Source organism: Lolium perenne, chromosome 3 (assembly GCF_019359855.2).
Source record: "Lolium perenne isolate Kyuss_39 chromosome 3, Kyuss_2.0, whole genome shotgun sequence".
NCBI lineage: Eukaryota > Viridiplantae > Streptophyta > Magnoliopsida > Poales > Poaceae > Lolium > Lolium perenne.
The window spans coordinates 143398396-143470484 of record NC_067246.2 but is presented as its reverse complement, the minus strand read 5'-3'; the positions used below and the strand labels follow the sequence as shown (position 1 = coordinate 143470484).

At 45.5% G+C, this 72089-nt stretch overlaps 2 protein-coding genes and 1 long non-coding RNA gene across 6 annotated transcripts; all 3 read right to left on the bottom strand.

Moving 5' to 3' along the window:
• Positions 1-25615: 25615 nt before the first annotated feature.
• Positions 25616-35108, bottom strand: LOC127327011 (uncharacterized). 2 transcript variants are annotated; one of them, XR_011754126.1, is made up of 3 exons: positions 35017-35108; positions 27073-27135; positions 25616-25870 (listed from the first exon to the last, which is right to left on the bottom strand). XR_011754126.1 is itself a non-coding variant. In XM_051353788.2 (3 exons), exons 1-3 carry the CDS (start codon positions 32181-32183, stop codon positions 25821-25823), a joined length of 303 nt encoding a protein of 100 aa, XP_051209748.1. In that variant the 5' UTR covers positions 32184-32302; the 3' UTR covers positions 25616-25820. The 2 variants fall into 2 exon arrangements, 1 of the variants encoding a protein (XP_051209748.1); XM_051353788.2 differs by lacking the exon at positions 35017-35108 and adding an exon at positions 31994-32302.
• Positions 35109-44342: 9234 nt separating this feature from the next.
• Positions 44343-46987, bottom strand: LOC127327079 (uncharacterized). Of its 2 annotated transcripts, XR_007868343.1 has the most exons (5): positions 46823-46986; positions 46467-46729; positions 45711-46306; positions 44913-45036; positions 44343-44809 (listed from the first exon to the last, which is right to left on the bottom strand). It is a non-coding gene; the product is annotated as an uncharacterized lncRNA (long non-coding RNA). The 2 variants fall into 2 exon arrangements; XR_007868342.1 differs by having other exon boundaries at positions 44913-46306; positions 46823-46987.
• Positions 46988-49001: 2014 nt separating this feature from the next.
• LOC127327078 (serine/arginine-rich splicing factor SR30) lies at positions 49002-55035 on the bottom strand. 2 transcript variants are annotated; one of them, XR_007868341.2, is made up of 14 exons: positions 54837-55035; positions 53975-54066; positions 53668-53733; positions 53374-53448; positions 53178-53283; positions 53047-53093; positions 52922-52979; positions 52693-52742; positions 52471-52527; positions 52238-52311; positions 50076-50215; positions 49545-49578; positions 49399-49467; positions 49002-49317 (listed from the first exon to the last, which is right to left on the bottom strand). XR_007868341.2 is itself a non-coding variant. In XM_051353863.2 (13 exons), the coding sequence occupies exons 2-13, from the start codon at positions 54059-54061 to the stop codon at positions 49303-49305; spliced, it is 738 nt and encodes a 245-aa protein (XP_051209823.1). In that variant the 5' UTR covers positions 54062-54066; positions 54837-55031; the 3' UTR covers positions 49002-49302. The 2 variants fall into 2 exon arrangements, 1 of the variants encoding a protein (XP_051209823.1); XM_051353863.2 differs by lacking the exon at positions 50076-50215 and having other exon boundaries at positions 54837-55031.
• Between the last annotated feature and the right edge of the window lie 17054 nt (positions 55036-72089).

The window sequence follows — 72089 nt, the reverse complement described above, 5'->3', positions numbered from 1 at the left end:
TTTTACAACACATAATGCTTGTAGTAGCTATTTATTAAGATTGTATATGTTAAGTAGGTACTCGGTTAACGATTTTTCTAAATCAAATTTAATGTCTAGAATATTTTGTTAACATGACACATATCAGAGGGCACATAATGCAACACTTATACACCACCTCTTTTGTGAAATTAAATTGTTGCATAGCATGCTTGCATACATGTCTATGATTGTGCATATCGAATGTTTGTTTATTCTTGTTGTGCTTGTTTGAGTATATCGTGGAGGAGGTCAAGGTGGTGCTTGTGATTGCTGTGATTGTGCGGGTTGCTTTGATCAAGTCAAGTGACACTCAATTCCTACCTATTTTGTTATGCATTAGTGTTTTTCAAAACTAGTATGCATGGTAGAATTTGTTTTCGAAAGTTATGCTATGCTTATTAATCCCAGTAGTGTGTAGCTACCCTTGAACCATTGCTAGGATTCTTAGTTTGCCTAGCAATAACAAAATGCCACTGCTGGTTTTGATTATTCTGGATTGGGAGTATTGAGAATTAAAATTAACAACCCTAATGAAACACCTGGGTGGATTGGTTGTGTGGTGGGCGGCTGCTCAGGGCTCGGATCCCTGGGGATGGACCAGTGGACGGGTGGGTGCCTGAGAGCGCGCGGTTGAATAGTGGTTGCCACCCAGGATTAAAGAGATTAATATGTCGTCCATGTTTTAGTTAGCTTCCAGTGCAGCCTTATGGTATTATGGGCTCTGCCGGGATTAAGTAAGTTGTGAGGCCAAACTTGTTGCTAGACATGATGATGGGGCTTGCAACCCAACGGGAACGGGTCTAGCTGGTTATGGTTGAAGCCTCCTTCTGAAAGATCTTGTCTCATTTCTTCTCTTGGGAAGGGTGGGTCGTAAGGTGAAAGTGCACAACCTCTCGAGAGTAAACCTAAGATCTTAGCCGTGTCCCCGGTTACGGACAATTTGAGCTTTCTAGGCAGGGAATGTACGGAAGAATCTCATCATCTCTTCTGAATAAGTTAAAATTTGAGTAGCAACTGTCGGATAGTACATGGGAGATGTAACCATGATACTGTTTATGACATCATTACAAGTTTTACAAAAGTTTTGTTTTAAAATAAAATGTAGGATAAAATTGGCTTTATGCAAATTTGCCTAAACTCCACTTGCCAAATATCATGTAGATAGCTATGCCCAAAACATCCACCATATAAGTGTCATTTGCCAGTACATCGTTGTACTGACCTCCATTCGTGGGGCTGCATATTCAAACGTGCAGGATTTTCTGAGGAGAAGTACGTGGTAGGATCTCGAGTCTACATTCCAACATGACTGCCTGTGGCACATGAAGAAGATGAAGGCTCATTGATGACTTACTTTCCGCTGTGTATGGTCTGAATATTGTTGAGCTAGTCTATGTGACTATGCAAATTGTAAGGTTTTACTTTACCCTTTGGATCTAAGATGTAGTAATTTGATACTATTGCAATGATTACTATATTTTGTAATGTGTGTGCTATCAGTGATCCCGGGAATAGCACTATACACAGGTATCTTGCCTTTATTAAAAGGTAGGGTGCTACAGGACATATTTGTCCATATGCTACAGCGGAGCATGTCTCTCTCCCACACAAAGAATGCTAGGATCCATTTTATTCAAACAAAAACAAAAACAAATACAAACCGACGCTCCAAGCAAAGCACATAAGATGTGATGGAATAAAAATATAGTTTCAGGGGAGGAACCTGATAATGTTGTCGATGAAGAAGGGGATGCCTTGGGCATCCCCAAGATTAGACGCTTGAGTCTTCTTGATATATGCAGGGGTGAACCACCGGGGCATCCCCAAGCTTAGAGCTTTCACTCTCCTTGATCATGTTGTATCATCTCCCTCTCTTGATCCTTGAAAACTTCCTCCACACCAAACTTAGAACAACTCATTAGAGGGTTAGTGCACAATCAAAATATACATGTTCAGAGGTGAAATAATCATTCTTAACACTTCTGGATATTGCACAAAGCTACTGAAAGTCAATGAAATCAAAATATCAATCGAACATAACAAAACAGGCAATGCGAAATAAAAGGCAGAATCTGTCAAAACAGAACAGTTCATATGGACGAATTTTATTGAGGCACCAGACTTGCTCAAATGAAAATGCTCAAATTGAATGAAAGTTGCGTACATATCTGTGGATCACTCACGTAAATTGGCATAATTTTCTGAGTTACCTACAGAGAATTTTGCCCAGATTCGTGACAGCAAAGAAATCTGTTTCTGCGCAGTAATCCAAATCTAGTATGAACCTTACTATCAACGACTTTACTTGGCACAATAAAACACTAAACTAAGATAAGGAGAGGTTGCTACAGTAGTAAACAACTTCCAAGATACAAAATAAAAACAAAGTACTGTAGTAAAAACATGGGTTGTCTCCCATAAGCGCTTTTCTTTAACGCCTTTCAGCTAGGCGCAGAAAGTGTGTATCAAGTATTATCAAGAGACGAAGTGTCAACATCATAATTTGTTCTAATGATAGAATCAAAAGGTAACTTCATTCTCTTTCTAGGGAAGTGTTCCATACCTTTCTTGAGAGGAAATTGATATTTAATATTACCTTCCTTCATATCAATGATAGCACCAACAGTTCGAAGAAAAGGTCTTCCCAATATAATGGGACAAGATGCATTGCATTCAATATCCAAGACAACAAAATCAACGGGGACAAGGTTATTGTTAACGGTAATGCGAACATTATCAACTTTCCCCAAAGGTTTCTTTGTAGAATGATCAGCAAGATTAACATCCAAATAGCAATTTTTCAGCGGTGGCAAGTCAAGCATATTATAAATTTTCTTAGGCATAACAGAAATACTTGCACCAAGATCACATAAAGCATTACAATCAAAATCTTTGACCTTCATCTTAATGATGGGTTCCCAACCATCCTCTAGCTTTCTAGGAATAGAGGCTTCGCGCTCTAGTTTCTCTTCTCTAGCTTTTATGAGAGCATTTGTAATATGTTGCGTGAAAGCCAAATTTATAGCACTAGCATTAGGACTTTTAGCAAGTTTTTGTAAGAACTTTATAACTTCAGAGATGTGGCAATCATCAAAATTCAAACCATTATAATCTAAAGCAATGGGATCATCATCCCCAATGTTGGAAAAAATTTCAGCAGTTTTATCACAGGCAGTTTCAGCAGTTTTAGCAATTTCGGGCAGTTTTTCACGCTTTGCATTAGAAGTGGAAACATTGCTAACACCAATTCTTTTATTAGTAATAGTAGGAGGTGCAGCAACTTGTGTAGCATTAGCATTACTAGTGGTGGTAATAGTCCAAACTTTAGCTATATTATCTTCTTTTTCATCTTCTTCTCTTTCCCACCTAGCACGCAATTCGGCCATCAATCTTATATTCTCATTAATTCTAACTTGGATGGCATTTGCTGTAGTAGTAATTTTATTTTCTATATCCTCAGATTTAGCAGCCATTTTATTAATTAGAGAAGATTGTGACGCAGACATGTATGAGATTCGGTTTTCAGCATTCGCAAGTTTAGTTTGCAACCCAGAGATCTCCATATTCAGATTTTCAAGTTGATTTCCTATATTCTTCAACAAGGTAGATTGCTCATTCATAGTTTTAGTAAACAATTTATTTTGCTCATATTGTGATTGCATAAAGTTCTTGGTGGATCTTTCAATTTGTTTTTGTTTTTGTTTTTGTTTTGTTTGAATAAAATGGATCCTAGCATTCGTTGTGTGGGAGAGAGACACGCTCCGCTGTAGCATATGGACAAGTATGTCCTTAGGCTTTACTCATAGTATTCATGGCGAAGTTTCTTCTTCGTTAAATTGTTATATGGTTGGAATTGGAAAATGATACATGTAGTAATTGCTATAATGTCTTGGATAATGTGATACTTGGCAATTGTTGTGCTCATGTTTAAGCTCTTGCATCATATACTTTGCACCTATTAATGAAGAAATACATAGAGCATGCTAAAATTTGGTTTGCATATTTGGTCTCTCTAAAGTCTAGATAATTTCTAGTATTGAGTTTGAACAACAAGGAAGACGGTGTAGAGTCTTATAATGTTTTCAATATGTCTTTTATGTGAGTTTTGCTGCACCGCTTCATCCTTGTGTTTGTTTCAAATATCCTTGCTAGCCTAAACCTTGTATCGAGAGGGAATACTTCTCATGCATCCAAAATACTTGAGCCAACCACTATGCCATTTGTGTCCACCATACCTACCTACTACATGGTATTTCTCCGCCATTCCAAAGTAAATTGCTTGAGTGCTACCTTTAAATTTCTATCCTCTACCTTTACAATATATAGCTCATGGGACAAATAGCTTAAAAACTATTGTGGTATTGAATATGTACTTATGCACTTTATCTCTTATTAAGTTGCTCGTTGTGCGATAACCATGTTCCTGGGGACGCCATCAACTACTCTTTGTTGAATATCATGTGAGTTGCTATGCATGTTCGTCTTGTCTGAAGTAAGGGCGATCTACCACCTTATGGTTAGAGCGTGCATATTGTTAGAGAAGAACATTGGGCCGCTAACTAAAGCCATGATCCATGGTGGAAGTTTCAGTTTTGGACATATATCCTCAATCTCATATGAGAAAAATAATTGTTGAATGCTTACGCATTAAAGAGGAGTCCATTATCTGTTGTCTATGTTGTCCCGGTATGGATGTCTAAGTTGAGAATAATCAATAGCGAGAAATCCAATGCGAGCTTTCTCCTTAGACCTTTGTACAGGCGGCATAGAGGTACCCCTTTGTGACACTTGGTTAAAACATGTGCATTGTGATGATCCCGGTAGTCCAAGCTAATTAGGACAAGGTGCGGGCACTATTAGTATACTATGCATGAGGCTTGCAACTTGTAAGATATAATTTACATGATACATATGCTTTATTACTACCGTTGACAAAATTGTTTCTTGTTTTCAAAATCAAAGCTCTAGCACAAATATAGCAATCGATGCTTTCCTCTTTGAAGGACCATTCTTTTACTTTTAATGTTGAGTCAGTTCACCTATTTCTCTCCATCCCAAGAAGCAAACACTTGTGTGAACTTTGCATTGATTCCTACATACTTGCATATTGCACTTGTTATATTACTCTATGTTGACAATATCCATGAGATATACATGTTATAAGTTGAAAGCAACCGCTGAAACTTAATCTTCCTTTGGTTGCTTCAATGCCTTTACTTTGAATTATTGCTTTATGAGTTAACTCTTATGCAAGACTTATTGATGCTTGTCTTGAAGTACTATTCATGAAAAGTCTTTGCTTTATGATTCACTTGTTTACTCATGTCATTTACATTGTTTTGATCGCTGCATTCACTACATATGCTTACAAATAGTATGATCAAGGTTATGATGGCATGTCACTCCAGAAATTATCTTTGTTTATCATTTACCTGCTCAGGACGAGCAGAAACTATGCTTGGGGATGCTGATACGTCTCCGAAGTATCGATAATTTCTTATGTTCCATGCCACATTATTGATGATATCTACATGTTTTATGCACACTTTATGTCATATTCGTGCATTTTCTGGAACTAACCTATTAACAAGATGCCGAAGTGCCAGTTGCTGTTTTCTGCTGTTTTTGGTTTCAGAAATCCTAGTAAGGAAATATTCTCGGAATTGGACGAAATCAACGCCCAGGGTCCTATTTTGCCACGAAGCTTCTAGAAGACCGAAGAGTCAACGGAGTGGGGCCACGAGGTGGCCAGGAGGGCAGGCGGCGCGGCCCCACCCTTGGCCGCACCGCCCTGTCTCCTGGGCCCCTCGCGTCGCCCCCTGACCTACCCTTCCGCCTACTTAAAGCCTTCGTTGCGAAACCCCCAGTACCGAGAGCCACGATACGGAAAACCTTCCAGAGACGCCGCCGCCACCAATCCCATCTCGGGGGATTCAGGAGATCGCCTCCGGCATCCTGCCGGAGAGGGGAATCATCTCCCGGAGGACTCTACGCCGCCATGGTCGCCTCCGGAGTGATGTGTGAGTAGTCTACCCCTGGACTATGGGTCCATAGCAGTAGCTAGATGGTTGTCTTCTCCTCATTGTGCTTAATTGTCGGGTCTTGTGAGCTGCCGAACATGATCAAGATCATCTATCTGTAATTCTATATGTTGTGTTTGTTGGGATCCGATGAATAGAGAATACTTGTTATGTTGATTATCAATTTATATCTATGTGTTGTTTATGATCTTGCATGCTCTCCGTTACTAGTAGATGCTCTGGCCAAGTAGATGCTTGTAACTCCAAGAGGGAGTATTTATGCTCGATAGTGGGTTCATGTCTCCGTGAATCTGGGGAAGTGACAGAAATCTCTAAGATTATGGATGTGCTGTTGCCACTAGGGATAAAACATTGGTGCTATGTTCGAGGATGTAGTTACTGATTACATTACGCGCAATACTTAATGCAATTGTCTGTTGTTAGCAACTTAATACTGGAAGGGGTTCAGATGATAACCTGAAGGTGGACTTTTTAGGCATAGATGCATGCTGGATAGCGGTCTATGTACTTTGTCGTAATGCCCAATTAAATCTCACAATACTCATCATAATATGTATGTGCATGGTCATGCCCTCTCTATTTGTCAATTGCCCAACTGTAATTTGTTCACCCAACATGCTGTTTATCTTATGGGAGAGACACCTCTAGTGAACTGTGGACCCCGGTCCAATTCTCTATACTGAAATACAATCTACTGCAATACTTGTTCTATTGTTCTCTGCAAACAATCATCATCCACACTATACATCTAATCCTTTGTTACAGCAAGCCGGTGAGATTGACAACCTCGCTGTTACGTTGGGGCAAAGTACTTTGGTTGTGTTGTGCAGGTTCCACGTTGGCGCCGGAATCCCTGGTGTTGCGCCGCACTACATCTCGCCGCCATCAACCTTCAACGTGCTTCTTGGCTCCTACTGGTTCGATAAACCTTGGTTTCATACTAAGGGAAAACTTGCCGCTGTACGCATCACACCTTCCTCTTGGGGTTCCCAACGGACGTGTGCTACACGCCATCACACTTACAAAAGTACAAGATGGAAATCTAGATAATTGGTCCTATATATGGGGAAATGCAGAATTTTCTTCACAGAAAGCATACAAAGCTATGATTGGTTTCTCCCCAGCACCTAAAAGATTCACCTTTCTATGGGAATCCTCATGTCAAGCAAAGCATAAGTTCTTCTGGTTATTGCTACATGATAGACTGAACACAAGAAACTTGCTGAGAAGGAAGAATTTCATGCTACAATCCTACCAGTGTATTGTGGAAAGTTGCAAGGAGGAAGAAACTCTAGTCCATCTATTCTGGGCTTGTTCATTTGCAAAGAGATGCTGGGATTTCATTAGTCCACAGAGAAATAGAAGCTTATCTATACTAGAAGCGTTTGAAGATATGAGAGCTAAAATGAAATTACCTTTTGCCATGGAGGTTTTAATATTGGCAACTTGGGGGATTTGGCTGGTCAGAAACAACAAAAATTTTAAAGATCAAAATGCTGAGTTTAATTCTTGGAAAGCAATCTTCCTATAAGAACTAAGATTACTGGTGCATAGAATGAAGAAGAAACATGTAAATTCTCTAAAAGATTGGATTCAATCTTTAAGTTAGTATTAGTTCTTTTAGGCTTTTCTCTTCCTTTTGAGAGTTTCTCACTCTCACTTTTTTGTAATTATGGATTCATTATTTTAATTCAATAAAAATTGCAGGGGGCTTTTGCCCACTGTTTTACTTCAAAAAAAAGGTAGCACAATGAGCTAGAAGAAGTCTATGCTAGATTTAGATGAGTTCTAAATATTGTGACAGATTCTACAAACAAAGGCAGAGTATGTCATTGTTTTGACAATGACCGAGAGTGTTTGAGTCAAGGAGTTCTTTGAGAACTTGGTGTAGTTCCGATAGTGTCAGAACTTTGAAGCTATATTGTGTGTGAGAATATTAGTGACATATTTCAGACCGCGGAATTAAGGTTCCACCAGAAGACTGGACATAATGCCGACTCATTTGGAAAATGAGTGATGCATGGAGATGCAAATGAATTGCAAAATACATACGTTTCTGAGCGTGTCAGGTCCGTTGACTGAAACCTCTCCCGTGAGGAAAACATGATAAGCACCAGAAGGCCAATGTGTTATATCTTTACAAATGAAAACTAGATTATCGACTCAAGTGCAAGTGGGAGACTGTTGGAGATATGCCCAAGAAGCAATAATAAATTAGTTATTGTTATATCTTAGTGTTTATGATAAATGTTTACATCTCATGCTATAATTGTATTAACCGAAACATTGATACATGTGTGTTATGTAAACAACAAGGAGTCCCTAGTAAGCCTCTTGTATAACTAGCTTGTTGATTAATAGATGATCATGGTTTAGTGGTCATGAACATTGGATGTTGTTAATAACAAGGTTATGTCATTGGGTGAATGATATAATGGACATACACCCAAATAAGCATAGCATGAGATCAAGTCATTAAGTTCAACTTGCTATAAGCTTTCGATACATAGTTACTGATACGTCTCCAACGTATCTATAATTTCTGATGTTCCATGCTAGTTTTATGACAATACCTACATGTTTTGCTCACACTTTATAATGTTTTCATGCGTTTCCCGAAACTAACCTATTAACAAGATGCCACAATGCCAGTTCCTGTTTTCTGTTGTTTTTGCTTCCAGAAAGGCTGTTCGGGCAATATTCTCGGAATTCGACGAAACAAAGACCAAATATCATAATTCACCGAGACGGACCAGGACCCGAAGGAGAGTCGGAGGGGAGGCCTGGGGCCCCCAGACCACAAGGCGGCGCGGCCTGCAAGGGGGGTGCGCTAGCCTATGGTGTGGGCCCCCAAGGCACCCCCTTGCGCTGCCTCTTCGCCTATAAGATCCCTCGCGACCTAAAACCTCGATACCAATTGACGAAACTCCAGAAAGACTCCAGGGGCGCCGCCGCCATCGCGAAACTCCAATTCGGGGGATAGAATCTCTGTTCTGGCACGCCGCCGGGACGGGGAAGTGCCCCCGGAAGCCATCTCCATCGACGCCACCGCCTCCATCATGCTCCGTGAGTGGTTCCCCCATGGACTACGGGTTCTAGTAGTAGCTAGTTGGTACTCTCTCTCCCATGTACTTCAATACAATGATCTCATGAGCTGCCTTACATGATTGAGATTCATCTGATGTAATCGGTGTTGTGTTTGTTGGGATCCGATATGATGGATGATACATTATGATTGGTCTATCTATAAAGTTTGTGAAGTTATTTTTGTTGCAATCTTGTTGTGTTTAATGCTTGTCACTAGTGCACGCGTGGCATGATCTTAGATTTAAGCTCTATACTTATTGCTTAGATTGTATCTACAAGTTGTTTGCACATATTGCTATCCGGAACCCGAGGCCCCAAAGTGACAGAAATTGGGACAACCGGAGGGGAAGGCTGTGATATGAGGATCACATGTTTTCACCAAGTGTTAATGCTTTGCTCCGGTGCTCTATTAAAAGGAGTACCTTAATAGCCAGTAGATTCCCTTGAGGCCCGGCTGCCACCGGCTGGTAGGACAAAAGATGTTATGCAAGTTTTTCATTGCGAGCATGTATGACTATATATGGAAAACATACCTACATGATTAATAATCTTGATGTTCTGTCTTAATGCTATTTCAATCCTATCAATTGCCCAACTGTAATTTGTTAACCCAACACTTGTCACTTGTTATTGGAGAGTTACCACTAGTGTAGATCGCTAGGAACCCCGGTCCATCTCTCATTATCATATACTCGTTCCTATATGAAATTGGAAGTAGTATCAACTATTTTCTGGTGACATTGCCTCTGTGTTATTGTTACTGCTGCTGTGTTACTGTTACTATTGCTCTCATATTACTGCTGCTTTCACATCACCCCTGTTACTAGTGCTTTTCCAGGTGCAGCTGAATTGACAACTCAGTTGTTAAGGCTTATAAGTATTCTTTACCTCCCCTTGTGTCGAATCAATAAATTTGGTTTTTACTTCCCTCAAAGACTGTTGCGATCCCCTATACTTGTGGGTTATCAAGACTATTTTCTGGCGCCGTTGCCGGGGAGGCATAGCTCTACTCATAAGTTCACCTGGGGAGTACACTCTACCTCTCTCTCTGTTTTTATTTTATTTTATTTTGTTTTGCTTAGTTTACTTTTGTCTAGTTTATTTGTGCTTAGTTATTTCTGTCTAGTATTATTTTGCTTAGTTTACTTTTGTCTAGTTTCTTTTTGTCTTGTTTTACTTTTCTTATATACCCAAAAATCCATAAAAATTTGAAAAACCTAAAAATTAAAAACTGTTGTTATGGGAGAACCCACAACCTATTTGGAGCTTATTGAAATATATAATAATTATAGAGAATCAAGAACGGGTGAAGTCATGAGTGCTGTGATAGAAAAATTGAATACAATTGCTAAAATCTTGCTTAAACGCCATGATATAAACTATTGCTCTCAACAGGATACTAAACATCTTAAATTCCAATGTGGCTTTAGTGAAGAAGTTTTAATTATGAACTATAATTGGAATAACTATATTCATCTTGGGTTCGAAGAAATAGAACAATTTGTCTTATTTATGGGAGCTTCTGAAATCGAATCCTTCATGGTTAAAAATTATGAAACTTGTGTTGTTTGCAAGGACCTTAAAGATTATGTCTCTTCTATCCTTAATTTTTGCATAGAAAGTTACAGTGATAATCCGTATATCATTGATTATAAAGAGAGACTCATTAATGCACAAGAATGCACTCACAATTTGCAGGAACCTGTGAAAGAAGAAATTGATGAACCCGAAAGCTCATTGGATGAAAAAGAGGAGGAGATTGATGAACCTGAAAGCTCATTGGATCAAAAAGAAGAGGAGAGTGATGAACAAAAGGAGGAAGAATGGATTAGCTACCCATGCCAACCTTCTAATGAGAGTAACTCTTTATCTCTTACACTATTCGATTGTCCTCCATGCTTACCAAAGGAGGATGAATATTATGTTCCTGCGGATTCTCTTGAAATAGTACCTATGAGTAAAACTTGTGAGAATAATTATGCTACTATTATCTATGATAATCCATGCTATTTTGATAAATCTTATGATAATGCTTTGTTTGTGCCTGATATCGAAATGCATGGTACTAAAGAGTTTTGCTTGGCAAATGTTTATGATAAATCTCTAGATGATGGTCCTATGTTACTTGATAATATTAATTGTACTACTAATGAAAATGGGATTGGAGAAGTCTTGACTTTATCTAGGAGTCCCATATCTTTTGAGATTGATCAACCATCTTGTTATATTATTGATAAAAGTGGGTTTGAAAGTTTTAATCCCACTATTTTTGAGCTTGATAAAAATTATGTGTTTGTGGATCATGAAATACATGCTTTATGTGATAGTTATATTGTTGAGTTTATTCATGAAGCTACAGAAAATTATTATGAGAGAGGAAAATATGGTTGTAGAAATTTGCATGGTACTAAAACACCTCTCTATATGCTGAAACTTTTGAATTTATCTTATTTTATCTTCCTATGCCTGTCACTTTGATCTTCATAAATTTATTTGTGTACAAGATTCCTTTGCATAGGAAGTGGGTTAGACTTAAATGCGTTTTTAATTTGCTTTTTGATGCTCTCCTTTGCTTCAACTCTTATTTCTTGCGAGTGCATCATTAAAATTGCTGAGCCCATCTTAATGGCTATAAAGAAAGCACTTCTTGAGAGATAACCCATGTTTTTATTTTGCTACTATTTTGTTTTGTCTTGGAAGTTGTTACTACTGTAGCAACATCTCCTTATCTTTATTTTATTGCAATGTTGTGCCAAGTAAAGTCTCTAATAGAAAGTTGATACTAGATTTGGATTTCTGCGCAGAAACAGATTTCTTGCTGTCACGAATTTGAGTAGGCCTCTCTGTAGCTAACTCAGAAAAATCTGCCAATTTACGTGCGTGTTCCTCAGATATGTACGCAACTTTCATTAGTTTTGAGTTTTCTGAATTGAGCAACGGAAGTACCTCTTAAAAATTCGTCTTTACTGGTTGTTCTGTTTTGACAGATTCTGTCTCTGTTTTTTGCATTGTCTCTTGTGGACTTTAAGCAAGGCTTTCTAGACGTGGAGAGCTGTAGCTAATGTTTTATTGAGTTCTTGCAATGTGTCACTACAGGACTAAAGTGGATTAAAAAAATTTGAGTACTAACCCCTCTAATGAAGTTTATGAGAAGTTTGGTGTGAAGGAAGTTTTCAAGGGTCAAGAGAGGAGGATGATATATGATCAAGAAGAGTGAAAAGTCTAAGCTTGGGGATGCCCCCGTGGTTCATCCCTGCATATTTCAAGAAGACTCAAGCGTCTAAGCTTGGGGATGCCCAAGGCATCCCCTTCTTCATCAACAACTTATCAGGTCACCTCTAGTGAAACTATAATTTTATTCGGTCACATCTTATGTGCTTTACTTGGAGTGTCTGTGTGTTTATTTTCGTTTTGTTTTGGTTTGAATAAAATCGGATCCTAGCAATCCTTGTGTGGGAGAGAGACACGCTCCGCTTTTTCATATGAACACTGGTGTTCTTCGTTTTACTTTTAATGTTCATGACAAAAGTTGGAAGCTACATCACTTATTGTTATTTGGTTGGAAACAGAAAATGCTTCATATTGTCTTGGATAATTTGATACTTGGCAATTGTTTTGAGCTCTCAAGTAGATCAAGTTTAAGCTCTTGCATCATGTAGTTTGAACCTATTAGTGGAGAACTACCGTAGAGCTTATTGAAATTTGGTTTGCATGATTGGTCTCTCTAAGGTCTAGATATTTTCTGGTAAAAGTGTTTGAGCAACAAGGAAGATAGTGTAGAGTCTTATAATGCTTGCAATATGTTCTTATGTGACTTTTGCTGTACCGGTTCATACTTGTGTTTGCTTCAAACAACTTTGCTAGCCAAAGCCTTGTACTGAGAGGGAATGCTTCTCGTGCATCCAAAACCTTGAGCCAAAACCTATGCCATGTGTGTCCACCATAACTACCTACTATGTGGTATTTCTCTGCCATTCCAAGTAAATACTTCATGTGCTACCTTTAAACAATTCAAAAGTTATCATCTCTTATTTGTGTCAATGTTTTATAGCTCATGAGGAAGTATGTGGTGTTTTATCTTTCAATCTTGTTGGGCAGACTCTCACCAATGGACTAGTGGCTTCATCCGCTTATCGAATAATTTTGCAAAAAGAGCTGGCAACGGGGTTCCCGGCCCCAATTAATTAACTTTCATTAATAATTCTCTTCACATGTTTTGCCCTGATTCATCAGTAAGCAACTTAATTTTGCAAATAGACACTCCTCCATGGTATGTGAATGTTGGAAGGCACCCGAGGATTCGGTTAGCCATGGCTTGAGAAAGGTTGGGAGGAGTGTCATCTCTAAATAAAACTAAAATAAATAGACACTCCTTCATGGTATGTGAATGATTGGAACGCACCCGAGGATTCAGTTAGCCATGGCTTGTGAAAGCAAAAGGTTGGAAGGAGTGTCATCCATAAATAAAAAAACTAAACTAAAGTACATGTGTAAACAAAAGAGAAGAGGGATGATCTACCTTGCTGGTAGAGATAACGTCCTTCATGGGAGCCTCTCTTTGAAAGTCTGTTTGATGAGGGGGTTAGAGTGCCCACTACCATTCGTTGACAACAACAAACACCTCTCAAAACTTTACTTTTATGCTCTCTATATGATTTCAAAACTTAAAAAGCTCTAGCACATGATTTAATCCCTGCTTCCCTCTGCGAAGGGCCTTTCTTGTACTTTATGTTGAGTCAGTTTACCTACTTCTCTCCATCTTAGAAGCAAACACTTGTGTCAACTGTGCATTGATTCTTACATATTTGCTTATTTGCATTCATCATATCACTTTGTGTTGACAATTATCCATGAGATATGCATGTTGAAAGTTGAAAGCAACTGTTGAAACTTATATCTTCCTTTGTGTTGCTTTGATGCCTTTACTTTGAATTTATTGCTTTATGAGTTAACTCTTATGCAAGACTTTTTTATGCTTGTCTTGAAAGTACTATTCATGAAAAGTTTTGCTATATGTTATCTATTTGTTAGCAAATATAGATCGTTGCCTTGAGTCACTTCATTCATCTCATACACTTTACAATAGTATGATCAAGATTATGTAAGTAGCATGTCACTACAGAAATTATTCTTTTTATCGTTTACCTACTCGAGGGCGAGTAGGAACTAAGCTTGGGGATGCTTGATACGTCTCCAACGTATCAATAATTTCTGATGTTCCATGCTAGTTTTATGACAATACCTACATGTTTTGCTCACACTTTATAATGTTTTTATGCGTTTTCCGGAACTAACCTATTAACAAGATGCCACAGTGCCAGTTCCTGTTTTCTGTTGTTTTTGGTTCCAGAAAGGCTGTTCGGGCAATATTGTCGGAATTCGACGAAACGAAGACCAAACATCATAATTCACCGAGACGGACCAGGAAACCGAAGGAGAGTCGGAGGGGAGGCCTGGGCCCCCCAGACGACAAGGCGGCGCGGCCTGGAAGGGGGGCACGCCAGCCTATGGTGTGGGCCCCCTAGGCACCCCCTTGCGCCGCCTCTTCGCCTATAAGATCCATCGCGACCTAAAACCTCGATACCAATTGACGAAACTCCAGAAAGACTCCAGGGGCGCTGCCGCCATCACGAAACTCCAATTCGGGGGACAGAATCTCTGTTCCGGCACGCCGCCGGGATGGGGAAGTGCCCCCGGAAGCCATCTCCATCGACGCAATCGCCTCCATCATGCTCCGTGAGTAGTTCCCCCATGGACTACGGGTTCTAGCAGTAGCTAGTTGGTACTCTCTCTCCCATGTACTTCAATACAATGATCTCATGAGCTGCCTTACATGATTGAGATTCATCTGATGTAATCGGTGTTGTGTTTGTTGGGATCAAATGGATGATACATTATGATTAGTCTATCTATAAAGTTTGTGAAGTTATTGTTGCTGCAATCTTGTTGTGTTTAATGCTTGTCACTAGTGCACGAGTGGCATGATCTTAGATTTAAGCTCTATACTTATTGCTTAGATTGTATCTACAAGTTGTTTGCACATAATAACCCACAAGTATAGGGGATCGCAACAGTCTTCGAGGGAAGTAAAACCCAAATTTATTGATTCGACACAAGGGAAGGTAAAGAATACTTATAAGCCTTAACAACTGAGTTGTCAATTCAGCTGCACCTAGAAAAGCACTAGTAACAGGGGTGATGTGAAAGCAGCAGTAATATGAGAGCAATAGTAACAGTAACACAGCAGCAGTAATAGTAACACAGAGGCAATGGCACCAGAAAATAGTTGATACTACTTCCAATGTCATATAGGAACGAGTATATGATGATGAGAGATGGACCGGGGTTCCCAGCGATCTACACTAGTGGTAACTCTCCAATAATGTCGTCGTGGTGAACGAGCAGATGCCATAGGATGGCTTAGATTGGGGCCGAATGGACGCAAGAGGATTCGGGGGAGGGTTTGCGATCAGGTGGGAAGAGATTCCGGATGGTTTCCTCAAGAACCTGGCCAAGGCCAGAGGTTGAAGAAGAAAGACACAAGGAAGAACTCCCTCTAGATCACCATTTTCATTGATTCACAAGTTACAGGCTCTGCCTTCCTACACACGCGCGTACATACTTGCTTGCCCGTGAAGAGGGGCTGCCCCCTCTCCTTATATAGGGGAGAGGGTGGCTTACACTGCAAGAAACCCTAACGGCATCTTTGACTGGACAAACTACTTTACAGAGCTACTGTACAAAGCTACTTTAATCATAGATGACACCGGGGCCTTCTTTTATCAGGGCTGCTGATGTCCTCCGGCTTCTTTGGACGTCACCTCTCTCTTTGGCGCCAGGGCTCTGAATAAAGTTACTTTGCTTGGCTCATCCTTGTCTTCTTGCTCTGAAGAGAATCTTTGACCAGACCTGCCGACAGGCTCTCCTTTCCGGTATCTTCTATACCGGGTTCCGGCATACCCCTTTTGGGGATACCGGCTTAGCCTTGCTCTCCCGGATTCCTACTAGGCTTCCGGTAAGAACATTAAACCGGTATCTTGATGGCTCAAACCATCCGGTTTGGCATGCCTTTGGCATACCGGGGGTTATCCCCCCAACATTAGTCCCCGAAGCTGGTATAGTCTGGAGGATTCTATCCTACGGACCATGCCAGGTTTTCATCTTTTTAAGATACCGGTTTAGCCACTCATCTTTTGAGCTTGGTTCCGGCACCTTTACCCTTGTTCCTTTTCTTCTCTTCGCAAGGCTTGTTCCGGCACCTCTTTTCTCCGGCACCTTGTGTCTTTACTCCTTCCTCGGCGAAGTCGAGAATATATCGGGTCCCGCGCCCGTCGCTGACATGCGCATCAGAATCGACGCGCCGGTGTCCGCTGTCACATCGTTTCGACTCCCGCGCACGCATTTAATGCACCGCAGCGGATCCCACTACCTTTCGGGATCCCGCGTGCGCCTCCGTGTGGCCTCCGTTTTTCGCGCGTGTATTCCTCCGCCACGTGGTGGCCCAAGGCGCGAACCGTCGCGGGCCGTGAGGCGAACCGCCGCTGCCCGGCCGGTTCCACGCCCACTTTCTCTCTCTTATATAAACGCAACTGCCCGTTCCTCTTCATCTTCTTCGCATTCTTCTCCTTCGCGCACAGAGCTCCACGCCTTTGCGCCTCCGCCGCTCTCCGTCCGCCGTCGCCCGTTCGAGCTTCGGTGTCCGGCGAACTCACGCCGTGCCGCCGCCGGACTTCGCTGTGCGGAGATCTTCGGCAAGAACTTCTTCGCGTCTGCCGCATTTGTGCTTCTTCGCGAGCTTCTCCGCCTCGCCGTCGACGGTGCTCGCCGGCGGCTGTAGACCCGCTTCTCCGCCAGCAAACTCTCTCCCCAGCGACCGCGCCACTCAAGGTTGGTATTAATTTCTCTTTACTCGCCGTTCGCTTGCTTTCCAGATCTTGAGCCTTTGGTGTTCTTATTTGCTCCTTTTTCTTTGGTTTTCCTCTTACTCGTAGATCTTCACGCGGGGTTCGAGTCTGGGATTTCTGTTTCTCCACCTACCCTCGCGATGTCCGACGAGGAATCCTCCTCCGCATCCTCTTCTTCCCTTTCTCTTAAGCGCCGTAGACCTTCTCCCGGTGAATCTACGGCCTCAGATCCAATGGAAACCGATTCCGGCAGCCAGCAGGAATCCGGTAACCCCCAAGAGTCCGGCGGCAACCTAGAATCCGGTAGCTTTAGCCAAGCTTCCGGTAGCCAAGAGGCCAGCAGCTCTGGCCAGGCCTCTAGCAGCTCCAGCCAATCTTCCGGCGAGGAGCCTTCCCCACCCACTCGCGGAGCCCTGGATGGGCTCCAACGTTACCGAGTTCGAGATTGATTGGCTGTACCGGTCTCGAAGGATTCCGGAAGGAGTTTCTGTCGGATTCCGGATGACGAGATCGAACCGGATCCGGAAGACGACGAGTTTGTTGTTTTTCTTGCTCACTTTGAGCGTGGCTTCGGCCTTCCTGCCTCTACTTTTTTCCGGGAGTTCCTAGATTTCTACGAACTCCAACCTCACCACCTTCACAGCAACGCCATTTTCTATCTCTCTTGTTATGCCACCTTCATGGAGGCTTACATCGGCATTCGTCCCACTTGTGAGACGTTTGCCCGCTTCTTCAACTTGCGGATCAACTCCGTCCAGGGCAAGGAGATTCCTAAGCCCAAGCCGCCCGTGCAGTGCGGCTCCTGCATCGTCGGCTCCCGCCAAGGGAGCACTTTTCTTAAGTTTACCGGCCTCGAGTCTTGCCGCACCTGGCAAGGAACTTTCTTCTACGTGAAGAACACCGGCCGCGCCGATCGCATCAACCTTCCTCCATACCAAGAGGGGCCCCCCAGCAGAGCCAACTGGAGCTACAACCCGAGGACAGAACATGCCGAAACCAATCGGGTAGTGCGCTTCTTGGCCTCTTTGAAGAAGGAGACCAACATCTGTTCCGACGATGTCATCCGGACTTTCATATCGCGCCGGGTGCTTCCTCTTAAGCGCCGCGCACATAGGATGAGCGAGATGTATGGCCCAGGCGATCCTACCAAGATCACCGGCCGTGCTCTCAGCAAGAAAGATGTTGTTCTCAAGGCTAAGCAGATTTGTCAAACTGCTATGCCTTTTACTTGGGAATGGGGCCTCCTTCCCTCGGTTCCTCTAACCGTCCGACCCAAGAAGTAAGAGATTGCGCAACTTGGGGTTGTCCTTGCCGGTAAGTTTCTGCTTTTGCTAACCTTCTTTTTTACCTTGTTTCAAAGCCGGGGACCGCTTCCCCTCTATCCAGCAGAGCCGCGAGGACCTCTCCGGAAGCGTGCCTTTGACTCCTTCGACCCGGATCCCTACATCTTTTGGAAGGACCTGAAGATGGGGAAGACCCCGGCTGCACGCCTTGGCCGGGATCCGCCGGAGCCCACCGGAAACCCCGAGGAGCTGGTTGTGTTCGAGGTATTTTCTTTTCCGGCTTCTTATACTTTGCCATTATCGCTTTCTTGCGAATCGCTTCTTAGCCATATTCAACCCACAGATCCACGAGCGCGTGCCGCCCCTACGCGCCGAGGCCGGCATTGAGTTTGTGGACAAACTCATGGCCCAGGGCCGTAAGAACAAGCAGCCGGCATCTACTGCCGGCTCCAGCCATGCTCCTCCCTCCAAGCGCTTCCGGACGGAGCCCGTGGGGGAGAAAGAAGTGGGCGTGCGCCGCTACGGGCGCAAAGCGATGCCAACCGCTTCCGGGTAATTTCATTTTCCGGCTTGCCTCCTTTTTTGCTAAGTTCCTTTTCCGGTTGCTTTTTCTCAACCACTTGTCTTTTCTCTTTTTCTCAGCCCCGCTCTCAAACTTGGCCCGAGGCCATCGGGCTCTGAGGGATCCGCAAGGACCTCAACCCCTCCTCCTCGTTCAAGCCCGGTACCATCTGGTGCCGGCAACACCTCTGCCTCCCTTTCGGGGGGCACAACAAATCGGGGCGTGCGGCCCCTTCACCGTCGAATCACCGCACGGAGGAGGATCTTTCCTTCCTCCCGGAACACCAAGACACCGGCGCCAGCAACACCGGCGCCGGAGAAGAAGAAGCTGCCGGGCGGGCGGAGCCTTTTGCTCCTCCCGTCCTCGAAAAGACAACTTCCGCGCCGGAATCTTCCGCGCCGGAAGGCTCCAAGACGGGTGACGCTCCTAGCGCTCCCCCTTCTCCACGCACCATCCTCATGCCTCCGCCTGAGGCTCCTCGCGCCCAGCCCTCCAAGGCCGCTCCTGGCGCGCCGCCGGCCAAGACTTCCGGGGCCTCTTCTACCGCGCCGCCGCCCAAGCCCTCCAAGCTCATCAAGGGGAAGGCGACGGCCTCCAGCCGCCCTTCGGGCGGCCAGCAGCCCTTGGTGCTGCACGTCTCCAAGGCTGCCAAAAGCGCCAGCATGAAGGCCACCGGCCTCCTTGGCCGCATTACGGAGTTCCAGCGCCAAGGCCGGGATCTGGGGCACCTCCTGCCGTATGCCCAAAAGTGGAACGCCGCGGACATCACTCCGGCGACCCGCGGCATGGGCAAGGATCGGCTGCCGGCACCTGATCCTGTCGGGGATCGGAGCTCGAGGAGCACTTCATGCGGCTCCGGGCTGCCGTAAAAGAGCTTGACAGCGCGTGGTATGACTCCACGAACAATCTAACGGTACGTTCTACTAACTTTCAACCTTTGCCGGTTTCTTTGTTTCCGGTTCTGCCTTATCTTTTCCTTAGTTCGTGCCGGTTTCTCTCTTGTCTATCTTCCCAGTCCCCGAGTTTTGTGGTGAGAGCGCAGCTCTTAGCGCAAAACTTAACTTAAGATTTTAGCGTGAAACCGGCACTGCCAGTCCCCGAGTTTCGGGTTAAACCTCTTCTTCTTAACACATAATTTACCTTAGAAACGCGCAAAACTGGCACTGCCAGTCCCCGAGTTTCGGGTTAAGAACTTTGTTCTTAGCGCAAAACTTAACTCATTTCTTCTTTTTGTTGAACAGGTCACCGCTGACACTCGGAAGGCCCTTTTCGAGGAGCTTTTGTGGGAGCACCGGGAGCTCGCTGAGGCACATGACAAGTGCCAAGGTAAGTTTTTGTTCCACCGGCATCTTTGCTACCGGAAGCCTTTTTTCCTTGTGATATTCATAATTTCTGTTCAACAGTGATCCCGGAAGCTTCCATCGATGCTCTGAAAGAGCAGCTCGCCGAGGCCCAACGTATTATTTTTTCCTTCCTTTGAACTTGGTTTCTTTTCATTCTTACCAGTGTAACCTTGCTAACATTCATTTTTCCTGCAGGGAGAAGGATGAGCTCAGCCGGCAGCACCAGGAGGAGCTGAACGCCCTCAAGACCAGCTACCAGGAGCTCAAGTCTCAGCTGATTCAGCTGGGGCTTGACCACGCCAAGGTCCTCAAAGCCGCTGAAGTGACCGCAGCGGCCAAGTTGGACGAGGCTCTGGAGGATGCTTGCAACGCCACTGTGGTGTTGCGGGCAGAGCTGGAGGAGATGGCCAAGGCCCGGAAGGGTGCCGAGGAAAAGGCCGCGCGGCTGGAGGAGGGGCACAAGGAGTGCGATCAGCTGATCCTGCAGACCGACACTCTTGCCCTCCGTAAGTTGTTTTCTTTTACACTTTGACTACTGCACACAAGCCTTTCTTCCTTCGACCCCATTTTCTTTCCGCTATCTTTCCGTCCGGTCTTTCTTCTTCCGGATTCTTTTCTCTCCGGTCTCTGTTTCTTCCGGACTCTTTTTCTTCCGGACTCTTTTTCTTAAGCTTTTTCTTTCTTTGCACAGGCCTCTTTCCAGACTCGCAGAGGTATGCCGTCAAGAAGGTCGACGCGCAGCGCAAGGACAAGGGCCAAGCGGATCTTACCGTGCCATGGACGCCCAAGGACCATCTGGTCGCGCTTAACGCGCGGGTGTCCCATATGCGCTGCATAGACCGCAATCTTTCGGACATCCCTGATGTAGCTACCCAGCTATACAGGACTTTGTGGCCTGGCGAGGTGGTGCCGGACACCTTCTCCCTCATCAGCGACCGTCTGAAAGGTGCCGGCAAGAGGATCCGCGAGTGGCAGTGCTCTGCTGCCCGCGCTGGCGCGGACTCCGCCCTCCGCGTCGCCTGCTCCTGGTACCCGGAGCTCAATCTGGACGCCCTTACCGGTGTGCGCGAAGGTGCAGAAACGGATCTGGACCCGAAGATGCTGGGCAAGTGTTGGGTGAACAAATTACAGTTGGGCAATTGATAGGATTGAAATAGCATTAAGACAGAACATCAAGATTATTAATCCTGTAGGCATGTTTTCCATATATAGTCATACGTGCTCGCAATGAGAAACTTGCATAACATCTTTTGTCCTACCAGCCGGTGGCAGCCGGGCCTCAAGGGAATCTACCGGCTATTAAGGTACTCCTCAGTTACCCAGTCCTTCGACCATGAGATCATGTAAATCACTTACACCGGAAGGGTAATTTGATTACATCAAACGCCATTGCGTAAATGGGTGGTTATAAAGATGGGATTAAGTATTCGGAAAGTGTGAGTTGAGGCATATGGATCAACAGTGGGATTTGTCCATCCCGATGATGGATAGATATACTCTGGGCCCTCTCGGTGGAATGTCGTCTAATTAGCTTGCAAGCATGTGATTGGATCACAAGAGATGACACACCACGGTAACGAGTAAAGATTACTTGTCGGTAACGAGGTTGAACAAGGTATGGAGATACCGATGATCGAACCTCAGGCAAGTAAAGTATCGTGTGACAAAGGGAATCGGTATCGTATGTAAATGGTTCAATCGATCACTAAGTTATCATTGAATGTGTGGGAGCCATTATGGATCTCTAGATCCCGCTATTGGTTATTGGTCAGAGAGGAGTCTCGACCATGTCTGCATAGTTCACGAACCGAAGGGCGACGCGCTTAAGGTTCGATGTCGCATAAGTAGATTCAGAATATGAGATGGAGACCGAAGTTTGTTCGGAGTCTCGGATGGGATCCAGGACATCGGGAGGAGGTCCGGAATGGTCCGGAGAATAAGATTCATATAAGGGAAGTTAATTTCTAGGTTTCAGAAAAGTTCGAGATTTTTTCGGTGAAAGACCGGGAAGGTTCTAGAAGGTTCCGGGGGTCCCACCAGTGGGCCCACGACCCTAGGAGGCCTAGCATTGGCCGAGCGGATGCTCCCTAGCCTAATGGGCGAGGGGCACATGCCCCCCAAGGCCCAGCCGGCCAAACCCCTAGGGTTTCCCCAAAACCCTAGGGGGATCAACTTGGAGGGAAGTTTCCCCCCTTTTTCCCATCTTGGCCGCCAGCCAAGGGCTTGGAGGAGGGGCCAAGCCACCCCTGGCCGCACCCCCCTATATAAAGAGGGGAGGGGGCAGGGGGCGCAGCCCTCCCTCATCCCTTGTGCTCTGGCCGCCTCTCTCTCCCACCGATAGACTGCTCCGGCTTAGGCGAAGCCCTGCAGCTTTTCTCCTCCACCACCATCACCACGCCGTCGTGCTGCTGTAATTCCGAGGGTATCTACCACACCTCCGCTGCCCGCTGGAACGGGGAGAGGACGGGCTTCATTGACACCGTACACACGACCGAGTACAGAAGTGCTGCCGGATTGCAGCACTGGATGATCGACTACATCAACAACGAGATCTAATCTCGTAGGCTTTAGAAATCTTCGAGGGTTAGTATCACATACATCTCGTTGCTTCGATCTTCATAGATTAGATCTTGGATTTTCCTAGATTGGATCTTGGTTTTGTTCTTGTTCACGGTAGAAATTTTTTGTTTTCTATGCAACGAACCCATCACTATTGTGTCTCTATGTCTATGTTTGAGTAGTAGCTTATTCATGGGAATTGCGAAATAGTTTGTTGTTGGATACATACAAATATATGTTATATTTTATGATGATATTACGTACTGATATATGAGTTCACAAATATGATGGGGATGCATAAGGTTGTCACCGTTGAATGATGATAGAAGGAGGATAGCCGAAGCTTGACAGTATCTGTGTGCCAAGTCTTAAATATGCATATGAGTTCACAAATATAAATAGGAATTCATGGTTATTTAGTAAAAGATATAATGACGGGGACCTTGAAACTTACAACGGTGATTGGACTTTATGCCTTAATATTTCTTTAATTTGCTTAGAAATGGACTTGGGATCAATCACTAGGGGTGTAATTGCCCAAGTTTATGGATGCACCTATCTATTGGTCCTCACTAGAAGAAACAACAAAAAGATTAATCATGTGCTTCACTAATTGTGAAAACCAAACAAATGAAATAAGAATTTTCCTAAACACTTGCTTCCTTGGAGGTAGCCGGCGTTCACTGGTGCAATAAGGTGGAGGGAAGGAGATCGAGACACGCCAACGACGATTTGGGGGAACGGTGAAGATGAGAGAGAGGTGAGTGGAGGCGTGATTCGCCGGTTCATGTGGCCTATCGACAAAGCGGTAGAAGGAGAGAATCTTGGGACGTGGCAGCGCACCGCTTAGATCACGTGCCCCTTTGACCAAACCAACCATCTAGATTAAATTGAACAGTCAATATGTACGGAAGGTACCGCAGATGGGAACTGCTACACACATCTATAATAACCATCCAGACTGCATTGAACGGACACGGTATATGAGAGATCATGTAGATTGGTAACTGTAGATTGCATCTACGGTACACTTCACAGACTACACTTCACAGACGTGGCATCCCTAATCAAACGTGAATTTGTTCATATACATCTATAGATTGGTCTACCATCTTCCCCTCACCTAGGAGCCTTGATGTCGCCCATCTTGGCTGTCGTGAACTGAACATCGGCATCCTATTCTGGCCCACCTCCCTCTTTCCCGCACATGCTCGACCACCTCGAGTTGCTTACGTCACCTGGCATTGCGCAACTCTCTCCCTCGTCTCTCACTCGCGGCAACCAGACAACACGCTCCTCCTCGTGGCCACAGACCTTACTCGTGAGTCTCGGGTCATCTTGAATCTGCAGCATGAGGTAGGGATGGAGTGTGTTGCAGCGGCGATAGGTGCTAGAGATTGGGGAAGAAGACCTATTCTTGCGTGTTTAAAACGAGTTGTGGTGCGTTATATGTGATTTTTGGGGAGGATAAATCAGTCCAAAAAAAAGTTGCATCCATTGCATCAGCATGGAATAAATCTGGATGTGTGCAAGATTTTTGTGGGACGGTTGCACCACCGATCATAGCCGCCCGGAGGTGATAATCTGCGTAAGTGTTGCCACCATGACACTATGCTCGCACTCCGAGTTGGGAGCAGTCACCACCATCTTCCTTTGGTTGAGGAAGCAGACATAGCCCTTGTTGCGCTTGTGGTCGCGCAACATCTACTCCACCTAACCAACAACTCGCGTGATTCATGGATACAAAAGCTTGTGAGAATGGTTGATTAATGACTCACCGATGAAGACGAGTCGAGGTGGAGCGAGTTAGTTGATGATGATAAAGAGCCACGTTCAAGACCTTGTCTCCAGTATATTAAGGCGATAGATCGGCAACGACGGGATGGTGGTGCCGTTGATTGAGAGTTTGAGACCGGCGCAACAAAAATCAAGTATAATCTGCATATTACAAATTAACATAAATTAAAAATTAAAAGTGTATAGAAAATTAAACATGAGCTAGATTCAAAAACACAAACAAACCTAAGTTAGTTTTTTCTGTTGAGCTGTGAGCTAGGTATCTTTGACGAATAAGAAAAGTTCCAAATACAATATATTCTAGCAGCAAAGCTTGGAGCGCACACACGCGCAACTCCAGCGGCCGTAGACAAATCGTGGCCGGGGGACACTAACCGGACGAAGCGAATTAATGACTGAATTTGTGGAGAGATGAAGCTGGGCCAGGCCTTCCTAGTTTGGGCTGTTGGACCCGTTGATGGTGAGATCGCTCGCTAGCGAGCTTGTTCCAGACTCCGAGCAACAGACGGAGCATCGGACTTACTTAAAACTGAAACCTTTGTGCGAACCGTTTTTCATAAGCGGTGATATGTCCTGTAAATTTGACAGAATAACAACGGCAATTCCATAATAGATGAAAATTTTGAGGAGAAATCTTAATTCCTTTATTAGTAGGTATATGTATAGATAAATGAGAAAATCCTCTTGGGAAGACATTGCCACACACATACGAAAAAATATTACATATTTTTAACCATCCGATTCTAAGGACACCTCAAACGGACCAACGTAAATGGATGCGGAGACCAACTATTTGCACTGCGCGATCAAAAAATGAAACTACACCTAGGCCCACGGCCCGACGCATAGTGTTCGGGCTGTCCGCGGAGACGCAAACGCGACCCAAATATGCGGTTTGGATGCGTCTGTCGCGGCCCCGGAGGTCGGGGCTAGACAAACCCAGATATCACATCTGGCATAAGCCTAACCTAGATCTCTAGGGCCTACAGGGTGAGAATCGGTAACACAACAGTGACTCTACGACTCAAAGCAAATATATTACAACTCTTAGCAGAGTTAAGATCCAAATTTATTACACGCAGAGGTCACTGACCACAATTCAACAAGCAACGGAAAGCAAATTATGTTATCTAGATAACAAGACTGCAAAAGGCCTAAGAGGCCATAACATAAGGCGACGTCCCAGCCCATAAGTCTCAGGCTGCCGCCTGAGGAACTCCGATCTACTCGTCGACGTCGAGGTAGAAGCCACCATCAGTTGGAAGAACTTCCTCTGAAACAAAGCATGCAAGGCTGAGTACAGGGACTCAGCAAGACTTAGTACAACCTGTTAGCAAAGCGGGTATGCGAGACTTTATGTGGAGCTTATTTTGCGGAAAGCCAGTTTTCCTTTGTAAACAGGAGGGAGCAGAAGCTCGTCTATTCAGACCATTTTCAAAAAGGGGTAAGCGAGCGATATCAACTCTAGCTTCAAGATCATCATGTTGAATCCACCGAATCTTCATCATCACCTGAACCTATCACCTAGGATCACCCCCTCGACACCCTGAGAAGGGATCCTTATCACACATTGACATCAAGTTTTACGATTAGGTTCAAGTTGTCTATGATCACAGAATCCATCACCAAGTCGTCCATAACCGTGGACACGGCTTTTCGAAAAGATTTACCCTGCAGGGGTGTACAACTTTACCCACACGCGCCGACCGACTCTTAGTGCCACTAGATTAACACACTTCCTTGGTGTGCCGGCAGAGGGTGGTCGACCAAAACCTTTCCCTTACTTCGCCTATCCCATGAGTCAAACTAACTGGGGAGCTCCGTCATCGTAGGTAGCCATTCTTCGAGGCGGTCCCGGTCATTGTGTGCAGGGGATCCAGTTCAATGCCTCCAGCATCCTTCACCCCGGCCACGCCTTGTATGATGCACTCTGAAAACCTTTTCCACCTTTCCCCCATGCGTATGGCAAATGGAACTCGCAAACTAATTGACTCATGGGTAAGCTAGGTAAGTTCGGGCCAAGGGGTTCCCATGGGCCCCGTGTGGCTGTACGCTCAGTCTTGGTTCCGAAGGCGAGAACTCAGGTCCTAGTATCGGCGAGAACGAGTCAAATCACCACATCCCCATGTGGCGGCCCATCCAAGCCTTTAGCATGTTTATTAACATCATCACTAATCTTACCACGTCATCCTATCAAACTAGGTTCATTCGTAGCTCTGATTCATCAACCGGATGGATCAGACTTCAATAGCTAAGCATGGCTAAGCATAACACATATATGGCTCTAGCGATGCGAACAAGCTCAGACCTAGTTTTGCTGGGAGCGGTGGATCAGGAACTCTGGGCTACAAGGATGGAATACGCACACATAGGGTATCTACAACTGCCGATAAAACATATTTGAAGCGGATGCAATATGTAAGAACCAAAAGTAAAAGCATTTCGAAACCATATATGAACCAGGTTAGGGCTTGCCTTGTCCCTCGTTGTTCTGGTGCTGCTCTTCGGGGGCGTTGATCTCAGGCTCGCGTTCGGTCCCTATCGAGAAGAACCAAATACCGGAAAGGAAGAGCACAATCAAGACATGGTATAATGCAATGCACATACAATATGATGACATGTCATATTAAAGGGATTCGGTTAACCCTAGGTGCATCGACGGAATTTAGAGGGGTTCGGCATCGATCCCGACATAAGAGAGGGTTCGATTTAGGGTTTCATTAAGGGTCCACATTTAATTGGTTCAAAGATGTATGAAACATGGATAAACAATTAGGAAATGTTTTTCTGATCATTTTGATATATAATTTTATATTTTTCTGATTTAAAATGAATTACTTATGAATTTCCAGGATTTAATTCATTTTAAATCAATTTCTGAAAATTATATAAATAATAATAAAGTTGGACCCACATGTCATAATTTTATTATTTCCTAAATTATTAAAATTCTGACCAGGGGACCCACATGTCATTATTTTTCTATTTACAGAAATTACAGAAATTAATTACTGGAAAAACAGAAAATAGAAAATGATTAATGACGTCACGCTGATGTCAGCATGACGTCAGCGCGGCCATTGCCCGCAGATGGAGCTCGGGTTGACCTCCTATCGGAGGCTCCCGTGGGCGGGAGGACGCGCACAAGGGCGCGGTCGACTCCGCGCGTCGCGGGCGACCTAAAGGAGGCGGCGCGGCCGTGGATTGCCCGCCGGAGCAGGGCCTCCGGCGAGGTCTTTGCGGCGGCGGGGTCGGGTCCTCGTCGCGGGCGAGCTACGGAGGGAGAGAGGGCGAGGCGAGGGCACAGGGAGGCTCGGGGGCTCACCGCGGAGCTCGTGCAGTGGTCGGCGATGGCCGGGGGGCCTCGCCGGCAGCGAATCGAACGGCGGCCGGCCGTCTCTGTGAGGGTTAGGGTTAGGTCTGGGGGGCGCGGGAGAGAGCGGCGAAGGGGGAGACTGGGGCTAGGGTTCCAGGGCGCGGCCGGCGGAGGTACTTGTAGGCCACCGGGAGCGGCGGCATCGATCCTGGCCGTCCGGCGCATCGAGCGGCCGGGCTGCTGCCAGGCAGCAGCTTGGAGCTGCGGGGAAGAAGACGATTTTGCAGAAAACCCCCTGGGTTTTCTGCTGGGCTGCTTTGGGCTGCGCTCTGCCGAATTGGGCCGAGCCAGAGAGAAGGGAAGGGGGAAAGAAGATGGGCTGCGCCCAAGGAGAGGGAGAAGAGGCTTCTCCCTTCATTTTTTTCTGGTTTTCTTTTCCTATTCTAAACCAAACTCAAAACTGAATTTTGAATAGAGTTTGAAAACTCAAATTTCTAGAGATACTTCAAAACTCACATGGTCATATTGAGAACAACAAAACCATGAGTTTATTTTATAGAATCTTGAGAGAATTTGCGACAAATAATTAGAGAAGGATTTGCATAATAGAAAATGGAGATGCAAATTTTGCTCAAATTCAAACTATATGCATGCAATGCTCATGAATACTCATTTATTTATAAACACAAGGTTGGGATGTTACAACTCTACCCCCCTTACAAGAATCTCGTCCTCGAGATTCCTAGATTTTAGAAAAGAAGGAAGGGTACTCAGATCGTAAACGATCTTCTCGTTCCCAGGTTGCTTCTTGCTCAGAATGATTAGACCATTGAACTTTCAGGAACTTGATGCTCTGACGTCGAGTTTTACGCTCGGCTTCATCAAGGATACGAACAGGATGTTCTCGATATGTTAGATCCTCTTGAAGGTCAAGGGTCTCGTGATCAACACCACGGATAGGATCTTTGAAGCAACGCTTGAGTTGGGACACATGGAAGACATCATGAACTTCAGGAAAATTGGAAGGTAACTCCAACTTGTAGGAAACATTACCACGCTTGGCAAGGACGTGGAAAGGACCAACATAGCGAGGAGCTAGTTTGCCTTTGATACCGAAGCGACGGACACCCTTGAGAGGAGTGACCCGAAGATAAGCTTGATCACCAATTTCATACTTCACTTCTTGATGATGGCGATCATAGTAGCTCTTTTGACGTGACTGAGCAGTTTTCAGACGCTCGCGAATGATGCGAACTTGATCTTCTGCTTCGTTGATTATATCTGGTCCAAAGAACTTTCTTTCTCCAGTTTCGGACCAGTTCAAAGGAGTTCTACACCTTCTGCCATACAAAGCTTCAAAAGGTGCCATGCCCAAGCTAGCTTGGAAGCTGTTGTTATAGGTGAACTCGGCAAATGGAAGGCACTTTTCCCAATCTTTACCGAAGGATATAACACATGCCCTGAGCATGTCTTCAAGAATTTGATTCACTCTCTCGGTTTGACCACCGGTTTGAGGATGATAGGCTATGCTGAAGGAAAGACGAGTTCCCATAGCTTGTTGAAAGCTAGACCAGAACTTTGAGGTGAAAAGACTTCCACGATCAGAGACGATCTTCTTAGGAACACCATGAAGAGTGACTATCCGTGAGATATATAGATCTGCTAGTTGACTAGCTTTTATGTCTTCTCAGATAGGAAGGAAGTGAGCAACCTTGGATAGACGATCAATGACTACCCATATAGCATCTCTTCCATTTTTGGTCTTGGGGAGACCGGTAATGAAATCCATGCCAATTTCATCCCATTTCCACTCTAGAATTGATAGAGGTTGGAGAGTGCCAGCAGGTCTTTGATGTTCAGCTTTTACGCGATGACAAATGTCGCATTCAGCAACAAACTTAGCGATCTCTTGCTTCATCCCGGACCACCAGAATCTTTGGCGGAGATCCCGATACATCTTGGTACCACCAGGATGGATGGAGAGGGGTGATTCATGAGCTTCTTTAAGGATTAGCTCTTTGAGATCCGATTTATCCGGCACGACAAGACGCTTACCGAAATAAACGGTACCTTGATCATCAATGGAGAAACATTTAGCAACTCCGCTAGCAATGTTCTTCTTGATCTCGGTAATGCCAGAATCTTGCTTCTGAACCTTATTGATCTGGTCTTGAAGAGAGGGCTTCACCTCTAGATTAGCAAGGTATCCACTAGGAACAATCTCAAGGTTGAGTTTTGCAAGTTCCTCATAGAGAGAAGGTTGCGCTTGCTTAACCATAAGATTGTTGCAATAGGACTTCCGACTTAGCGCATCAGCAACGACATTGGCTTTGCCGGGCTTATAGTTGAGACCCAAGTCATAATCCTTGATGACTTCCAGCCATCTTCTCTGTCTGAGATTTAGATCCGGCTGGGTGAAAATATACTTCAGACTTTGATGATCCGAGTACAACTCGCAACGATTACCATAAAGGTAAGGTCGCCATTGCTTAAGAGCATGGATCACAGCTGCAAGCTCGAGATCATGAGTAGGATAATTGAGCTCATGTGGTTTCAACTGTCGAGAGGCATAGGCCACCACATGACCTTCTTGCATCAACACACATCCGAGCCCTTGGAGAGAGGCATCGCAATAGACAACGAAGTCTTTGCTTGTGTCCGGAAGGACGAGCACAGGAGCAGTAGTCAGCTTGGTTTTCAAAACCTGGAAACTCTCTTCAGCCTTTTCGGACCATTCGAACTTCTTGTCTTTCTTGAGAAGATCAGTCATTGGCTTGGCAATCTTGGAGAAATTTTCAATGAATCGGCGGTAATAACCCGCCAGACCGAGAAAACTCCGAACCTCCCTAGCTGACTTAGGTGTCTTCCAGTCAAGAACGGCTTGAACTTTATCTGGAATGACTGCAACACCTTTTTCAGAGATAACATGACCAAGGAATATGAGCTCTTTTAACCAGAACTCACATTTTGAGAATTTGGCGTAGAGACGATGCTCACGAAGTTTGGTTAGCACCAGACGGAGATGTTCCTCATGTTCATCTTCAGTTTTGGAGTAGATCAGAATATCGTCGATGTAGACCACGACGAACTTGTCAAGATACTCCATGAAAACAGAGTTCATGAGCCGCATAAAAGTGGCTGGAGCATTTGTAAGGCCAAAGGACATGACAGTGTACTCGTAAAGACCATAACGAGTTGTGAACGCTGTCTTTGGAATGTCCTCCTTGCGGATTTTGATTTGATGGTACCCTGATCTCAAATCCATCTTTGAGAAGACTGTGGCACCGGACAACTGATCAAAAAGATCATTGATTATAGGAAGAGGGTATTTGTTCTTGATTGTCACTGCGTTGAGCGGACGGTAATCAACAACCAGTCGCGGAATGTTGGTATCTCTCTTCTTGACAAAGAGGGCAGGGCAACCCCAGGAAGAAGTACTGGGTTGCATGAACTTCTTCTCTTCCAACTCCTCTAACTGCTTCTTCAGTTCAACCAACTCTTCCGGAGGCATACGATATGGTCTTCGAGAAACAGGGGCAGTTCCGGGAACCAACTCAATGATAAAGTCCACCCTTCGATCAGGTGGCATGCCAGGTAACTCCTCAGGGAAGACATCTGGAAAGTCACGGACCACCCAAACATCGGAGATTTCTGGTTTAGGCAGGGCTTCAACGGCATACAACTCGGCTTCAGGGGTAAACCTTGCCGATGGAGGTATTGCGGATGGAGCCCAGTATAGAATACTTTTGCCAGAAAGATCGGTCAGCACAATAGACCTGGCTGAACAATCAATGACAGCCTTATGCTTTACTAGCCAATCCATGCCCAAGATGACATCAATGTCAGTTGACTTGAGGGCAATGAGAGAGGTGGGGAACAACAGATGCCCTATACTGATTATGACCTCACGGGTAATCCAAATGGTTTGCCAACGAGACCCGGGAGTTGTGATCTCTAGAGGGGAGGGCATTGTCTTGAAGGGTATATCATGCTTTTGTGCAAACTCTTGAGATATGAATGTATGCGATGCTCCGGAATCAAACAGAACTGTAGCTAGGATTGAGTTTATATAGAGCGTACCCATTAGGACGCTTGGATCCTCTTCAGCCTCATCAGCAGAGACATGGGTCAGACGGGCACGACCAGAGGAATATTTGTCATCCTTCTTGGGCTGAGAATATCCATGACCAGCTGGCTTATGGGGGCACTCCTTTGAGTAGTGGCCAGGCTGACCACAAGAGTAGCAGGCACCATTAGGCACAGTACCCATGGCAGGATGATAGCTTGAGCCACCAGAGGGTGGCTTAGAGTTATTGCCAGAAGACCTTGGTGCATAGGGAGCACGAGGTACAGCACTGTAAGGGATCCAGACTCGGCGCTTCTTGTTGTGAGAGGAAGACACACGAGAATCACCTTCTTCACGCTTCTTAGATTTTTCCATATCCTTTCTTCCGTTCTCCATCAGAAGAGCACGGTTATGCAGGTCTTGGAATGACTGGAAGGTGAAAGGCAGCATCTCATAACGAAGCTCGGGGTTAAGTCCCTTGCAGAACAGATCTTGCTTATCAGCATCATCAACCACATCACGGGGTGCATAGCGAGACAGCTGAGTGAACTCACGTCCATATGTCTCCACATCCAGCTTGCCCTGAGAAAAGTCCAGGAATTCCCTCCTTTTGATGTCCATGACAGTCTTGGGGATATAGGCTGCACGGAAAGCTGTGACAAACTCCTCCCAGGTAACATCATGTCCTGGCGCTTGAAGAGCCAGAAAACCTTCCCACCAAGAACCAGCGGCACCCTCTAACTGGTAGGTGGCAAAGTTCACGCGTTCACCTGGTGGAACATGAAGAGCGTTGAACTTGCGCTCGATGGTGCGAAGCCAATCATCAGCATCAAGAGGCTCCTTGGGGGTGGGTGAAGACAGGAGGCAGTGCACGGATGAAGTCCCCAAGTGTGACACAGTTGTCGGGACGACGCTCGGTGTTTTGAGCTACACGCTCCAGAAGTTGTTCATTCCTTAGGCGGTTGGTCTCAATGTTGTTAAGAACCTGCGCCATTGTGGGAGGTGGCGGCAGTTCCTGTTCAGCATTGTTTTGTCCACGTCGGTTACGACCACGACCACGACCAGCCATCCTGAAGAGAAAGACAAAGACCATGAGAAACAGATTCCTTGGAAAGGATTCAACGGAATGATAACATTCACTGAATGGAAGGAACAAGATTCATATCAACTGAGGTAACTTTAGGAACACTGAGCTAAGCAACCAAGTACGGAGTACTTTTTAGAGAAAACAACCCAAACCCGTAGATCCTATAAGTTTGGAAATAACAGGGTAGAGGTAAAACCTTTTTCAATCAAAACAAGGTAAGATGACTCAGCATTAGAATGACACCAGGTAAGGAGTAAAAATAATCCTATTCAGATGCTTTTGCAAATAATTTTAGCTTTCAAATAGTTTTCACAACTACTAGACTCAACATCGACCAGTTGAAAGGGTTTCCTATAGGCAGTCCTGCTCTGATACCAAAACCTGTCGCGACCCCGGAGGTCGGGGCTAGACAAACCCAGATATCACATCTGGCATAAGCCTAACCTAGATCTCTAGGGCCTACAGGGTGAGAATCGGTAACACAACAGTGACTCTACGACTCAAAGCAAATATATTACAACTCTTAGCAGAGTTAAGATCCAAATTTATTACACGCAGAGGTCACTGACCACAATTCAACAAGCAACGGAAAGCAAATTATGTTATCTAGATAACAAGACTGCAAAAGGCCTAAGAGGCCATAACATAAGGCGACGTCCCAGCCCATAAGTCTCAGGCTGCCGCCTGAGGAACTCCGATCTACTCGTCGACGTCGAGGTAGAAGCCACCATCAGTTGGAAGAACTTCCTCTAAAACAAAGCATGCAAGGCTGAGTACAGGGACTCAGCAAGACTTAGTACAACCTGTTAGCAAAGCGGGTATGCGAGGCTTTATGTGGAGCTTATTTTGCGGAAAGCCAGTTTTCCTTTGTAAACAGGAGGGAGCAGAAGCTCGTCTATTCAGACCATTTTCAAAAAGGGGTAAGCGAGCGATATCAACTCTAGCTTCAAGATCATCATGTTGAATCCACCGAATCTTCATCATCACCTGAACCTATCACCTAGGATCACCCCCTCGACACCCTGAGAAGGGATCCTTATCACACATTGACATCAAGTTTTACGATTAGGTTCAAGTTGTCTATGATCACATAATCCATCACCAAGTCGTCCATAACCGTGGACACGGCTTTTCGAAAAGATTTACCCTGCAGGGGTGTACAACTTTACCCACACGCGCCGACCGACTCTTAGTGCCACTAGATTAACACACTTCCTTGGTGTGCCGGCAGAGGGTGGTCGACCAAAACCTTTCCCTTACTTCGCCTATCCCATGAGTCAAACTAACTGGGGAGCTCCGTCATCGTAGGTAGCCATTCTTCGAGGCGGTCCCGGTCATTGTGTGCAGGGGATCCAGTTCAATGCCTCTAGCATCCTTCACCCCGGCCACGCCCTGTATGATGCACTTTGAAAACCTTTTCCACCTTTCCCCCATGCGTATGGCAAATGGAACTCGCAAACTAATTGACTCATGGGTAAGCTAGGTAAGTTCGGGCCAAGGGGTTCCCATGGGCCCCGTGTGGGTATACGCTCGCCTTGGTTCCGAAGGCGAGAACTCAGGTCCTAGTATCGGCGAGAACGAGTCAAATCACCACATCCCCATGTGGCGGCCCATCCAAGCCTTTAGCATGTTTATTAACATCATCACTGATCTTACCACGTCATCCTATCAAACTAGGTTCATTCGTAGCTCTGATTCATCAACCGGATGGATCAGACTTCAATAGCTAAGCATGGCTAAGCATAACACATATACGGCTCTAGCGATGCGAACAAGCTCAGACCTAGTTTTGCTGGGAGCGGTGGATCAGGAACTCTGGGCTACAAGGATGGAATACGCACACATAGGGTATCTACAACTGCCGATAAAACATATTTGAAGCGGATGCAATATGTAAGAACCAGAAGTAAAAGCATTTCGAAACCATATATGAACCAGGTTAGGGCTTGCCTTGTCCCTCGTTGTTCTGGTGCTGCTCTTCGGGGGCGTTGATCTCAGGCTCGCGTTCGGTCCCTATCGAGAAGAACCAAATACCGGAAAGGAAGAGCACAATCAAGACATGGTATAATGCAATGCACATACAATATGATGACATGTCATATTAAAGGGATTCGGTTAACCCTAGGTGCATCGACGAAATTTAGAGGGGTTCGGCATCGATCCCGACATAAGAGAGGGTTCGATTTAGGGTTTCATTAAGGGTCCACATTTAATTGGTTCAAAGATGTATGAAACATGGATAAACAATTAGGAAATGTTTTTCTGATCATTTTGATATATAATTTTATATTTTTCTGATTTAAAATGAATTACTTATGAATTTCCAGGATTTAATTCATTTTAAATCAATTTCTGAAAATTATATAAATAATAATAAAGTTGGACCCACATGTCATAATTTTATTATTTTCTAAATATTTCCTAAATTATTAAAATTCTGACCAGGGGACCCACATGTCATTATTTTTCTATTTACAGAAATTACAGAAATTAATTACTAGAAAAACAGAAAATAGAAAATGATTAATGACGTCACGCTGACGTCAGCATGACGTCAGCGCGGCCATTGCCCGCAGATGGAGCTCGGGTTGACCTCCAATCGGAGGCTCCCGTGGGCGGGAGGACGCGCACAAGGGCGCGGTCGACTCCGCGCGTCGCGGGCGACCTAAAGGAGGCGGCGCGGCCGTGGATTGCCCGCCGGAGCAGGGCCTCCGGCGAGGTGCCGCGGCGGCGGGGTCGGGTCCTCGTCGCGGGCGAGCTACGGAGGGAGAGAGGGCGAGGCGAGGGCACAGGGAGGCTCGGGGGCTCACCGCGGAGCTCGTGCAGTGGTCGGCGATGGCCGGGGGGCCTCGCCGGCGGCGAATCGAACGGCGGCCGGCCGTCTCTGTGAGGGTTAGGGTTAGGTCTGGGGGGGCGCGGGAGAGAGCGGCGAAGGGGGAGACTGGGGCTAGGGTTCCAGGGCGCGGCCGGCGGAGGTACTTGTAGGCCACCGGGAGCGGCGGCATCGATCCTGGCCGGCCGGCGCATCGAGCGGCCGGGCTGCTGCCAGGCAGCAGCTTGGAGCTACGGGGAAGAAGACGATTTTGCAGAAAACCCCCTGGGTTTTCTGCTGGGCTGCTTTGGGCTGCGCTCTGCCGAATTGGGCCGAGCCAGAGAGAAGGGAAGGGGGAAAGAAGATGGGCTGCGCCCAAGGAGAGGGAGAAGAGGCTTCTCCCTTCATTTTTTTCTGGTTTTCTTTTCCTATTCTAAACCAAACTCAAAACTGAATTTTGAATAGAGTTTGAAAACTCAAATTTCTAGAGATACTTCAAAACTCACATGGTCATATTGAGAACAACAAAACCATGAGTTTATTTTATAGAATCTTGAGAGAATTTGAGACAAATAATTAGAGAAGGATTTGCATAATAGAAAATGGAGATGCAAATTTTGCTCAAATTCAAACTATATGCATGCAATGCTCATGAATACTCATTTATTTATAAACACAAGGTTGGGATGTTACAGCGTCTTTGCGAACTCTTCTGCGCAAGTGCGCTGAGTGTCCTCGTATTTGTATTCTAACTCGGTCCCGCCGGTCAGGGACAACGAAATGAACCGCGCGGATTTATTTCGTATTCCTCTTATTTGCTGCCCTAGTGCGACGTCGCCACCCCAACCCCAACCCGCCGCACGGCTGTAGTACACACCGTCTATTCGGGCCTCGCCGCGCCAAAGAACAGGATCGGAGTCGGCATAGGTTCTTGGCTGCATCTATCACGTCTTTGGGGGCGAAACATCTGCCGGGTTGCGCCGGCCGGCCTCGCCGCCCAGGACATGTTCGGTCAATATATTGCACCAGTAGGTTTCTAATTCATTTTTTGGGCGCTATTGTGGGCGACCATTGATCCGCGGTTGCTACCCACGCAGATGGACATGTGGAAGTTGCTTGAAAAGTTCAGCGGTGAGGTCATTGACTCATCTTCCGACGACGAGTCCGACCAGACGATGCAGAAGATGGCTTCTGCTGCGGCCTTCATCCTCCACGAGCACAATGCCAGCTAGACGCCGATGCACCGAGGCTCTGTGAAGGGCTGATAAAAAAAACTTGCCGCTCAACAGAGTGGAAGGGCACCTCCGACTCCACAAGGACTACTTCGACCGCACCGATCCGGTGTTCCGAGAAAATTGTTTCGGCTTCGGAACAGGATGTCAAGGGACCTATTCATGGTCATTCAGCGGGGCATTAGAGCCGACACATACTTCCAATGTAGGCCCGATGCCACAGGTGCGCTAGGCTTCACCTCCTACCAAAAATGTTATGCATCTATTCGCATGCTAGCGTATGAAATGGCTGCTGATATATTCGATGACTTTCTTCGAATTGGTGAGAGCGCCTACCTTGAGGCTATGTACCGGTTTTGCCGAGCCGTATATGATTGCCATGTTCGGAGAATATTACTTGAGGAGCCGACAGTTGGGGACACAAGGCGGTTGTTGTCTATCAACGAATCTAGATGGTTCCCATGCATGATTGGCAGCATAGATTGCATGCACCGGGAGTGGAAGATCTGTCCATTTGGATGGCAGTGTCAGTACAACAGCCATGCGGGGGGACGCACTATCATTTTTGAAGCTGTGATATCTCAAGATTTATGAATTTGGCATTCATTCTTTGGCCTGGCCGGTTCAAACAATGATATCAATGTGTTGCACCGCTCTCCGATTTTCAATAGGCCCCTGCACTACACTAAAACGATGTTTCAATTGCCAGGCGCCTTAGCAGCGCATTGGCTTGCGTCAAGTCATTTGGGCAAGGCAAATCTCATCAGGTGAGCTACGAGGTCAATGTAAATGAATATGACAAGTCATATCATCTTGTTGATGGCATCTATCTTAACTGGGCCACACCGGTGAAAACTGTCCGTGATCCAAACATGGAAAAACGAAGAGGTCAGATGCAAGAAGCTACCAAGAAAGATGTGGAGCAGGGATTTGGTGTGCTCCAAGCTAGGTGGGCAATTGCCTGTCACACGGCAAGAACATGATCGCTAAATACCATGCATGAGGTGATGACCTGTTGCGTGATCATGCATAACATGATCGTTGAGGACGAGCGTCCTGATGGCCGCAATGAGCACATATGGGATTTCTAGGGTGAGCTGGTTGCGCCAATCCCTGGGGCATCAACCTGGCTGCAGTATCTGCTTATGAATGTTGAAGTCACTGACGAGAACATGTCCAAACGCCTATAGAAGGATATGATTGAGCATCATTGGGTATTGGCTGGCCATGAAGACATTGCATAGTCGTCAATATCACCTCATTTTTATGCAGACTTTCAAATATTTGAACGTAATAATTGAATACTTTAAACATGTTTATTTTTCTGTTTGAACATCCGAATTCATGTCCGTGGGCCAAATGCGTCGGCCCGCTGGAGGCACCCCAAGCGGGACGGACGCGCAGTAAAAAATGCACTATTTTCGTGTCCACGGGGCGACACAAATGAACATGATTTGCGTCGCTTCGTTGGAGATGCCTATAAAGAGAGCCAAAGGGACTAGAATACTAACGACCCCCGGCCACCAAAAGGGCAGTTCTAACAACGTCTTTGCAAACTTTCTTCGACCAAGCAATATGGGCGCGTTTGGTAGCTTGTAGGGGCCTTTTTGCATGGGCTGAGAAGGGAAACAAGTCGTTTGGTTGCCTGCTGACCATCGCGTTGTTGCACGAACCAGGTTTTGAAGCACCTCCGGGACAGACCGTGGAGGATCGCCCGGAATGGTAGTTTTTGTGGAGCCAGGCCCGTTGTCACGAGAAGGTTGCACGTGTGGGGAAGGAAGACGGAAACACCGCGTCCCTTCGGGAACACGCGCCATAACTAGCCTCACCGCCCCCTCTCCTTCGTCTCACTCGCGACCTCACTCTCACCCCCACCCCCAAATTGTCACATCACCAAGGTGGTTCCTCTACCGCCAACAAATCCGCCGCACCGCCGCAAGGAGGAGCACCGGGACCGGAGGAGTAGACGACAGCGCGAAGCATCACGACATCGGCCGCAACCTAAACCGCGGTGTTCACCGACATCTTGAGTTCGGCCCCGAACTCGACCTCATCCTCGAACGGAACAATGGCGTTAAGGTCCTCTTCCTCTTACCTTCGTACTCGTTGTGCCCAAACAGGCCATGCTTGAGAATTTTGCGACGACATCCAGATTAGATCTGCTAGGGTTTCCATTAGGATAGGGTTTGGATAAACGTTTGCTAGGTGTTCATCGCGATTGCTTGTTGTTCATATTGAGTTCTTGGTGTTCCCTGTCGTGATTTGCTTAGATCTGTTAGTGTAATCTCCAATCGCGGCAGATCCTTTGTAGATCGGACTGAGGATTGGTCAAACTGCTAGATTTTATTGTGCATGCAAAGAGGGGAAGGGTTTTCGTGCTGGGGTTTAGCATGTTGTGATTGTTGTGCGAAAGATTAAGTTGATTCGTGCTAGTTTGTTCAGACGCAAGGGGAGATAGAGGACTTGAAGAACGAGGTTGTTCTGCTCAAGAATCTGCAGAAAACACAAGCACAAGTGATGAGGGTTAACAAACAGGAATGTGAGGCAGAAAGAAAGGCTTTTGAAGCTGAAAAGAGAACGCTATAGTATGACATATATGATCTTCTCCAAGTGAGCTTTGCAATCAAGGATAAGCTCAAGAGGATCAGGGCTATTTGTGATGAGTGATAAATGTGTTGTAGATGTAGTGTAGGAGATTCTGTGAATGGCTGAGGAGAATTTGTAATGTACCCTAAGTAGAATTTGTATTGTACCCTAAGTGTCACTCGTAATGTAATGTATTTGAACTGCTACTTGTGTTGTTTCTGATTGAAATAGGCCGATGATTATAACTAGGGATCATAGTATGAGGAGATGATTGATCAGAACCTATATTCTGATCAAACACCTCCTCCATATGTCCTCATATTATGAGGTCTATGATACCTTGCTTTGCATTTTCTGCTTCTTCAGTTTTGCATTGGCCAATGATTAAACAATGGCACAACAGAAGGCAAGGTGTTGCCCTCAAACTAATTTATGTGTGCCATATTCCTTGCACACTAGACTTAGTTTGTGGACGGTCCCTCTTCATGTCGTGTGATCCAATATATGAGGCCTCCTTTTGGTTTGTCTTGTGCATTGGCCAATGATTCAACAATGGCACAACGGAAGGCAAGGTGTTGCCCTCAAACTTAGATGTGTGTGCCATATTACTGGCATACTAGACTTAGTTTGCGGACAGTTCCTTTGCCTGCCGTATGACCCTATATATGAGGCCTCTTTTTGGTTTGTCTAGTGCATTGACCAATGATTCAGCAATGGCACAATGGAAGGCAATGTGCTGCCTTCAAACTCAGTCGTGTGTGCCACTTTTCTTGCACGCTAGACTTAATTTGGGGCAATCTCTTTGCCTGCCGTGTGACCAAATGTATGAGGCCTCTTTTGGTTTTCTTCTGTGTTGGCCAATGATTCAAATATGACACCATGGAAGGCTAGGTGGTGGCCTCAAACTTAGTCATGTGTGCAACGACTGTTGCACACTACACTTAATTGTGGCCACTCCCTATGCTTGCCTTCTGGCCCAATGTATGATGCCTTGTATGCTTCTTCACTTCTGCATTGGCATGTTATTCAACGAAGGCACAATGGAAGTCAAGGTGTTGCCCTCAAACTTAGTCGTGTGTGTCACATTACTTGCACACTAGACTTAGTTTGAGGGCGGTCCCTTGAGCTTCCGTGTGAGCCAATGTATGAGGCCTCACCATGTCCGTTTTCATCTATACTTGTGAGCACCCACACCTCTAATGGCATGTGTTCTTGTGGAAGACTGAGAAGGTCATGCTTGGGTCAACTGCTGAGGTTCCTGACGAGGGACCGTCGAAGAAGCATCGTGGAAGGCCGACTAACGTCGACCACTTCCAGAACGAGGTAGGGCCAGACCAGTTCCTGCGCATCGTCTTCAAGCCCACCTTCGGCCAGCTCCTGATCCCTGAAGCTTTCGTCAAGTGGTTTGGGGAAATCCCTTCCAACATCGTCATCCGCAGCAACACAAGATGACACTGGAGGATGACTACAATGAGAGAAGTCGATGCCGCATTCATCAACCAGGGGTGTGCGGGCTTCGCCACCACCCATCAGCTCAAGGTAGGCCAGTTCCTCACCTTCAAGAAGGTGTCCTCCTTTGGTGTGGTCATCTTCGACCACACCTGCACTAAGGTGATGACCAGGTGCTCGTACCATGGTGATGCCACAAAGTGTGTTGTCTTTGAAGATCATGTCCGAAACTTACCTGGTACTATGTCGCTGCTACCATGTCGTCTCTAGTGTCTAATGGTGTCTGCTTGTTGTTCGTGTCGTGTTCTGGACTATGATTGTGTCTGAACAATGGTGTATCCTGAACTAGTACCGTCTATGATCACTACTAAGTTTGCCTGTGATTCCATTATGTTTTTGCTTATGCATTGATCACTGGTAGCCTCACCACTGAAGGGAAAAAGGGATTTTGGGTTGCAACCAAAGAATAGGAGCGATGTTCTGGACTCATACTAGGACTGAAAACTGACTTACCAAACGAGCAGAACCCAAATCTCCACGGGACTGGTTCGTGGCCCGTCTCGGACGCGCAGGTGGTTTCTTCCCACTGACGCAATAGTAAAAAAATCGATTGAGGTGACCAAATGGGCTGTAGGCTACACCATGCCTTCATCGAGCGGGCACTACCTAAACATGCATTAGGTGATTTAAGAGTAAATTCCATTTTTTACTCCTTAGTTTGTCATTTGTGACAGTAATTACCTCATTTAGTAAAAATTCTTCTGCTTTACCCCATTTTGTGAAATTTGTGCCAACTCTTACCTCATTTAGTGAAACTTGTGTCATTGCCGTGAATGCATGAACCCACCGTCACTATGAACTCCATCTCGCGCGCTCTGACAAGGGACAATCATCCGATGGCGCGGCATATGGCACGGCAGAGTACGTCAACGTCCGCGCCAAACGCCAGGTCAATGACGGGTCATTCTGCTGAACATCAGACAGAGCACGGCGTGCATGGCATCTATGACAGACCTTGACACTGCGGAACATTCACTGCTATTAGGTCCCTAGTCGGCGTTCCAAGGCCGATTGACAGGCTATTCCTCGCAGTAATCGAATCCTTCGATCAACTCACCGGTCAAGCAGCTATCTGATGCGCGCAGATGTATATAGGTAGTGCGGCACTGCCACCTGATGCACATGGGAGGAAGAAGACATTGATCTCGCTGGAAGTACTTGGACAAATACGTTTAGATGGGAGTATGCGAGACTAGATAGCTCTATAGGTCGTTGGATGCAACTGGCGGGCTGATCAAGTTCATTACTATACCGGCACAGTAACATCAGTACTATAGATGATTCGTGCCCGCCGCTGGAAGAGGACGCAACAGAGCCAGGTGGGTATTAGGAAGGGAAATCGCTAGTGATAAAATATGTCAAGAAAAAACAAACGGCATGAGATGCGAAAAGATATATTGCTATGACAATTGAATCTCACTGAATAGAACAGTGTAAAATATTTAAATAGGGTAAGAATTGGCACACATTTCGCTAAATGGGGTAAAGTGGATAACTTTCTACTAAATGGGGCAATCATTGTCACAAATGACAAAATAAGGGGTAAAAAATAAAATTTACTCGTGATTTAATGCATGATCAACACACATGTTTAACGTTTCCGTAATGATGTATTATTACTGTAGTTCTAATAACATGCACTAAGCTACTAACTAATCTCCTAGAATCACTCTAGGAACAAGCTGACAAACTCTATTTACTAACAAACTAGATGACCAGATCATTCTAGAGTGCATGTTTTGAGTTCTCAAAGATTCGACCATTCGAGGTCGATGGCTTTTAAACAGGGCAAAAACATCACCGATTGACAGTTCCATAACTTACTTCCTAATGCTAACCGCTATAGCCTATAGGCAATGAACAGCCACGAAGACAAGTAACCTGACAGAAAGTTGCCAAAGATCTAGGATCTCTTAGTTAACTCCAAGTTTAGTTGCATTTTTTTAGGGAAAGTATAGTATATATATTTATTACACATTATGATGAGTCCTGAAAGTTCTAAGTGTACCCAGCGACTACACCCTTGCCCACCATGCGAGACATAGTGCGGTCAGGTAATAACAAACGGCAGCAGGCCGTAGAACCGAAGGCGAAGCCGAGCTGTTGTAGTAGGGTAGGTAACCGGTAGGAGGTGGTTGGTAGTACGGCTGCTGGGGCGTGTTCTGGCCGCCGCAGCAAACGACTGGCACCGGCGGGCACGGCGCCTTCGTGCCCGGGGAGGCCGGTGTCGACGGCGAAGGTGGGGGCCCTCCGTAGATAGGCAGCGGCTGCGGCTGCGACGGTGGCTGGCATCCTCCGCCGTTACATAGGAAGGGACCCGAGGTGGCGTTGCCGCCCGCGTTGCCGTAGTCCGAAGCCGTCGCCATAGCCGTAGTTGCCAGCAGCAACACCAAGGCATGCAGCAAGAGGACCGTCATAGTGTTTGATGTTGTAGTATTTGTTGCTGCTGCTGTGCTGCGTTCTGAGTAGGTATTCTCTAGCTTCCGTGTGTTGTGGCTTGTGGATGGCGTATATATTCAGCCACAGTACGCGCATGGAAGGCATGCATCATGACACATGGATAGCAACGTGTTCGACGCTAGGCTACCATACGATATGTGGACATGGAGACACTAGCTAGCCGCTTGGTCTCTTGTCCTAGATATACGTGCGTACATATATACTTACAAGTGGTTTCCAGCATGTTTCCTCGAGAAACTAGCTCGGTGACCCTTCGGCGGGCCGACCTGGTGATAAATAAGGCTGATCATAGCGAAAATGTCATTCTGAACCCGAGCTCAGATGAGCTCGTTGAGATCGGCAGTATCGCTCCGTATGCTAGTTCGTATGCCTATATTTTAATCGAACGTCTGCTGTTCCATGGCCCACCTCGCCGTTAGCAGTTCCCAACAGAAATGGGCGTCCGTAACTGGTTCAGAATTAGGTTGATGGAAGGTACCGCTCGCAGTAGATTATGTACCTTAGGCACACACGGAGCGGTCATTTATTCTGGAAGCCATCCGCTGTTAACCTAAAAACCAGCACCTGTCGGCTCTCATCGCTTCTCCCCGTTTCCTTTCCCCATCTCGGATTCTACCTCATCTCGTGTTCACGTGTTCATCCCGTTATGGTGAGTCATGCAATATACACACCCTGACTGTATGCGAATATCACTCTTACAGTACTTGTTTGCATCACATAGAAGAAAACATTGTGGTACATGTATGTGTCTTTCCATAAAAATAAAATGCATGCATTTCAACTTATCAAATGTCTTGCCCTAAGAGCATCTCCACCGGCGCCCCCCATAGCGGCCCCGATAGCGTTTTGGGGGCCGTCATCGAAAATGGGCTTACACCGACACGCCCCAAATAGCGCCAGCGCTTTTTCGATCCAGGTTGTATTCGAAGTTTCACAGGCCGCCTGGCACTTGCTAGTCATTGAAAACTGCATTTAAGCATTTCCTCAAGTTCTTCACAATTCTGACTGCCAGCACTTCATGTTTACGATTCAGATCGATCAGTGGAGAACTCGACTCTGTTGGGTCCATGATGAGGACATGCTTCTGATCGGTGTCCAGCACATACAGGCTGTAGCTATCCTGGTGGTAGAACGGGAGCATCAGCTACAAAAAAGTACCAGGTTTTAATTCCGATGTCATAAGGTTCCATCAAGAAAATGTAATTATATCAAATAGCTCAACTAACAGTTTTCACCAAGTAACATACCTTCTTCATCCATTGCAGCTTGTACGCAAGATGCTCGAAAGTCATCATCCTCTTGATGAACTCACCTGTGTGTTGTGCCAAGGCATTACTTTCTTTATGGCGACCTCCATGGCTCTACACTGATCTGCATTTCAGAGTTCCATAGGAAATCATCACAACATATGTCAACATCATTTTCCATTGACAAAAACATTTTCACATTTATACTCCACTTTGGGTTAAAAAAAAACCCTGTCAGGATTATCCGCAGAGCACAGCCTCCCATCATGGCTATAAATTCTGTGAATACCCACCTGAAGCTCTCGACCTGCTCATCCCTAACCATCACACCAGCTAATATGATACTATGGAAGTGATTATTAACCCCGACGAACAAACCAAATGGCATGTCATACAAATTCGTTTTGTATGTCGTGTCGAAGGTCAGTACATCACCAAAATATTTGTTCGCCCACATGAGGTTCTTGATGCGGCTTTCGCCGTCTGTCTGTACTCGAAACGTGAACTCAGGATCTTTCGTTGCCATCTCGGAAAATACTTGCATAGTTTTGTGTACGTCATCGTTCAGCCTGATCTCGACTTATCTTACCACACAATGTTTTTAGTGATTTCTTTGTGAAAGGAACATTCTCCATACCCCCCAAAGAAACTACCCACTATTGCATACACCTTGCCTATGTCTATGTTATTTTCCTTAAGCTGCTTCACTAGGTTTTTGGTGTACATGTCTATATGCTTGTGCGATGGCCAGTGCACTTTCACCCCACAAGTTCGAGAAAAAGAGTGGTTGTGTGATACCCAGTGCTCCGCGATGAAACACCCATTGTCTCCAGTCCTGAGCAAACCAATCAAGGCGGGGCACTCACACCTGCACGACCTTGTATGATCTTTCTCCGGCTTCCCCCTGAAACATGTAACTCGTGTTACCAGGTTTAGCATGACATCAAAACCACTACCAACAGTAACCTGTCAACAATGAAATTACAGTTATCTCACCGAACAACCGCAGACTATCTCTTGCATACACTTTGCCCTCACAACATTCAGATGGCTCTTGCCATACCATATACCAAAACCATTCTCTCAAGAATACAGATGATAGAAATCATATGCTTCGTTAAGCGAGTCGAAGCTCATCCCAAGTTCTACCTTTATGACATTCTCCGACGGGTTCTCGGCAAAATCTCTCAATGTCTGCTCGAGCGCGCCCATTCTCCCAAGAATACAGATTGTAGAAATCATATGCTTCATTAAGCGAGTTGAAGCTCATCCCAAGTTTTACCTTTATGACATTCTCTGATGGGTTCTCGGCAAAATCTCTCACTGTATGCTCGAGCGCGCCCATTCTCCCTGGACAAGGTGCCCTTTCAAGTGGTGCTTTGCCCACCCTAAGCCTGCAAATAATTAATCGGAATGTACACTGTCAAGTGAAACCCACTGCATCACGTACATAAAATACACCGATTTTTTCTCCTAAATCTTTGCCCACAGCATTTCTGTAGTGTCACTACATGCGGTTCCTACAGCTCACAAATTGGTTAGGCTCTGATTTACCTTTTCGACCACCCAGGAGCTTTCGGATCTGGGCGCACTACGGACTGTGTTGATTCTTTGTTCCCGCTGCCCCCTGAACTGCCTGACTGAACTCCATCTCCTCCAACCTACAGAACACCCTGCTGTAGCCCCAGCGCCGATTCTGCTGCTGCAACTACTCCGCCACCACAGCGGACACCTCGCCGTCCGCGGGCTGCACTATCCCCTCCGTATCGAGAAATAAGGGCTCAAAGTTCTCGCCGGCACCCTCGTGCACCGGCGCTCTGCCGTAGGAATCAAAGGATAAGCTACACTGGATGTACCAATATTCACAAAAATCGTATGCAGTGCTACTCAGGGAAGCCATATCAACATACCCGGCAATCGGATCTAGGGGGAAATCCATCTGCTTCCTCTCCTTTCCATCCGGACCTGCAAATCGCTTCTTCCGCCGCCTCTTCTTCCCACGGAGATGCTCTCTCACTTCGCTGACCAGAGTAATCGCCACCTAACCATCCAGGTTTCTGTACCACTAACACAGGAAAACTCAGACATGTACCACCAGTATAGCGTAACTGCCGTCGCCCAGGTCCGTCAGTCCACGTGATACCGTATCCCGATGAAAACTACGTACATAATTGTTTCTACATGAGCTGGCCGTCGCACCTGCCAACGTCAGGCCCGATGGCACAGATCCCCAGGCAAGTTGGACGGTCCACAAAAAGGGCTCAGATGAGCTCGGGAGCAGAAATGCCCATCCCAGTGGTAAGTATCATGCATATGATACTTGTGTATGATACTATCTCTATAGTGGTTAGTATCATGAAGTAGTATCATAGTGATGCTATATTTATTGCTTTTTAGAATCTCAATGCAAATTTGTGCATAAGATTTGTTTGGCATTAACTTTTCTCGTGACATGCGCTATGTTACTCTAATCTCCTCTTTCCTCCTTAATTAGCTGCCACATCAGCATTTTTATGGGACCAATGTGCATGATACTAGCTATGATACTAGCACTATGGCTAGCCTAATCCGTTTTTATCTATTTGGATCGGTTCACCAATAAAATGCGTCTCGTAGTTCGGCCGATCAAGATGGTGCGCATAGCGGCGCGACCTATCTATCCGCTGGCTATTTAGCCCGCTCACACAAAACAAATAATTTGACATGAAGTTTAAAAAGCGCAAGAAAATTTGATAGAAGTTTCATTAATTCAAACATAATTAAGTTTCATTAATTCAAACATAATTTATATAGTTTAAAACTAAAATCTAAACCCTAGTTTGTTGCGCCGCTATCTTCTTCATCGGAAGATGAGGGACCTCCAGGCCTCCAGGAACGCCTCTAGTTGAGGGACCTCCAAGCCTCCGGCGGCTGCGGCTGCGGCGACGCGTACTGCGGCGGTTGCGCGTACTGTGGTGGTGTGGCTGGCGGCACGTACTGCGGGGAGGTGGGACCATCAAATCGCTTCCAAACGGGCTCGCGGCCAGACACACTCTTAAAATAATATCTTTAACAAGATCATTGTCAGACACAACAAATTAAGGCAAGACCTTGAATTTTCACCTTAAAAGATAAGACATTGAACTTCACCTACCGTTGCTGCCCCCACTTGCATACTATTGTTACAACATCCAGAATACCAAGCAAATCCTCAATAACACCACGACTCGATCCTCCACTTGCTGCCCACACTTGCATACTATTGTTACAACATCCAGAATACCAAGCAAATCCTCAATAACACCACGACTCGATCCTCCACTGCTAGTTCTTCATTTCGGCATTCAAGAAATTCTCCATCTCTAATACATCATGGATTAGAATGTCATCTGCTGGCAACACAGAACAGAACTTCTCGTCGCTACCTCCAGAACCAAACGATCGGAATAAATGCATAGGTGCGCACACCGAATACCTCCCAAAACCAGCAAACTCCAGGCACGAGTACTATTACATTTGCTAGCGAAGCCTTCCGGAACTCAACATCCAGCCAAATACAGACGGACATGCATAAGAAAATCTTTGTCTTGGCGCAAGAGAGATCCGCGGACCACCACCTTTATTCATGCCGATCCAGCATCCCCCACGTGACCCACCGGAAACCTGGAAGCCACCGCTCCAAACCGTACCAACGACCAAAAGGCAAGGCCGACAGGGAAAGGAGACGACAATGCAGGATCGATCCTCCACCGGAACCGGCCCAAAGAGTAGCCAAGATCGAGATCAGGGGGGTGGGGGCTAGGAGACATCCATATCTGGATCTGGGATCACCACCACCGCCACCTGCCGGCCCAGCATCTTTACTCCATCCATGGCGTCGCCGGGAAGAGATCTCTACCTCCACCTCGACCAGGGGCTTCACCCAGGCTGCACGGCGATGACCCGACCAGACCCGCCCTAGCGGCCATGGCGGGGATCCCCGACGACCTCCACCCCCAACCACCTTCGTCGGCTGGGCCGCCGCCACCACGGCGAGAGCCGGCAGCAGCGACGGCAAGAGGAGCGCGTGGCGGGGGGCTTGGCGGCGGCCCGACAAGATCGGCCCCGAAGTCGCCCTAGGGAGCGCCTTTTTGTTTATTAGTGTATTTCAATAATAATGTAACACATAACTGTTACTCCTATATGTAACTCTGCCACAAAATAAAGATCTCTCTGAATATAACTCTTAATCTGACAACAGAACACATTACAACTAGACACGCATGGTAAGCGCAATAATCTGTTCAATAAATATGATGTTGTGCAGACGATGAAAAACACCAGTGGCAACTGGTAACCCAGTTTCACTATCCAGGGAAGTGGGCGTACCCTTATCCTAAAGCAGTCGCTCACTGCTTAGGAGTGCCAACGATCAATCTGATCTCACCTGCCAGGATATGGACACCGTGTTAGCGAAGTTAATCATAAGTGATTTCACGGAAATAGGTAAGTGGGTGCCCGGTATTACAGGAGATGCAGAGCCAGAGAAGTTCCTGCTCCTGCTAGGGCTTCTGCTCACAGATTTTCCAGGAGAGGCCTGCAAAAGAATCCCATTAATTGCTTTGAACAAACGACTGAAGTAAAGATTCGGTCAGCTCATCTTAAAAGACTTACAGAAGAAACTGGGGATCGGGATCTTGACAGCGATCTGCAAAAAGTTACACAAACAAAGTTCATTACAAGGGAGTGTTGAGTCATCCTAACACCAAAACCTATCAGCTATGAATGCAACAGTATGTCAAGAACTTCAGATATCCTGACAAAGAAACCACAGTGCAATTTACGCATTTGCCTATCAGGTCTGACTAATAAAACTGAAACTGAACATAAAACCTAACCAAGACGTGCATCCTCATTTGTTAATGACAATCTCTTGGCATGTACACTTGCCCAGAAAATGATTAAGCGGTACTTGTGATTCATTCTTCTCTATTTTAAAAACAACAACAGCAAAGCCTTTTGTCCCAAGCAAGTTGGGATAGGCTTGGCTAGTTTTAAATTATACTTTTAGAAGAATGTCAAGATAAATTAGCAGAAAGCTTAAAGTTCCATAAAAATGAGGGCCTCATTGATGATTATTGCAAATTAAGCCTACAATATACACCATTTAAATAATGCCACAAGACCCACTCCACATATCCTTACTGTCAAGACTATCTTGCTCCTAGGACTTGTTGCCACTCGCCATATATTTGGTGATAATCCATCTCTACTATCCATAGTTCCAAATCTCAACACATCCAATTATCTACGAAAGAAGTCCCCAGATCGCAGCATGGCCAGATCTAGGAAAAACAAAGATAATCTTAAACATTGCAGGTTAGCCAGCCAGCAGTGCATGTTCCATCATTCATTGGACCATAAAGGAAACAAAGCTAACATTCAAAGATAGTGATTCCTCACAAGAATTAATCATTGGTGATATCAAATTAAGGAAGAATGATCAAACATCAGGACAACCATTCTGGGACCTATTTATGTTTCTGTAACCTTAAATGACATGCATGCAAAAGCTCTTTCTCTTGTGATACAATTACCAGGCTCCTGACCTCCTTTCAGAAGGTCCAGTGGTCGGGATACTTAGACTGCGACTTCACAATGCAAACACCAAGAGGTTACACCAAAGAGAAAATAAGAAGAGGTACGGCAGGTGCGCTAGACAAAACACTGTGGCACACATGACAACCATCACCACAAATGACCACATGCAGTCCAAGTAGCATATCGCTGGTGCCATCAGAAGGTGTCAAAATGCCTCGTGATTGCAAAATGGCACAACATCACTCGCATATCAGGCAAATCACCATGTAACAATATTGGACAACGCGCAAGTCAACAAATGCAGATGGCAGAACTGTGCGATTGTGAGCATCATCTCGTCCGTGGATCGAGCCCGAAGAATTTGCAATATAAGGGGACACCTGTGTCACCGAAGGCACCACAGGAACAACAAGAGCAGATGGCAGAACTGTGTCGCCTACAGGCCCTCTCATCCCGCTCTCATTCGCCTCCCGGCAATCACCAAGACGCATGTCAACCTGGCCGATTGGGGTTCCCATGCAATACCTTCAAGAAGGGTAACGAGGCCAAAAGGAGTCGGTGTTGCTGATGTTTCGCCCAGGAAAACAACGAGGGGAGGTATATCTCCATGACCACGCCTCTAGAAAGGTTTAGGACGCTGAAGGGCACTGCCGTGGTCGCTCAGAACCAGTGATTTCTCCAGGAGCACGTGCCCCATCTCAAATCCAGCACCTCCATGGCGTGACCACAACCATGGGGAAGGGGCTTCGCCAACCGCGCGCCGCACCAAGGGCAGCCCGTACTTGCCAGACAAAACATCTGGAGAGAAGCTTACTTGACGGCGCAAAACAGTGGAGGACCGCCATCCAACAGAAATGGATAGCAGGTGCCACTCGTGAGAGAAAAGAGACAGCCACACCTCGGCGCGGACCTGTACTGGGCAGCAGGGGCGGCCGTGTGCGCAGCATGGCGCCATGGTGACGGGCCAGTGGTGGAGCCAGGACAACAACCCTGTGTTGTCAGCTTAATGTTGTGTAGTCAAATACATGTATTTGTATAAATTTTTAATATTTTTTTGCACATTTTCAGCTTGTATTGTCGAAAACTGTGTATTCATTTGACTACACAGCTCAAGTGTGGCTCTGCCACTGCCACGGGCATCCCGTGCCAGCATAATTCGGACGTGGACGTGTGCCACCAAGAGGCAGCATACCGGATCTCAGCCATCACCTAGGACACAAGGAAATGGAGAAAGGACAATCCTGGGAGCACTAGGGGGGCACAGGGAAGGACTAGGCAGGGAAAACTGTGAGGACGTGAGACACAACAGCGCCGGCAGCAATGCGATTCGTGGCCAGAGGAGGTCAAGGTAAATAACATAATACTGAATCAAAAACCTCCCGAGTCGCCTGGTGGGTTTCCTCCCATATCTTTCATGAACTGAATTCATGGAAAAAAATAGCGCGCTATTTCGACGCTAATAGCACGCTATAGCGTTTCTAGACAGCCCACGCTACATCATTTCGGCGCTATAGCGTGCTATAGCGCGCTATTAGCACGCTATAGCACGCTAATAGCGTATTTTTCGGCCGACGCTATTTTGCTATAGCGCGCTATTTTTTTCCTTGACTGAATTACTGGTACTTCTCACAAAATAACTTGGAGGTAAATACAAAATCGCAAACCTTTGATCCACGGGTAAGGGGGACCAGGAGACAGATCTAAGGAACAATGTGCTCAAGAATCAGTACCGGCGTGTAGATCATGAAGAGAACAAATTAAGATACCTGCTATAGCTGCGACTTCTTGAGTAAGAGACGCTAAGGCTTCTGCTTCTTGATCTAGCATTATACTCCCTCACCTACAATAGAGTAGCAACATATTCAAGTTTTGTTGGTTTCAGATAGCTTATCACGTGTGCCACACGATGGAAAATATTCAAGTTTAAAATCAAACAGACATGCAAATACTATCTTAAATACTATATTAAATTATTAATGGAAAAGAAGTAAACCCATACCCTGATATATGCCCGTGAAAATGCATTTCTGAATTCTGTATCATCAAGCTTCCTAATCTGCAAAATTACCAAGAAGATTGTGAAAATGTACATCACAGCGAAAACAGGGATGAACCACAAATCGCCAAAATGCGTTCTCAACAGATCCCCTCCCATAGCAATGAATAGTTTTCACAATAATTTAACATTACAGAGAGTGAAGGGTATAGAGAGCAAACCTACCGCGTATTTCATGTCATCATAGTTTGTATAATCCACAATTCCAACAATTTCTGAAACACAAATAAAATCAATTGCCATCAATATTGTGTGCATCACACTGAACTATGATTTGAACAATGGATACATTTATGACAACAGATCCAAACAATTAGCTCCTCAATCTTATAGTGTGTGCACTACTACAATGTTTACATACTGGGAAAAGAAAATTAGAAGCATTATCACTAACCTCCAGCCTCCCGGTATACATCAGAAAAACAGACATCACCAGCCCGTCGCATGTGGTCCTGAATAAGTGAAGTTAACTAGTGCACAGCAAAATCAACAAACAGAAGTCATATACAATTCCAGTACCTTCAGATCTTGCCATGACGCTGACGAAGGTAAACCATCCACCATAACTGTGTGGTTCTCAACATGAAGATCTAAATGAGAATCCACATCAACAAATATCAATCATCTTTTAAGAAGATGGAGGTACAAACCGCGGTACTCCGAGCGCCTAGAAACACCTCCACGGCGTCCACTGCTAAAGCTTCTTGGGGGATCGTGTGAGTACGATTGACCTCTTCCACCATGAGCTAATTCCACCTGAGAGAAAAATTTAAGAACACATGCATGAGGAAGAAACAAAACGACTTCACTTTCATAAAGCTAACATACAGTACAGTACACTCATACCCGCAACCTGTAGCCATCAAAGGTATACCCATCACGACCATATATTGCATCATCAGCGTCACGGGGATCCTCAAACTACAAAAGCATCAGTTTTGTTAACATCCAATACTTAGTCATATCAACCCCAAAAAAGACTAGCACTATATTACATCACATTTTTTATAATCATAATATCCCTTAGTCGAGAAATTATAATATAAAATGATAAAAATAGGCTGTCTTTTATCATAAATTCTGAATATAAGCTCCAAACAGCAGTAAAATATTTATATGACCATAACAAAAAAAACTGACCTCAACAAAAGCGTAACCAGGAGGTCTTGGAGGAATCTTCAAGTCAATATCCACGATACGGCCATACTGCATAATGATACATCAGAGAAGGAAATGAAGGCATGAATAAAGCCATTCTGTTTTCTACAATGCCATGGAAGTTGTTGTGAGCTGCAACCTATTGCAAATTTCCTTACTAATCTACAACTTACACTGAAAACATGATCAAGAATACCATCAATTTGTGCTACAGTATTATCATTTTATAACTGAAGAAGACACTAGAAAAGGAATTGCAAGTAATCATTATACAAGACTAAAGATATACCTTGTAAAAGAGATCCTCAACCTCCCTCTCTCGGATGTCCCCAGGGAGATTGCCCACATAAATGGTGCAGCTGTTACGCCTGCCCATCGTGTCTGCGGTTACAGAAGATAAAAGTTCATAGAGGTTATAGATGAAAGGGTAGGAGAAATGTAGTGCACTTCTAATTTTTTATGCAAAATATACTAACTCGGAGAGGGCAGAAAACAGTACAATTACAAAAAAAAAAAAAAAACTATAGCAATAGAAGAAAATAAGTTGCCGGTGATGTCTCATTGTCACCAGCAGGAAAAAAGATCTAAGAGACAAATTTATACTCTAATATGTGTAACGGATATTATGGATTTAATTTAACTACAGAATCACAAGAAAGCTGACAGAGTGCGGCCTTGGGTCCCGTCGTCTATCTTTTTACTACCTGTTGTGCCACAAAAATTCCCATTACCTATTATTAAAGTACGCCCAAATAACTGCACTGAACTTTGTCAAATCAACTATAAAATCATATAGCATCTGGCAATGGCATGGTACCCTAAACCGATCCTAATGGCATCACAAGGTCGTCAGTAGGAGGAAAAAGTGTCGATTCTTGGTACGCGGCAGCTGAACCACGGTCTTCGCTATGTGAACAAGATTTCACCGTTTCCGCAACGTTCTATCGCTTACATGAGACAAAGTCGAGAACAGAACCGTTGGTTGGATACAGTCAAACTCCTCGCATCGAGATTTAAAGAAGTGGTAAATCTATCCGTGGTTAGGCGAAAATAGAAATGGAAGCAAGTTGGACAGCGGATCTCTAATCGCGAAAAAAAAACACCTGTAGACCGACGACAAAAGGAAAGGCGACCTCGGGCCAGAAACTTACCCGGAAATTGCAGCGGCGAAGAGGAACTGCGCGGCAGAGACGGGAGAAAGTGGCGGAGAATTCGACGTGCTGGTGGTGATCGAAGAACAGGTGGATAAGTGTTCTGAGGTTTTCAGTTGGTGTCCCTGCGGAGTCGACAGGTCGGCGGCGGGTCGAGAAGCTTCGGGACTCCGCAGCCGACGCCGCGTGGAAAGGTAAATACGCCTAAAGGTGTTATTTTACATTTGTACCCTAAATTCTACTTTTTTTACACTAGAGAGCTCATTAAGAATAACAATTTTATCCACACTCCACATATGACAGATTAACGTCCGAGGGTTGGTTTTTCTTTTATGCGGGTAAAATATGGATCTTTATTAGACATTAGGGATTACAACAGACTCGAGTACAAGCTCCTCAAGAATTAAATCAACGCATAAACCCGTTCGAGCAAAGTTTGCTAAAACATAACTAATTTTAATTTGTCCACAATCCACTTTCTACAAAGGAGCATACTCTACTTTCATTGACTAGTGCTTTAATTTTACCTACAATGCTAGTATAAAGGAAAACGCTTCGTATCATTCGGACGATTCGAGCGACGTTGTTCACCGCCTCGCGCGAGCAACACGTGTATGCTGGCCCCACTCACCGCTTCTTTCCCTTATCTCCTAGCTTCGTCTAGTAGCCCTCCTCTGTTCATTATCTTCTTCCTCTGCCTCGAACGGAAATTCCAATAGCACAAGATATAATAGGTTTGCCAACTCTAGCAGTATTACCTTGAATTACCTTAGTGAAATCTTCGCATAAATAGACATCACGTGGAATCTTTTCATTTATTCTTTGATGGGCGAAATTGAGACTTCATGGTAATTTTTTCATAAGATTCATGACATCTTATAGCACACTTATTTGCAACAGTGGTGAGTAAATTTTTCTTCACCCTGCTTGGATATGGAGAAGATTCCACATATTCTTCTATTATAACAGAGAAAGCTTGTTGAACCTGTTTCTTAACTTTAGCAATATATGGTGAATCCTTAAGAGGTTCATTAAAAACTTTAAATCCTTTCTTAGAAACACTCAAATCAAATGATTAGCAAAAGATTTAGAAACTTCTACTAAAATATGAGGATCAAGACCAAATTTATTCTTTAATTCTTCAAATAATATAGTAGTGGAGAGTTTCTCTACACAAGTATATTCAAATTCAAAACGAGGCTTGTTACCTTTATCAAGATCCCATGCAGTTAATTATTAGCAATAGTATCTAATAAATTCCTTACTTCTTATTGAGTTCTATTAGTAAAACTCCCTTCAGATGAATTATACAGAAAAACCCTATGATGCTGGAGCAGTCTCACATATAAGTTTATCACTATAAGACTATCAGGAATACCATAACAAGGATTCTTATGGATGAGTTCATTAAGCCTCCCCCAAGGTTGAGCAATACTTTCTCCAACATGAGGCCACAAAATATAAATATGACAGCGATCATCATAAGCTTCTTTAGGAGTATAGAACTTGGTATAGAAGGCCTTTCTCAGAAATTCCCAATCAAAACGACATTTAACTTCCAGAGATCTAAACCATATGTGAGCATTAGCAGAAATAGACAGATATAATAACTTTATCTTCACATCATCATGAGGAACACCAACCAGTTTAAATAAAGAGCATAGATCTTAAATAGCATATAGATATCCCATATCAGTTTGACTTTTATTTCCTGTAAGGTTAGTTTTATAGCTTACTTGGCAATAGTAATTTGAATTTGAAACGCCACCTTAGATTCAGGTGGTTTCTCTTCATTTTCTTTAAAGATTGAGCATAAGGATAATTATATAAAATTAAGTCAATCTCCTCACAGCTAGACATACCCATGATGAGAGAGATAGTAAATAATAAAAATAGTAAAAGCTTTCTTACCATTTACTTACCAATAGCGCTACGCTTCCGGCAACGGCGCCAGAAAAGTGTCTTGATGGCTCGCAAGTACAGGAGATCAATTGTACTACTTCTTAATAAGAAAGGTTGTCGAAACCATGAGGAGCTGAAGGTATTGGTTAGCAGAATCGATAATAATAATAAAGTAGCAGTTTTGGTATTTTGGGTGTATAGTTTGCAATAGAAATAAAGTGTGGAAATTAACTGGAAAATAAGTAAAAGCGCTTCGATGAGAGAAAATCCCAATCCTCTATGCAGCAAGAGTACAAGCTCAAGTATGTGCTTATATGAGACTAAAGTTCCCGAGAGCATCATGGATTTACTGACATCTGAGTTCTACACAACATCGTAAGGGGTCCCCTAATTAGATGCAGCCATAGATATGTGCAAACACACCCCTTATGATGGGTCCTGCAGCCATATTCATGTGCAAGTATAGGAATTATTAAGACACAAATGTCCCGTTATAGCAATAAGATCATTAGTCCTAGAGAACCAACCTAAGGTTGGATGGTTAGGTGGGTGGTTGTACCCCCAACCCACCAGAGTTCAAACCCCAAGTTTGACATCTGTGTGTTTCATAAAGGCGTAATATTTATTCAGTGGGAGGCGACGTTCCCGTCGACAGCGAGACGCCTGTGGTGATTTCGTCAATTTCAAGATCCAATCCTCCAGCTCAGTCTTCTGGAGGTGATCATAGGGGTAGGGTGTGCGTGTGTGCATTCATAGTGGTGAGTGTATGCGCGTGTATATGACCGTCTATGTTTGTACTGTGTTTCTAAAAAAAAGATCATTAGTCCTCGACATAAACCCTTCTAATGCAACCTATATTATTGGAAAACAGTTTCTGGCAGTCCGTCCCTTCCAACACTAATGCATTACACTAAATTGCAACCCTATGAGCCCATATAGGTGAAGTAATATGTTGTTGATGTTCACATAAAACCATCATATAACAACATAAAAGATAGAAAACTTGACCAAATACTCATTGCACATCATATAAAATCATAGCCATATCATCCTATGCCCTTAGAAACGTGGGGAACTACTCAAGTGTCAAACATGGTATGGACGATAGGCATAATGATTACAACACAATCTGAATATGTAATCTCCCTACCAAATAATGAAGAAGTACCAATCACAAACATGCAATAGCACTAAAAACAATATTCGGGGATCAATTCAACACAAACTATGAGGGGGATGTGATACGCGTACAGCACGCGTCCGTTGGGAACCCCAAGAGGAAGGTGTGATGCGTATAGCGGCAAGTTTTCACTCAGTAAGAAACCAAGGTTTATCGAACCAGTAGGAGCCAAGAAGCACGTTGAAGGTTGATGGCGGCGAGATGTAGTGCGGCGCAACACCAGGGATTCCGGCGCCAACGTGGAACCTGCACAACACAACCAAAGTACTTTGCCCCAACGAAACAGTGAGGTTGTCAATCTCACCGGCTTGCTGTAACAAAGGATTAAATGTATAGTATGGATGATGATTGTTTGCAGAAAACAGTAGAACAAGTATTGCAGTAGATTGTATTCGATGTAAAAGAATGGACCGGGGTCCACAGTTCACTAGTGGTGTCTCTCCCATAAGATAAATAGCATGTTGGGTGAACAAATTACAGTTGGGCAATTGACAAATAGAGAGGGCATGACCATGCACATACATGATATGATGAGTATAGTGAGATTTAATTAGGCATTACGACAAAGTACATAGACCGCTATCCAGCATGCATCTATGCCTAAAAAGTCCACCTTCAGGTTATCATCCGAACCCCTTCCAGTATTAAGTTGCAAACAACAGACAATTGCATTAAGTATGGTGCGTAATGTAATCAATAACTACATCCTCAGACATAGCATCAATGTTTTATCCCTAGTGGCAACAGCACATCCACAACCTTAGAACTTTCTGTCACTGTCCCAGATTTAGTGGAGGCATGAACCCACTATCGAGCATAAATACCCCCTCTTGGAGTTACTAGCAAAAACTTGGCCAGAGCCTCTACTAATAACGGAGAGCATGCAAGATCATAAACAACACATAGATATAAATTGATAATCAACATAACATAGTATTCTCTATCCATCGGATCCCAACAAACACAACATATAGCATTACAGATAGATGATCTTGATCATGTTCGGCAGCTCACAAGATCCGACAATGAAGCACATAAGGAGAAGACAACCATCTAGCTACTGCTATGGACCCATAGTCCAGGGGTAGACTACTCACTCATCACTCCGGAGGCGACCATGGCGGTGTAGAGTCCTCCGGGAGATGAATCCCCTCTCCGGCAGGGTGCCGGAGGCGATCTCCTGAATCCCCCGAGATGGGATTGGCGGCGGCGGCGTCTCTGGAAGGTTTTCCGTATCGTGGCTCTCGGTACTGGGGGTTTCGCGATGAAGGCTATTTGTAGGCGGAAGGGCAGGTCAAGGGGCGTCACGAGGGGCCCACATGATAGGTCGGCGCGGCCAAGGGCTGGGCCGCGCCGCCCTATCATCTGGCCGCCTCGTGGCCCCACTTCGTTAGCTCTCCGGTCTTCTGGAAGCTTCGTCTGAAAATGTAACACCCCAAATTTCAATAAAAAGAAAGTTAGAGAATTCCAGAAAGCAAAATTTCAAACCAACAAAAACTTTTCTTTTGCATATAGTACCATGCATAGGACTTGTGCATTTGAGTGATATGCCATGATGATTGTTATTACTTGTATTTGATATGCTCTAAAACCCTAGTGTGATCATATGAAGATCACCAACCCAAATAGATCAAAGAGGAAGAAATTCCATTAAATGGAAAACCCTAAAAACCCTCACATATGCCCTATGGCATTTTTATAAATTTTGACCCTAGACCTATTTGGTCTTCACCATTAGTTGAGTAATGTTATTAAACACTTACTAAAACTTTTGGAATCAAAGATTCACAATTCAAATGGATTTCAAAAACAAATCCCACTCACATATGATAATGGTCAATTTTGACAATTCTAGTCTGATCACCACTTTGAGCCCTTGCCATTCATTTTTCCCAAACCAACTCTTGCTAACTCTTTGCACCATTTCAAAGTCAACATCAAGGTGAACAACTTTGGTGAAGATCATCATGCCAAATTCATCTTTGATCATGAGCAAGGCTCATCCAAAGTTTCAACTTTCTCACATATGCAACATTCTCCACTTAGCCAATTTTGCAAATTTTTGAATTCTAAAAATTCCACCACCACCTCAAAACCTCTCTGGTCATTTACAACTTATATCAACACTCACATTTCAAAAACTTTCACCATTTGAATTATTTCAAATTTGGCTATTTTTGAATTTTCCAAATTCGGGCACTATTTGCAACTATTGCAAATAGTGATTCTACTCAACCTAATCTACACTACACTACCCCAATTGGTCCCCTGGTCCCCTTAATCCATTTTAATGCCAAATAGAAACCTAGGGAGAGACAGGGCAAGGCTAGACATGGCCATGCCGGCCATGTCGCCCAACCCGACCACCTCCCTCTCTCCCATTGCATCCCTGCAATGGCCACCATGCCACAGCTCGCCACCGTGCTCTCCTATGCCGCCCTAGCACCTCCACGGTCGAGCTCGACGGCGACAGTGGCCGTACGACGCGCGCCCAGCACACGCCCAGACGCCGCTCGTGTCGCGCGCATGCACGCCATGGACGCGCTCTGGCCACCTCTCGCGCCACCACCTCACGCTCGCCCTGGCCCCGCTCGCAACGCCTTGAGCATCACCACGACACCTGGACGCCGCCAGACACTCGCTCGACCACGACCCGCGCCCACCGCCGCCGGAGAAGGAAACCCTGGTCCGCCGCGGACGCGGCAGACATGGAAGCAACGCGACCCAACCAGGCCCTCCCCGACCAAGCTGTCGCCACCATTCGCCTCGCCTGGACACGTAGAGCATCGCCATGACCACGCCTAGCTCGACCAGCTGCCGGAGAAGCCGCGCCATGGTCGCCCGCATCACTGCCCCGCCACCCTCTCTCAATCCTATAAATAGGGAGTTCCCTGGACAGAACCAAGCACACCATCTCACTCCCCACCTCTCACTGCTTCTCAACCACCACTCCACCCATCGAATCATCGCCGGAGCTGCTCCAATTTGAAGATCGACGCCGCCAGTACCCGGAGGTCGCCGCCGTCGATTGGAGCTGTTCCAGGAGGAGCCGCCGGTACCAGGAGCTCCGCCGTCGTCCACAACTTCACCACGCACACTGCCATCCCTCGCTGGAGCACTGGTTAGCCCGCCGACCCCCTACTGCCGCCGCCGCATCGTCGGGTTCTCGTCGGCGACGACGATGAACCACGGCCGTTGATCTGCGTTCTAATCCAACGCTCCACTTTAAAACGTACCGCTTCGGTGACGCTGAGTCACTGACGCGCGGACCCCACCCTGTCAGCGCGCCGCGCGTCTGTGGACCGTGGTTGGGCTGGACTGGGTTGGTTTGGGCCGTTTTCAAATCTTTCAGCCCAACTAGTTTTCCCGCCGGCCTATTAATCCAAATCCAGTTTAAATAATATCAAATGAATTTCAATACTGCTGCCACTTTGAAATTCAATAGATTTAAATTGGCTAAACCAAAATTGATGAACTTTATATTGTTGGAAAGCTACTGAAATTCCCTACAACATGCCACTGGCCCCATGGCCAGATTCTTTGTAGAATTAATGTGATAAAAATAACAAGACAGGGACTTTTCCCTCTTCAAATAATTCTTAAAAATCAACCAAAATAGATATTAAGTTAATTCCAACTCTAATAGCTCACATTTGACTTACACTAATTGTTTATGCAATAAAATGGTGTGGTCACTTTGCATGATCATGCCCTAGTTTAATTAGTGTATCATTTGACTAGTTTAACTAGTTGATATTGTCCAAAACTATTAAAGTAAAATATGTGGAGTATTACACTTCATTTAAACTTGTCTCACATGAATTCATGGGATGTTTGGACCCCTGGTCCCAAACTCTCTTATATGAATTACTTGAGATTTAAATCAAAGGTAGTGTTATTTAAATAGTATGAGGTGATCTACCTCATTTAAATCCTTTTCACAAATGATGATGATGAACATTTGACTTAGGTCAATATGAGTTCATACATGATTGTTTGAGAAATTAAATCTTAAGAAGATTTCAATGAGAGGAAATTATTTCTCAAGAACCCTATGGAAACTATCATTTACATATGAAATACAAAGAAGTGAATTCTATTTAAACCCCACAACCCATGTACTCTAGTTAATTTATTTGTGTGCATAGAGTAGTTTGTGTGTTATATGTGATGTATGGAATAGCCATTGAATTAGTGAGTAATTATACTCGTATTCAAATTTAGACGGTAGCACCGGAGAGTACGCCGAAGAAGAAGGTTGCTACCAAGAGGAGGAGGAGGAACAGTTTGAGAACTACCAAGGCAAGCTAATATTCTTGCAAAGTGCAAAGCCCCTTGGGGCAAGGCACCATGTTTCTTATCTTTTCTTATATGAACCCATCCCAAGTTTTTACTTTACAAGTTTTTACTTGTTTTCTAAATGAGTTACTTTGATAGTTAACTTTGGTCCAAGTACAAGTTGATGACTAGAGTAGTGAGTTAGTCTTCTCCAAGCAAAGCAAGTTAGCACCCCTCATGAATTAGAGCTAGTGCTAATGAATTAAAACTTGACTACTCTAGATGGGAACAATGTGAATTTGAAGTGATTTTGAAACCTTGGAATGAAGATGCATTCCATTGAATGTTTTTTTTGAAGGAGAATGTGAACAAGGGAAGATGGTGATTTTTGATAAAACAATGGTGTTGTTTTGAATGCGATACCTTTCCAATTATTAAGTACCCCCACAATACCTGATTATGGGTAGGGCTTAACTGGAAGTTTATGCGTCTTAGTATGGGTTCCCTCTAAACAAGCGTCATCGGGGTTATGCCGAAAGCTGCCTCTACAACAGAAGGAATGATGAGATATGACGTGAAAAGAGGTGAATGTCCGGCCCAAGCCCTGTGCAGTTCCCAGGCTGACTGTCTGTCTTCACTGGGAGGCCAAGCTCATGGGGAGAGGTGCTCATACTAGGATTTGTAAGTGAAAGGTTATGGTTGATGATCCGCGTACTATGTTATGATGATTCGGGGTAATCCCGACGGATGAAATCAAATGTTGTGGCACAAGTGTGCAACCTCTGCAGAGTGTAAACCTATTCGAATAGCCGCGTCCACGGTTACGGACGGTTGGAAAGGCCATACAGTTTCCAATGTCATACCTTTGAAAATGATGTTGAAAGATGATGGTGAAATGACTTGTGGTGAATTGAATTGAAATCACCACTTGAATGGTGGGAATGACACTAATGTTCCCACTTGAGTTAGTTAGCTCTTGAATAAGCTTTTCTCAAATTTTATGAACTAAAACTAGCTTTATGCAAATAAACTAGAGTTTAGCAAACCATACTAGAATGTCTAGCACTTACATTAGTATTAGTTTGCGAGTACTTAAAGTACTCATGGCTTTGTCCCTAGCTATTCAAATGGCCAGAGTATGAAGATGACCAAGGAGATGACCAGCAGGACGCCTATGACAACTAAGCGCCTTCCGACGTCAAGCGTTGGCCTGTGGACTAGAGAGTCCTTGTATCTTACGCTTCCGCTATGTTGAACTATGAACTTGTGTTTGTTCGTTGATCAATAGATCAACTATTCGTGTAATATGGATCATGTGATTCCAAATTTGTAAGACTTATGGTTTGTAATGAATGATGACTGTGATACTTAACTATTATGCCTCGCAACAACAATATTCCTGGGATTGCGATGTATGACATAATAGGCATTCGGACTTAAAAATCCGGGTGTTGACAAGTTGGTATCAGAGCCATTGTTTGACCTTAGAAGATCTTAGTTAGAAAGGGCGTTCTGAAAAATTTAACTTTGAAATCAAATGAAAGAAATTATTTGTGAAAATTTACTACACTCTTGTCTTTGAGACTTTGCCAAAATTTGATGAATCATGTCTATCTTATTTGAATCAACTTAAAACTTTGCCACACTTTGCACTCTCTAACTTACTCATCCAATTCTCTTTCAGATGGCGCTGAATGAACCCATCAACACCAAGTTTTACCAGCTTGGGAACGGAGGGAGCTTGATCTTCGAGCACGACCTCAACGCCGTCTCTGACTTCCTTGGGCGCCCACACCCCGAGTTTCACGGGGTTCAGCTGGACGACACGCCCGGAGGAGAGTTGCAGTGGGTGATCACTGCCGACTTGAGGGGCAAGATGGAGCTTCCCACTTCGGAGAGGATCCTCTTCTCCTTCCGCGAGAGCAACTGGCTCGACGGACTCGCACGTGGCCTTCAGGAGGCACTTGCGCGCCTCTGTGGACAGAACGTGGTGCGCATCCTCGCCTCTTGCTACGCCCACCTTGTGAGGCGTGATGCCGCGGGAGTGCCCATGGAGCTGCAGCCGCACCCGGAGTTGAGGCACCATGCTGAGCACCTGGACTTCATGCTCTACCAGACTCAGAGGGACCTCGACGCCTCTCGCGCTTACGCGAACCAGACCCATGCTCACATCACCGAGCAGGGTGAGGCGATCAAGCTACTCAACAATGACCGCAAGAGCCTTCGCCAGCAGCGTGCCAAGAAGGACGCTACGATTCGTCGCCTTCGCGCCCGGATCGCGTCACTTGAGGCCACTGTCAAGGCCCAGGAGGATCAGATTCGCCAGCTGGAGGATGACGATGGAGGCATCAACATTCAGGGAGGAGACGCCTTCCTGAGCGACGACAACGACTTTGAGGAGGACAAGAACACCGAGGAGGAGGACTACGAGTTCCTGGAGGCAGGACCCGACGACTACGTCCCGATCGATGTCGATGATGAGGAGTAGTTGCACTAGTTCACTTATAGTAGGTGTGAGTTGTATCCCGTCCTTTGTATCGTAGCATGAGAATGGTTCTTAAAACCATTGGAGTATGTGTGTAGTTTGTACTATGTGTTGCATGAATGAATGAATGTTATGTTTGTCATGAAAAGATTACAAGTTTTCAAATTGTTTTCAAACTTAACCAAAATGAACCATAGAATGTTCCCTCTTATCTCATAATCTTCTACATCTTCAGATGGCCCCTCCAAATCGCACCAACGACGCGATGCTGCAACTGCTGCAAACCATGCTTGCAGACCGGGAAACCGAAAGAGCCGAACGCCAAGCCAACCTCATCGCCTTGCAGAACATCGCCAACCAAGGCCATGGAAATCATGACCACCCCGGATCCAAGCTCAAGAACTTCCAAAACACCAACCCTCCGGTGTTTAGCAAGACCGAGGAGCCCCTCGACGCCGACGATTGGCTCCAGACTATGGAGAACAATCTGGAGGTAGCCGGAGTGGAAGCCAACGAGAAAGTCCTGTTCGCCACTCACTATCTCGCTGGACCAGCCCGCGCTTGGTGGACAAGCACCCGTGCCATGAACGGAGGTCAATTCATGACTTGGGAGGATTTCAAACTCAAGTTCAGCAAGTACCATGTACCCCCGGGTCTTATCAAGAAGATGAGGGATGAATTCCGTGAGCTGAAACAAGGTCGCATGACGGTGGTTGAATACCGCGACAAGTTTCTCACTTTGTCAAGGTATGCCCCTGATGAGACCGACACCGTTGAGAAGAGGAAGGAGAGATTCCTGAACGGACTGCATGATGAGATGCAGACTGTCCTCGTCAACATCCCCTTCGCCGACCTCGAAGCCCTTGTTGACTCCGCCATCCAGATGGAGGGCAAGTTAAACCAAGCCAATGAGAACCGCAAGCGCCGCATGGCGAATCAGAGTGGATCAAGCCACCCCCAGAAGTTTCGCCCTAGCTCAAGCGGAGGTTTCACTCCGAGAAACAACAAACCCCAGATGCAGAACTCTCGCCCCGGTTATCAGAACCGGAGTGGAGGAAACTCCAAGCCAGGAGGCTACAACAACCACTACAACAACAACAACTACTACAACCGCGCTCCACCCCGAGCCCCTAACAACAACAACACCAACACCAACACCGCCCCCCAGAACCGGAAGCAATGCCGTGCCCGTTGCGAACAAGCAAGACAAGACCACTATCACTTGTTATGAGTGTGGTGTAGTGGGGCACTACTCCAACGAGTGTCCCAAGCGTCTTGCCAAGCTCGCCGGCAATACCGCTGCACCTGCTCAGCAGAAACGCCGTGTCTCCACCGGCAAGAAGTTCGCCCCCAACAATCCCAACAACCGCAACGGCCGCCTCTACCACATGAACGCCGAAGAAGCCCAGGAAGCACCAGATGTTGTACTGGGTATGTTTTCTGTCAACCACATCCCTGCCAGAGTGTTGTTTGATTCCGGAGCATCTCATTCCTTTGTCACCGAAGACTTTGCATCAACAAGTAAAATTCAACCCCTCAGTTTGAAGCATGTTATGATAGTCCAAATCCCCGGATCAACCACCAAAGCCAGAAAATTTTGCGAAAATGTACCAATCAAAATCCATGAAGTAGATTTCTTTGCAAATCTAATCATACTTGGAACCAAGGGTTTGGAAGTTGTCCTAGGAATGGACTGGATGTCCAAACACAATGGATTGATAGACTGCGCCAAGAAAGCCATAACCATGACTAGCAGCACCGGTATCATAGTTGAGCACGTCTCTGAAAAACTACCCAGAAAATTTACTTGCAACCAAAGTGTATCCAAGCCAACTCTGGATCAAATCAGGGTCGTTTGTCGCTACCCTGATGTGTTTCCGGATGATCTACCCGGTATGCCCCCGGATCGGGATATCGAGTTTATCATCGAGTTAATCCCCGGAACTGGACCCATAGCCCAGAGAGCTTACAGCATGAACGCAACCGAGCTTGTGGAACTGAAGAAGCAAATAGATGACATGTTAGCCAAAGGTTTGATTAGACCAAGTGCATCCCCCTGGAGATCCCCCGTCTTGTTTGTCGACAAGAAGGATGGTGCAAATCGTTTATGCACGGACTATCGTAAGCTTAACGATGTCACCATCAAAAACAAATACCCCTTACCCAAGATCGAAGATTTGTTTGACCAACTCACCGGATCCAGAGTTTTCTCCAAGATAGATCTTAGAACTGGATACCACCAACTAAAGATCCGAGCCACCGACATTCCAAAAACTGCCTTTACCACCAGATATGGGTTGTATGAGTACAACGTCATGTCGTTTGGACTGACCAACGCCCCCGCTTATTTCATGAATCTCATGAATAAGATCTTCATGAACTTTTTGGACAAGTTTGTCGTTGTTTTCATCGACGACATTCTCGTCTACTCCAAGTCCGAAGAGGAACATGAACAGCATTTGGAGATTGTCCTAGAAACCCTTAGACAGCACAAGTTGTATGCCAAGTTTAGCAAGTGTGAGTTTTGGCTGGAAGAAGTTGGATTCCTGGGACACATCTTGTCTGCAGGAGGAATTGCCGTAGATCCCGCCAAGATCAAAACTGTTATGGAATGGCAAGCCCCAACCACACAAACCGAGGTCCGCGCTTTTCTTGGATTAGCCGGATACTACCGCAGATTTGTAGAAGGTTTTTCGAGCATCGCTCGACCAATGACCCAACTGCTGAAAAAGGACAGAAAGTTTGAGTGGACCGACAAATGCGAAGAGAGCTTTCAACAGCTCAAGAGTAGACTGACAACAGCCCCAATCCTGATCATGCCAGATATCGCAAAGCCCTTTGACGTATATTGCGACGCCTCCAAGACTGGACTTGGATACGTGCTTATGCAAGAAGGCAAGGTTGTATCCTACCTTTCAAGACAACTCAAGCAACATGAACAGAACTACCCAACCCATGACCTCGAGCTTGCAGCCGTGGTCTTAGCCTTGAAAGTTTGGCGTCATTACCTCATGGGTAATCGATGTGAAATCTACTCCGACCACAAAAGCCTCAAATATATATTCACCCAGAAAGAGTTGAACATGAGACAACGCCGATGGATCGAATTGATCAAGGATTACGACATGGAGATTCACTACCACCCCGGCAAGGCCAATGTGGTAGCGGATGCTTTGAGTCGACTGCCGTGACAGTTGAACTCCATGCTCGCAACCGAACAGCCCAGCTTGCATCAAGAGTTTGAACAGTTCAGACTTGAACTTGTAAGTGAAGGATTCCTAGCCAGCATAGAACTGCAACCCACCTTGGTTGGTCAGATCAAGGAAGCTCAGAAGGACAACGCTAGCATTGACGGAATCAAGAAACAGATAGCCGTAGGAAAAGCCCCCGGATTCACCGTAGACGAAGCCGGAGTTCTTTGGTACAAAGAACGTCTCTGCGTACCATCGGACTCTAACTTGAAACAAGTCATTCTGCAAGAAGCCCATGACACCCTTTATTCAATCCACCCCGGAGGTACCAAGATGTACCAAGACCTAAAAGAACAATTTTGGTGGCACGGAATGAAGAGAGAGATCGGTAGCTATATCGCTAAGTGTGACATCTGTCAGAGAGTCAAGGCAGAACATCAACGACCCGCCGGACTGTTACAACCCCTCCAGATTCCGGAATGGAAATGGGACTCCGTAGGAATGGACTTTATCACCGGACTGCCCAAATCCAGCAAAGGCAATGATTCCATATGGGTAGTTGTCGATAGATTGACCAAAGTCGCCCATTTCATCGCCGTCAAAACCACCTATCAAGGCCCCAAGTTAGCTGAACTTTACATCTCCAGAATAGTCGCTCTGCACGGAACCCCCAAATCGATAGTGTCAGATAGAGGATCACAGTTCACCTCAAGGTTCTGGCAGAAAGTGCATGAAGGACTAGGCACCCGCCTAAATTTCAGCACCGCCTATCACCCTCAGTCCGACGGACAGACTGAGAGAGTAAACCAGATACTGGAAGACATGCTGAGAGCATGCGTACTGGAATACGGATCCAAGTGGGAAGACTGCCTACCTTACGCAGAATTCTCCTACAACAATAGCTATCAAGCCAGCCTACAGATGGCCCCCTTTGAAGCCTTGTACGGAAGGAAGTGTCGTACCCCCCTGAATTGGTCGGAAGTCGGAGAGAGCCAAGTTTTCGGCCCAGATGTTCTTCGTGAAGCCGAAGAGAAAGTCCACAAGATCCGCGAGTACCTCAAGACAGCGCAATCGAGACAGAAGAGCTACGCCGACAAGAGACGTCGGGAGATGACCTTTGAGATCGGAGACTTCGTCTATCTCAAAGTATCCCCCTTGAAAGGAATGCAGAGATTCCAGCTGAAAGGAAAGCTTGCACCCCGCTATGTCGGACCTTTCAAAGTCCTCAGCCGCCGAGGTGAAGTATCTTATCAACTGGAGTTGCCTGAAGAAATGTCGGCTGTGCACGACGTGTTTCACATCTCACTTCTCCGGAAATGCCTTGAAGTCCCGGAGAAGACCGAAGTGTTCAAGAACATCTATCACCGATCGGTGGATATCAACAAGGATCTGACTTACCGCGAAGTGCCGATTCGCATCCTGGAAGAAGCTTACCGAACCACCCGCACCCGAAGCATCAAGTTTCTGAAGATCCAATGGAGCAATCATACCGAGGATGAAGCCACATGGGAACGCGAAGACTTCATGAGGAAGGAGTACCCAGATCTCTTTAATACCTAACTTTATTTTCGATCTCGGGACGAGATCTTTTGTAAGGGGGAAGGGTTTGTAACACCCCAAATTTCAATAAAAAGAAAGTTAGAGAATTCCAGAAAGCAAAATTTCAAACCAACAAAAACTTTTCTTTTGCATATAGTACCATGCATAGGACTTGTGCATTTGAGTGATATGCCATGATGATTGTTATTACTTGTATTTGATATGATCTAAAACCCTAGTGTGATCATATGAAGATCACCAACCCAAATAGATCAAAGAGGAAGAAATTCCATTAAATGGAAAACCCTAAAAACCCTCACATATGCCCTATGGCATTTTTATAAATTTTGACCCTAGACCTATTTGGTCTTCACCATTAGTTGAGTAATGTTATTAAACACTTACTACAACTTTTGGAATCAAAGATTCACAATTCAAATGGATTTCAAACACAAATCCCACTCACATATGATAATGGTCAATTTTGACAATTCTAGTCTGATCACCACTTTGAGCCCTTGCCATTCATTTTTCCCAAACCAACTCTTGCTAACTCTTTGCACCATTTCAAAGTAAACATCAAGGTGAACAACTTTGGTGAAGATCATCATGCCAAATTCATCTTTGATCATGAGCAAGGCTCATCCAAAGTTTCAACTTTCTCACATATGCAACATTCTCCACTTAGCCAATTTTGCAAATTTTTGAATTCTAAAAATTCCACCGCCACCTCAAAACCTCTCTAGTCATTTACAACTTATATCAACACTCACATTTCAAAAACTTTCACCATTTGAATTATTTCAAATTTGGCTATTTTTGAATTTTCCAAATTCGGGCACTATTTGCAACTATTGCAAATAGTGATTCTACTCAACCTAATCTACACTACACTACCCCAATTGGTCCCCTGGTCCCCTTAATCCATTTTAATGCCAAATAGAAACCTAGGGAGGGAGAGGGCATGGCTAGACATGGCCATGCCGGCCATGTCGCCCAACCCGACCACCTCCCTCTCTCCCATTGCATCCCTGCAATGGCCACCATGCCACAGCTCGCCACCGTGCTCTCCTACGCCGCCCTAGCACCTCCACGGTCGAGCTCGACAGCGACAGTGGCCGGACAACGCGCGCCCAGCACACGCCCAGACGCCGCTCGTGTCGCGCGCATGCACGCCATGGACGCGCTCTGGCCACCTCTCGCGCCACCACCTCACGCTCGCCCTGGCCCCGCTCGCAACGCCTTGAGCATCACCACGACACCTGGACGCCGCCAGACACTCGCTCGACCATGACCCGCGCCCACCACCGCCGGAGAAGGAAACCCTGGTCCGCCGCGGACGCAGCAGACATGGAAGCAACGCGACCCAACCAGGCCCTCCCCGACCAAGCTGTCGCCACCATTCGCCTCGCCTGGACACGTAGAGCATCGCCATGACCACGCCTAGCTCGACCAGCTGTCGGAGAAGCCGCGCCATGGTCGCCCACATCACTGCCCCGCCACCCTCTCTCAATCCTATAAATAGGGAGTTCCCTGGACAGAACCAAGCACACCATCTCACTCCCCACCTCTCACTGCTTCTCAACCACCACTCCACCCATCGAATCATCGCTGGAGCTGCTCCAATTTGAAGATCGACGCCGCCAGTACCCGGAGGTCGCCGCCGTCGATTGGAGCTGTTCCAGGAGGAGCCGCCGGTACCAGGAGCTCCGCCGTCGTCCACAACTTCACCACGCACACTGCCATCCCTCGCTGGAGCACTGGTTAGCCCGCCGACCCCCTACTGCCGCCGCCGCATCGTCGGGTTTTCGTCGGCGACGACGATGAACCACGGCCATTGATCTGCGTTCTAATCCAACGCTCCACTTTAAAACGTACCGCTTCGGTGACGCTGAGTCACTGACGCGCGGACCCCACCCTGTCAGCGTGCCGCGCGTCTGTGGACCGTGGTTGGGCTGGACTGGGTTGGTTTGGGCCGTTTTCAAATCTTTCAGCCCAACTAGTTTTCCCGCCGGCCTATTAATCCAAATCCAGTTTAAATAATATCAAATGAATTTCAATACTGCTGCCACTTTGAAATTCAATAGATTTAAATTGGCTAAACCAAAATTGATGAACTTTATATTGTTGGAAAGCTACTGAAATTCCCTACAACATGCCACTGGCCCCATGGCCAGATTCTTTGTAGAATTAATGTGATAAAAATAACAAGACAGGGACTTTTCCCTCTTCAAATAATTCTTAAAAATCAACCAAAATAGATATTAAGTTAATTCCAACTCTAATAGCTCACATTTGACTTACACTAATTGTTTATGCAATAAAATGGTGTGGTCACTTTGCATGATCATGCCCTAGTTTAATTAGTGTATCATTTGACTAGTTTAACTAGTTGATATTGTCCAAAACTATTAAAGTAAAATATGTGGAGTATTACACTTCATTTAAACTTGTCTCACATGAATTCATGGGATGTTTGGACCCCTGGTCCCAAACTCTCTTATATGAATTACTTGAGATTTAAATCAAAGGTAGTGTTATTTAAATAGTATGAGGTGATCTACCTCATTTAAATCCTTTTCACAAATGATGATGATGAACATTTGACTTAGGTCAATATGAGTTCATACATGATTGTTTGAGAAATTAAATCTTAAGAAGATTTCAATGAGAGGAAA

Bases quoted from the DNA above. Each gene is read 5' to 3' on its own strand.
- LOC127327078 (XM_051353863.2), bottom strand. From the start codon at position 54,061: ATGGGCAGGCGTAACAGCTGCACCATTTATGTGGGCAATCTCCCTGGG. The intron at 53,734-53,974 runs GTATATCTTTAG...ATCATTATGCAG, and splicing joins TTGAGGATCTCTTTTACAAG to TATGGCCGTATCGTGGATAT. The intron at 49,579-52,237 runs GTATCTTAATTT...AACTTTTTGCAG, and splicing joins AGAAGTCGCAGCTATAGCAG to ATCGCTGTCAAGATCCCGAT.
- LOC127327011 (XM_051353788.2), bottom strand. From the start codon at position 32,183: ATGGGTACTGTGCCTAATGGTGCCTGCTACTCTTGTGGTCAGCCTGGC. The intron at 27,136-31,993 runs GTACGCTCTATA...TCTTCTCGATAG, and splicing joins GGATCCAAGCGTCCTAATGG to GGACCGAACGCGAGCCTGAG. The intron at 25,871-27,072 runs GCAAGCCCTAAC...GCTTTGTTTCAG, and splicing joins CCAGAACAACGAGGGACAAG to AGGAAGTTCTTCCAACTGAT.